This window comes from Bacillus rossius, chromosome 3 (assembly GCF_032445375.1).
Source record: "Bacillus rossius redtenbacheri isolate Brsri chromosome 3, Brsri_v3, whole genome shotgun sequence".
Lineage (NCBI taxonomy): Eukaryota > Metazoa > Arthropoda > Insecta > Phasmatodea > Bacillidae > Bacillus > Bacillus rossius.
The window spans coordinates 92,524,962-92,597,050 of NC_086332.1; positions in this window are offsets into that span (position 1 = coordinate 92,524,962).

Here is a 72,089-nt window from a genome sequence, read left to right on the forward strand (position 1 = left end):
ACCTTTAAGGTGACAGTTACGAAATTTAAATACTAGGAACTGACTGATAAGTAAACATAACATTTAAAACTATTATTCTTATAATATTTCTGTGAATTGCAGATACAGCTTTGTACCACAAAATACATTTATTATCAAGCTTTATGAGTTGTATGTATCGGTATTCCGTTCTTAATACGAACCATTTTCTAAGTTAAATCATGCGCAATATATAGGCGAAAAGATAAAAACCCGTCATATTTGAAACCGGCTACTCAGCACACTAATGTGGCTTGATTATGTTAAGTCTTCGGCGAAGACTATCAGTGGGAAAGCGTTAACACATTCTTTGACCCGCCCCTTTGTCTTCGAAATAGAGTGCTCTCAGCGTTGTATAGCTCATCTCAATTCTCTTCAAAGTTATTTCGTGTGTCTGTATCCACACACATACACCGCACCCCACGTCAATGTCAAGTTTCTCGTACTGTGATATTTATACCTATAATGAGCTGACTTTGTCCTCCAACTAGCTTCCCCCTCACTCGCTGGACGAGTAACCACTTATAGTCATTGAATCAAGACATATCAGGATACTCTACTCATCGAGTACTCTCGGATGCCGATAAGGGAGTTCTCGGTAATTTACTCGCTGAGTGAGCTCGCTACTAGTGGAGCACTTACTAGTCTTCGAATTTCGCCGTTGGTTGCTTCTTCTGGTCTTGGGCCCAAGACCGTTCTCAAGAAATGCAGAAATGTGTCACCCACGGCTTTGAATATATATACTGTATAGAAGTCGCGAGTGGATAGGAATTACTCTACGTTTTTCAGAATCGTATGATGAGCAGCTTGGGAACTTCACCGCTGCAGTGCGCTGCCGTAACGCCCTGTATCGTCTTAGTTGTTATTTACACGTTAGAGCGCAGCATTGTCGCCCGCTGTCATTGCCCGCACCCCCCATCAATCATTCACTGCAGCTCAAGTTCGTTCAACGGGAGGGGGAAGGGGTGTTTGAAGAGTTCGACACTTGTCCGCTAGGGACCACCACAAGTCGATGCCCTAGAGATGGTGGCGATTGCGGCGGTGAATTAACCAACTACCTCAAAACCGTATTAGAAATTTTAACCTGGGCTGGCGACTTCTATACAGTATATATATTCAAAGCCCACGGTGAGGGTGACATCTTATATACCCGGGCGGTGGTCCGGGCAGCGGCGGCGCAGTGGCCTTGGGACGGCGCGACACTCTTCTTAGAGGAGTTCCGAGGAGAGTATGTATAGTCGCTCGCCTCCAACGAACATCGCCGCCCAGAACCGCCCAGAACCGCCCAGAACAGTCTTTCGTAGTCTGGCTAGCCTGGTCCGTTCCGGCCACGTGTCATGACGCGCTGTCGACTGCCGGTCACGCATGATGTCGTGGGAACAAGTCGGAGTGTATTACACCTTGCGAGAAGACTCTGCAGGCAACTTTACAAACACGGATGTATGGTGGTTGGTCTACCACCAGGCGTATTAACTACTAACTTAAAAAGGTGGGATAGGAAGAAAGTTACAGGTGACCGCTTACACCTGTAATGCAGTAATAAAGGATCATGTTTAAATTGATTATATTGTTTTTTTTTTTTTTTAAACAAAGGTTCGTTGCCAGTGATGTCATCAGCTGTGCTCACGCAGCTCTTCGGGAAACTAGCGGAGAATGGACTCAGCTTCAATTTGGATCAACCCGTTCGGGAGCACGTTACGTTAAAACCTCGCTTTTCAGTCCCCTGGTTGGTTGGATGCCAGGTGGGGACTAGCATCAATGGAGAGTTACCTGGATACAACACAGTGAGCTAGTGTGGTGGGACCAGAGACACAACGAAGCCACCGGTGGTTGAGTAGCCTATGAGAAGGTAGGTTTACCGAGGATACACTTTTACACAACATGCATGTGGTAGCCGTGTCTTTACCAGTGTCAGTGTAATTTTACACTAACGTGTGTTGGTTCAGTTTTAATCTTGTGCTCAAGTAAAAGAAAATAAAATTTAAAAGTAATAAAGTCCGATTGTTAAGTGTTGTTTCATTTTTATGTGTGTTTGTGCTACAAAAATTCACTACAAATGCATGTTTATTTCCCTGCACTTATAGGTGAATTAACATAACCATGCATATGCAAAATAACTAATCCAACATACATTACGTATTTGTGAAATTAATAAAATGTTTAGTAGTAACTTGAGGCACAACATATTTTTTAATATCTTGACAATTCAGCTTCAAACTCTTTCTGAATTTAAGAATGCATATACAAAATACTGTAAGATTTTTTTTCTATCAACGCACCAGTTGCGATGACACGCTTTTTGGACGGTTATAATTTCAAATGAACCGTTCAATGTTTTGGTCACATAATTTTTGCTGCGAGTCTAGCGCGCGCCGTTTGCTAGTGTCGGTCGCGGGGGACCTCGTGACTAGAGGATTAAATCCCTGGATGCCGACCCATTTACAGTCCCGCAATTTTTGGGATATAAATTTCCAATACCCGGGATTTTTGGGATTGAGAAAAAAAAATTAGTATGAAACACACATCGTAAAACGAAAACTTTCCGAACGAAACGCCTTCATTTTATCTGTCACTGTCACTTTGCCTGGAATTTCTTGTCCGCCATCTTATTTTAACAGCTGATTTAGTAGCTTTTGCGCCGGCAAACAGAGAATTTGTGAGTTGTGAGAGTGGTGACGTTGTAAATGAAGAGGTGTCTAAAAAGTTGTGCTTTGCATATCTAAGTAGCATTATTTATTCATTTTCTGGTTAATCAGAATGAATTTCCTAAAATAATGGTTATGTTCGGAAGTCGTTTTACTATTGTTTACAAATGTGAATAGTAAATAGACAATTTTTTTTTGCAGTTCAGTGTTTAATTTTTTTTTGTTACGTTCGATTAAAATTTGCAAAATATTTTATCTTTCATTTTCCCAAATTATGCCTCTGTTTATCATTTCTTTAAAGTTTATAATACCATAAGCCACCATTACGAAATTCTCCGAGCCACGCTTACTACTAGATATATATATTAATTGATATGTATAGCTATAATATATATGTTTCATAACAATAGTAATACAGGTTTTCTCTTTTTTTTAAGTATTCATTTTTAATGCCTCAAATAAAAAAACTTAACACGGCGAATTATGTCGTAAACTAAAAAAAAAATATTTTGTAAAGTGGTTGACCTTAATAAATGTGAATAGAACTGAATATTATTTGAACATATAAAAAGTTTTTTTGTAACTACACATATTATTGTTATGTAGAAGTCAAATGCTTAATAAAATTTATAGAGATAACAATATATGTTTATAAATAACTACTGTAATAGTTTGTTAATTGCATATAATATTAGTAGTTTATTTAAACTGAAGGAGATCTCGTTCATATTTTTGGATAAACTATTACGATTGTGCGATTTCAAGTCCGATTACTCATAAATGACAATAAATTGTGAAAGGACATATAATTACTTCCTTAGTAAAATAACGATGAAAATTTGATGTTTACGTATTATTTGTATGGTTTAATTGGCCGTCCCGAAGGCCGGGGTTGGCAGTAAGGGCGGGGTCGAGCTCCCTGCTCGTGACGCAGCTCCGGGTCGCGGGTTCGAGCCTCGGGGTGGCTCGCGGGCCGTGCCGGCACAGAGCCATCGGCCGCCCTCTGCTAGCGTGTGCTGGCAGCTCGTCAACACGCACCACAATCATGTTATTTTTTATTTGCCAACACGTCTTGATTTTAAGTTATTAAATTGCTATTTGTGATAAATATATATGACGTCATAGTTTGAACGAATTTGCAGGTTGCATTAAGTAAACTTACAATCCACAGACAATCAACGCGTTGGCAGCCGGACGAATAGAAAAATAAATTCTCCGCTAGTATTTGTTAGAGGAAAACCGCATGGTACATAATGCGACATATCGTAGCTAAAAGGACAAGGTATGAGTCGTTAAGTTTATTAGATAAATATTTTTTACAATTTAAAAAAATCATCTACCTAATGGAAAACATCGTACTAATTATATAGTCGCACGAAAATTCCCTACTTGACCCAATCAGCAATGCCTAGCAAGGCACAAAGCAGGCAATCAATATTGCATCTTGGCAGCCAACATTACGAGGTAGAAACTCGAGGAAGGTTCTTATAATTTATTGACGTCTTCGTGATGGTTTGCAGCGCATCGCTTCCATTATGCACGGTATTGACAGTTGCAGTGCTGGTATGGAGAGAGAGAGAGAGAGAGAGAGAGAGAGAGAGAGAGAGAGAGAGAGACAGAGAGAGAGAGAAGGATGGAGAGGGAGATAGAGAGAAACTACCATGGCCCATACAGAGGTTGGTGACATGGAGTGCTTCTACGTGCCAACTAACTAAAGGCAATCACATATTTAATCGAGTCAACTTACATAATTATTTGAGAACTAAGCGTGTCGTGAATGGATCCGCTTTTTTTCGATAAACATAATACAATGCTTTCAACCACGCTAAGTGCGTACTATTTAGTATCTATCTCAGTTCATCATTTATTAGTTGCATTCACTATGCATTATCTGTTTCAGTTATGTTAAAAAAAATTTAGACTTTTGGAATTTTTGAAATTTTAATTTAAATATTTTTCTATTTCTCATATTTGCACAAATCGGAACTAAAAGCCTATTAACCTGTTAACATACTTAAAAAAGGCTTGCAGTGTAAAAATAAACGTCAATGATTTATCGTTGCTTTTTCCCGTATTATTTTTCATTATGAAGTGTAATTTAGTAGGGAAGGTAGTTGAGAACAGAAAAAATTGTAACATCTCTAATGCGATTAAAAATATTTCGTAACTTTGTAAATAATTCACATACGAAACATGTATTTTACATTCAGTTTAAAGGAAATATTTTATCTTGTATAGTTTTGCATGGAAGAATCTTTAATGCAAAAATATTTGGCTACAAATCTTTCATAATCCCAGTGTTTAACTATATAAAAATTTCCCGTAACATAATTTTAAACTATACAGATTATTTTTATTTGCTATGATTCAAATAGCACGAAGAAGAGTAACCAATGTCGACTGAGCCCAAGCGTTTTATGTAATAAAGTTTTGGTTTTTGAGATATTACATTAGTACACAACGTTTGCAAAGTTTGACAATTTTAAGTTTGGCTTATTTTCAAGTAATTTTTAATTTTTCCAGGATAAACTATTTTGTACGTTATGCCAATATTTAAGAAATCATTAAAATCGAAACAGTCTTTCCAAGGTGACATCATGGAATACTTGAAAAAATCGTATTTTTTATTTATATTAGATTTAATTATACTTATTGATATTTATGTTTGAAGTAAACAAACATTGTGGACATAAATACGTTAAAAATGGTTATATATGTACTTATTTTATAAAGAACGTAATTTTGGTCAAAATTCGTCAAAATAAATGATTTACAAATTATATTTTCACTGAAGTTTTACTATTGGTTTAGCTGTGTCCATCTGCGATATAAACATTTTTGACAAATTCATTCCACATTATTTTATGTGCTGCTTAAATTTTTAATTTTCTGACATCGGCTATTTTTGTGGTTTTCTGTGTTTGCATGTGTATCGTTTTTATAATTTTCATAAAAAATTTTGTCCGTCATCTAGGTTCTTCATGACATACCGTGTAACCAGAGTTACATCTTGAAATAGCTGTTTTTCATGGTTTTTTTTTAATTCGGGGTGATTTTAAAGACGTTTCACGTCAAAAAGCGTCTCTATAGGTCAGGAAGTGGGCGCAGTCTGAACAGGCACGTAGAGGCCCCTAGTGTGTTGCGATGGTCGCTCTGTGAGGGATTATTTTTCGCGATGCTCGAACAAACAAACAAACAAAAAGACAAACGACAATTTGTAAATGGTACAAAAAAAACGCATGTTTAAACTCTAGCGTCCCTCAACTGACAAGGGCCGTGGGTCGGTGCCATCCCCAAGGCACGAATAGCACTGCTGAGCTCCGAGTCGGCACCCGAGGGACAAGGATATCCCGTCAACCTGTGCATACTAGTGTGACGTAGAACCGGGGCGAATAAAGCAAACATCCGTTCCGTTCTCATCCAAACAACACGCTGCCGATGAAACTAAAGTCAGTCAATACTGCACGCGACTCGTGCGATGGAAGCTACGTCCGTTGGACGGCTGGTAGTTCGTCACGCACGGGTAACTTCAGTTGCACGTCAGCCTTACGGTGGGTATCCATGTGTTAAAAACGACCGTAACGTAGCCCCGTTGCGTTAACAGAAAGGTGCTTGTGTGGACGGGACTCGTTGCAGCGTTGCGTGTCAAAACTTGACACGAAAGATATGCCACGGGCTCGATCCGTCATTTGTTTGTCTATCGCCGTTACATCAAAGGAAGTTACGGCTCTGCAAAAGAATCAGTGTGGGCGGGCGGCGTGTCGTTCTTATTCATTATTTTTGGCACAATTGAACAAAGGAAAAAAATATAATTCCGTCAATTAATTCGCGTAAGGTTCTCGTACAGTCCACTCACTGCCTGAAATTTTAAATCAGGCAACAAACTCGAATCACCGTACAGCTCCCATTTTTAAATACTTTTGAAATTCACCAACGAGGTGACTTTCTCTTCTTTCTTCTGTTAAGCGCAAGGTGTATAAAAGTGAAAGCGGCCGCTGCAATTTGACCTGCGCTCGTGGCTACTGATAAACTGCCCTTCTGGCGTATCTACGGGACGTAACATTTGTTTATGATAAGAATGCGCTGTAACGGATTGACGACACGGTGGGAATCCCAACATCGCTGCACCGAGTCGTGTCACAGGGTTATACGTAACGATGACACGCAACGGATAACATGTAACATATGGATACCACCGTTACTCCGTGGCGTTTGAAATATTCCATTCGCAAGTCCAGAAGATAACCGAAGCTCGAGCGCTCGGGTTGACAACCAAACTTTTTATATATTTGCTAGCTTATAACCTGCGGCTTCGCTCGCGTAATTTCAGGGCATCACTGATTTCTTACCATTAAAAGTAAAGTATGTTATGTATTCCAAAAATTGTTATCAAAGGAATAAGCACTAAATATTCAGGTGCATAAAAGATTACATTTATAACATAACATTATAATATTATATTTTTGAAAGTTAGTAGTATATAAATGTATGTCCGGAAGCAAGGCTTAAGGTGTAGTGTCGGCTGCCATCTTGGATTGTGACATCATGGTGGCCATCTTTGATTACCTTGACCTTTGAATTTGACCTTCAAAATTTGCAAAAATTCCTCAAAATGTGACAACATTTACCCAAAAACCTCTAAAATCCGCCAATATGTCCAAAAATTTTGAATAAATATTCCGTCAAAAATCTTTAAAAATTAGAAAACTAAAAGGTTTCCTATTTCCAGGGGAAAATGACCTTTTTGAAGGAAATTTTTGCGTTTTAGTTCTTGAAAAAAGTGAACGGCTTGAAAAATACCCTAAGCGGCTTAAATTCCCCATGGGCAAGCCACCCTAACTCAACGAGATCATGACCTCAACCATTAGTATGTCACGGCAGCCATATTGAATTATGATGTAACCCTTGCAATCATCGTTACGGTCACCATTTTAAAAATCCGTATTTTTTATGCTATAAAATCGGGATTATTTTTAAATCTAATAAAAAATTTATAGACTATAATAAAATTTTAATAAAAAGTTCCCCCATTTTGAAATTATGACATTAAGACCGTCATCTTGAAAATGCGTAATTAATAACTAAATTGAAAAAAATATATTAAAATTAATAAAATATCAATTAATAAAAAATTATTCCGCCATTTCAAAATTATGATATCACATCCGTCAAATTGGAAATTAGTAATTATTTAACTAGGATATCAGGATTTTTAAGCATAATAAAACATTTAATTAATATAATTTTAATAAAATTGTAATAAATAAATATACTAACGTCATGTAGCTTGGAGTCTTCGGTAAGAACCCGGTGAATTCAAAAATAAAAATGTCGATGGATCCTTCTTCCACGTAGGCAACTGGCAGAGACTGACCTCCCACTACAAATGCCAAGGGATATATTGCATCAGCCAGTATTACGTCACGTCCGCCATCTTGGTTTAGTCTGCTGGAGATCGCTATCTTGGATTTGATGTATTGTTTACGTTTGCTGGAGGGTGCTACCCCCATATTAGTTTACTTTTTACCCACTAGAATGCAGTAATTAATTATTGCCAAGATGCCCACCGTATTGACAGCTATCTCGGAAATCTGTATATATTAAGCTATATATTCGTAAAGATTTCCAAAATTCAACAAAAAAACATCAATTAAACAATTGATGGATTCGATCGATTAGAGTGCTTGGTTCGATCCTTGTTTGATCAAAAAAATAATAATTTTAGGTAAAAATAGTTTATTCAATAAAATGTGACGATAAATGTTAAAAGCAGCTTAGGTTCCTAGTCTACCAGTCTCCAGTAAGCCTATGATGACATATAGGCAGCCATCTTGAAAATTCATGGTAATTAACCTAGAAATTCAGAAAAAAATTCTAAATATCATAAAAAAAATTCGACTATTATGTAAGATTGACTCGATAGATTTCCGTCCTTGGTTTGATTCTCGGCCAGTGATAAGAGTAACTAAATCTTAAAATATATTTTAAATTCTGTTTCCCATTACCATTCGTGGAGTTTTTTAATCATTATTTCTACGAAAACCGACTCTCTACAATATAACTGTCCGACGAAATAAGTACGTTGTCGCTGTGCCTACCATAGAAGTCTAATTTTTCAAAACTTGGAATACCTTCAAACCAGGTCTTGTACAACGTTAGGCGTATAGGCTAAGTGTCTTCGTACCACGAGGCCAGGACATGGTACAATATCATGCGTATAGACCTTTTGTCTTCAAAACACTAGCCAAATCTGAGTCATGAGTACAGACTTATCGATGCTCATTCTAAAAAGAAAGCACATTCGTCAAAAGCAAAACTTATTCATCCAAAAGGAAGAACATTAAAAAAAGGAAGCACATATAACGAAAAGGACAAACATTTTTACAAAAATTCAACTTGGTAGGATAAGATCTCAACGCAGGGATACGATCTCATCAAAGAGATACTAGCTCATCAAAGAGATACGATCTCATCGCAGAGGGATACGGTAGGATACAATCGGCAGATATGACTGGTGGGATAGACTAGTAGGATTCGACATGACACTGCGAGAACTCAGTCTTAGTTAAAGATCAGATTACAAGAAATATAACAATAAATTTTGAAATATAATTTTTTTCTCAATATTTTACACATGCAAGTAAAACAAGTGGCTATTGTTTGTAGCCATATTCCCTCAATTCTTTAATGGAGGCTACTTAATTGATGCGCAAGTAGTTTCCTCCACGAACCGATGCCCCAAACAGTCTCAGGCGATCGACGACTATGTTAGAATCTTCCCATGACTTGTATTTCATTTATTCTGCTGCTGCTTCCATCTTCATGCATGTTTATTATTTTTAAGATCTCTTAAGTCTTCCTTTTTAACACCGGCCACAAAATCACCATCATCATTGTCCCAGAGACCACCATACGTTTGATCAGAATAATTTATTTTAACATATCGTTTCCATCGTTTTGGCCTCTGTGCAGCATCATAATCTTCTGTCTTGGGAGCTTCAAATTATTCTTTTTGTTCTCTTTTTCTAAAAAGCTGATGTCGGTGTCATGGTTTCCAGTAATATTATTTAATCCTTCATCCCGAGTAACAGAAAATCCATCAGAGAATTCTGTAGGAACATCAAATCAATTCATGACTCATCTTAGGAAAATTGCCATGAGTTTCTTCCTACAGTACGATAGAATGTTTCCGTTTCTTCGATGCTGCATTTCAATGCAGGCGATGCAGATGCCCAAATATGATGATTTATGCCAACTCCACACAATTAGCTCAAAACACTGACTTGTTTTAAGTAGACCAAAAAAGTACCTTTAATGGTTTTGATATGTTTTTTTTATTTATCACTTCGTCCAAACTGAAAGCCACCAATTTCGTCACATAATATTTTCCGCAAAGGACTCTTTACACAATTGCCTTTATAATGACTTCTAGCATTGTTGGTTTTAGTGAACGAAATTCCACAGTACTGACACATTTCTACCGGAGATGACACTACTGATTTTGGAACCATGCTGACTGTTCTTGATAAGTCATAAAAATCATCTTCCATAGTCCAAATAGTAAATGATCTAACCATGGTCCAACACGCTCCAACAGGGACTTAGCACCAGCGCCACTGTCATTCGTGTTGGTGTTTGAAGAGAGACAGCGCCGTAAAGAAACGAAGGTAACTGGCTCAAGGTTCAGAGAAGTAACTCGCCTAGCGAGTTGTGTACTCGTGGATCGAGTAATCAGCTCAAACTCGCTCATAATATTTCTGACCTCTAGGTAGGTGTTTACCAGGCCTGAAGTTGGAAAACACTCGCCGCTGATTTTGGAGAAAGTACTCGTCAAACGAGTGGGAGAAAGCGAGTAGCGTAACGAGTTGTTGAAACAAGGACATAAGTCGTATTTCTCTGAGTGTGTTAGTTCATTGGCTGATTGATTGTGGCTGTGCGTGAACACCTGACTTTGCCTTAGCCAAAGATCTGTGGTTTTCGGGGGGTCACCTGGACTTCAGGTTTCCCGACTGTTGTACGAACAAATCGGGTGACAGCGTGTCCGGCGATTGCTGATTCTCTACGAACAAGTGCTACAGATGCGCTGCGCCAACGAGTGGCGGAACTGGGGCAGTGGCCAGTGCTTCGCTTGCTAGCTGAAGTCGTCGGTTCCTGCCGCATCTGTGCCGGCCAAGTCCGCTGTGGGTAGAGGAGAGCGCAACACGGCAGGCGTGTCGACGGGACGACCGACTACCATGGGGCTCAGCACTGGATGGCCTTAGACGAATATTAGGGCGAGTGTTGCTGTCGTGTTGACCCAGATGTTATAGGGGGTGTTTATCTCTATGGTAACGCACCGCAAGTAATACACACACATTTTCAATAATATTCCTGTGGTGATATTTAATTATATATGTTTTAATAATATAAATTTAACTATACATGCATTAATTTTATTGTATATTGTATTTTAAGATAACTTGTGTTTTTAAAGAAGACAGAAGTTCCGATTACCTTTGCAATGCCCAAGTAATGTTCGCTTTCCAGAGCGAATTAACTCATGTTATGCTGATAGTAGAATACTTCCGCAGTTGTTTTGTTTCACAATAATTCAAGCAATTGTGCGTAATAATGATCTTTAATACCAGAACTTTGGAGCGAGTAATTGTAATTGTATTGTTGATTGACAAGCAGCTCCAGTAGAATAATTTTTTGTTACTAGTGTTTTGTCTGTTTCAAAATCATATTCTTATATTTGTTCTTTGTTAATAACCGCACGCTGCCTGCGAGCCACCGAGTTAATAAGAAGTTTGCTTATGTTCTCAAGAGCACATGAATGGTCGTTAAAATTGTATAATAACTTGTTTATTAACGAAGTTTTGTTAAAAAAATTTTTTTTTTTGCTTTCTTAACACAGCTTTTTTGTGTTTGCTCCAATTAACTCACTTGTTTTCCTTCTTGAAGGGCAACAGTGAATATAAGTGATAGAAAATTGTGTTTATAAACTTTATCAAGTGTAATTTAAAGTGAGATTGTGATACCGTGTATATATATAATTTATTTGACATATTAATTATAAATTCTTACATTATTATTCAATAAATAATTTTAATTAATAAATATGAACAAAAACATTCAGAATATTTATTACTTATCATTGTTAATTTAATTTATTTTATTATTTTCCTAAATTAAATCATTATTTTGATACACATGTTTATTATAATATTAATGATTACTGAGTTTTAATTTAAATTTTTTAAATTTTATTGAATTTATACTTTACCAACATATGTACAATATCACTACAGTTTACTTATTATTTTATTTCTATCAATTATTTGCATGCAAAATCAAAGCTAGTTTTTTTTTTACAACACCAAGTAAGTATAACTTGTAACACGCGTACATAAGTTCACGCACGACTTATTTACTATTTATCTTTTTGTCATAAATTCCGTACCCGGGCGGATCTCCAGACACAGTCCCCGGATCCTGGCACGTCCGGCAACACCGGCAGAGGGAGCGGGGGGAGGGAGGTCTCGCCCTGGACCCGCCGCCGGCACCTGAGCGCTCGGAGGTCGTGTCGCTCCTCGGGAGGGAGTTTATCTTCATCGACGGCGCGTGGGCGCCGCGTGGCGCTGTCGTGGCGTGACGGCGGGGCTGTGATATCGATTGCCCCCGGGTCGCCATGGATACCTGAGGGCGCGCGGCGCCGCCGACCGCACCAGCGTGTGCGCTGGCGGCTTTGTTGACGCGCGACATCTTAGCTCTCGGCGCGCGGCACGTGGCGGCAGTCATGTCGCGAACGCGGGAGTGCGGCGGAGGTCGCGTGGAACGGCAAAAGCGTAAACCGAGTTGCTGCCACGTGTGGTGGATGGCGCGAAACAAAAGTCACAAAGACAAAGAAACTTTTTAACAGTTTCACAATTTTTCGCAAGATGGGCAATATTTTAACAAAATTCCTTGTCGGAAATCAGGTCGAAAGCCGGGGTTGGTGTTTTATTCAGGTCTTTTTTTCGCTTTGATCGGAGCCTTTTCATTATATAGTTAAAATTTACGTCTGTTAATGAAATTATTCTAAATTTGACGTAGCATCTCCGGCAGCTAATTATAGTGGTGGGCGGGAGTACAGAAATGCAGTTAACAATAAATGTGTATTTTATTTATCACGCTCGGTATTATTTTAAAGAATTATACGTTAAATTTCTGTGTTCGAGTTTCGTATTGTAAGCGTATTTAAAACTCGAGAACATATGAACTTGCTCTCGACCGAAGTTACACATCACCGGCGGTTACGGAAAGACTCGTGAACTTTTTTTAAGTTGTACTTCTTTAGGCGCATTATAAAACTAATGAGAGTAAAAATTTTTCAATGCGCACGCACCATTCAACGAAATTTTCAAAAGAGGAAAAAAAATTATATTAGTGCTTTTAAATATTATGCTTTAGTTGATGATACTGAATGCTGGTGTAAATAATAGCAAATTTAATTATTGGAATTATTAGTGGCAGAATTGTGTTTTTAATTCTTCAAGTGTAGGCCCTATCTATACAAGTAAAGTTATGTTCACTCTTGTATAATTTATTTTCATCAAAAATTATTTAATTATTAATAAATAAATATTTAACATCAATAATTGAGAATGCACATTCAGCATATTAATTTATTTTCATTGTTTATTAAAATTTAAATATATTAGTTTATGAAATTAAATAAATAATTTTATCACGTGTTATATAAATATTGAACACTGAGTATTTAATTAACTTTTTAAAATTTTATTTGAATTTATACTTTATAGCCGTATTTTTAATATCACTCCAGTTTTTTAAATTATTTTATTCCTTTTAATTATTTGCTTGAAAAATTAAAGGAAGTTTTTATCACGCTGTAGTTTTTAATTTCTATCGCTCGTAAGAACTCGCAGCAGTTTATTTTTCATTGTGGCGTCTCGCCGACAGAGGTCGCCGCACTACGCGCGCCACGCACCACAGCGGTCAGGCAGAGCGCGGGAGGAATCCAGCAACTGGGCTGTGCGGCAAGGAAGAACCCCCACTCGTGGCTCGAGTGTCTCGGGGGAGGCCCGGGCGTCGGAGAGTGGCGTCGCGCGAAAAGTTTGTCTTCCGCAGGCCTCGCTCGAGTCTAGCTCTGTCCCAGCTCGCCTCAAGATCGAATTGTTCCGAATCATGTCAGAGTAATTCGACAGTCTCGCATTGGAATTTGTTTTTAATTTTTTTGGCTTAATGTCCCGTCAGCCGCTAGGTAATATTTTATATAGGTATATGCACCGAGAAAGGAATGGAGTAGATACCGAAGTAGTGCAGAACATGTTAGGGAGCCACCTAGTCAATATGAATTTTTGTTAGTGAAGCGAGGTAATAAAAACGACACTCGATGGTGTTTCGGTCGTGGTATAGCCTTTAAGCGCAAGTCTGTGGACAGTCATCTCGTCGCACATAGAGCAATTATGAGATTAAAGTGGTATTAATATCTCTATATACTAACGTAATAAAGCTGGAGAGTTTGTTTGAACACGCTAATCTTTGGTAGTACCAGTCGTATTTGAAAAATTATTTTTTTGCATTTGATACCCAATTCTTGAGGAAGGTTACAGGATATTTAACCTCACGATACGACCCTTGGGAGCCAAGCGAAGCTAAGCGAAAACAAGATATTAGCACGGGCGGGCGATGCGATGTGGTGGGAGGTGGGTACTCCCATATAAATTACTGTAATTAATTTTCTTCAAAAAATGCTAATATTCCTATTCCAACTTTTTTTTCAAATTTTTTTGACAAACCTGAATTTTCTGCTGCTTAGAAAACAGTTCTTCAAGTGAAATAAATAGCTTTTAGTTTGAGACTTTTTCGTGAAATTGAAATGGAAGATGAGCGAATGAATAGTTTAACGAGTGCTGCACGTTTTTAGTGTTTGATTGTTTTGACAAACTTTAATATTCATCTGCCAAGAAAACAGTTCTTCAAGTGAAGTATATTGTTTATTTTTTATGTTTTTTCATTATTATGTTTAATTCAAAATGCCTCGAAGAAAATTTTAGCTTTCTCCGCAGTTTGCAACATCAAAGCGTTTGAGACTTTTACGTAAAAATGAAACGTAATATGAGCGTATGATTAGGTTATCGAGTGCTTAAAGTTTTTAGTGTTTGATTATGTTGACAAACTTTAATATTCTTCTGCCAAGAAAAAAGTTCAAGTGAAATAAATATTTTATTTTTGTTTCATTCATAATGCTTCGAAGAAAATCTCAGTTTTCTCGGCAGTCTGCAACATCAAAGCGTCTGAGACTTTTACGTGAAAATGAAACGGAAGATGAGCGTATGAATAGGTTGGAGAGTCAACGTAACATTATCGGAAAAAGATGGCTTAGGGAATCGAGTGATGAACATTCTCAGCGTTTAACCCAAAAACGAGTAAGGTCAAAAGTTATTAGAGCACGCAGCCAACCAAAAATCTAAATTTGGCACTTGTTTATGACTATAATGTTGATTATTTCGAGACCAACGTGGTTGACATTGAAAGAATGAAAAATATTTACAACGATTGCCAAGCATATAAATTAATCAACTGAAGCGCACGGTTTATGTTGCAGCAACGGTAACGTAAATATCCTAAAAATTCCGCAACCAACACCAGTTTTGAAAGAATTATTATTAGGTAAACATTAAGCCTCAAACCATTTTTTTAAGTCATGCCAGACAATATAACACACTTTTTCAAATGATTTCATTTGATGTCAAAGAAATTCATTCTTTCAAGATATACAGACAAGTTTACCACTTAATAGGAAATTTACTTCCTGCTCAGATACGCAACCCGAATTTTTGTAAAAATATTTTGCTTCCCAAACTGATCAACTATCTTCGCTTTCAAATTTAAATCCAATTCTACGAATTGACCTTATTTACAATTTGCAAAAGATCTTCACGATCATACAGCTTAATTCAGTTTGTTGACTAGACACATCAAGTTGGTGGCTAGACACCTCCTGACTGTGGCCAGGCACGTGTATTCAGTAGCCAGACACGAACGTCCAGTAGGAGACAAGATATATCTAGTTGGTAGCCAAGTGCATCTAGTTGGTGGCCAAACACATCATGTCATTAGCCAAGAGGTATTTTTCGTTGATACTCGATGAACATTTTAAACAGTTCATATATAAAATAATACGCATAATCCAAGCATCTCTGAAACGAGAGATATTATTCACGGAAATGCGAACATTTTAAATAGGTAATGTTTAATGTCAGGCGTATATACCAGTCGTCTCCAAACCACGAGGCCAATCATATCCTGCATAAAGACTTATGGATGCGCATTCATCGTCAAAAAGGAAGAACATTCTACAAAGATGAAAGTACAGTAGTAAAAAAAAGTATATTTTAAAATGAAAGCTCATTAAAAAAGGAAACACATATAACAAAAATAACCCACATTTTTACGTAAATTCAACATGGTAGGATACGATCTCATCAGAAGGATATGATCTCTTCAGTAGGATACGATCAGTTGCAAGATACGGTATGATGAATTCCTCCAACAGAATTTTGCTCCAAAAGCCATTTGCTTCAAAAGTTATTGGCAACAAAAGTCATTGACTCGAAAATTTATTAGCACCACAAGTCTTTGGCTCCTACAGTCATTGGCTCCAAATTCATTGGTGTCAAATGTCTTTGGCTGCAGCACTCTTTTGCTCCAAAACTCATTGCCTTCAAAAGTATTTGGCTTCAACAGTCATTGGCTCCAAAAGACATTGGCTCCAAAAGACATTGGCTCCAAAAGTCATTGGCAACAAAGGTCTTAAGTTCCAACAGTCTTTGGCTTGATAGATCATTACCTCCAACCAACTTTGGTTTCAAAAGTCATTAGCTCCAAAAGCCACTGGCTAGAGCAGTCTTTGGCTCCTACACTCTTTGCCTCAAAAAGTCATTGGCTCCAAACGTCATTTGCTCCAAAAGTCATTGGCTCAACAGTCTTTGGCTCCAAAAGTCATTGGTTCCAAAGAGACTTGGGCTCCAACAGTCTTTGGCTCCAAAAAGTGATTGGCTCAAAAGTCTGTGGCCACAGCAGCCTTTGGCTTCAAATTTTTTTGACTCAAAAAGTCATTTACTACAAAACAAGTCTTTGTTACATATTATTTTTGGCTTCTGCTATCTTAGGCCAAACTGCTCCAGCGACATTCGTCTACAAGACGACGAGGCTACAAGATTACTGACTACATGGCTACAAGTCCACAAGGCTACAACTAGCTACGATATTACGAGGCTACTAGGCTACAAGTCTACGAGACTACCGCACTACATGGCTCTAATAGTCTTTGACTCCATTCAGCTGCGAAAGTTAATTTATCTAATGCAAACGAAGTTTGGCAAGTTTTGCCAACAAATGTCGCCAGTTTTATGTTGAGATAACTATTATTTATTATGTGGAATGTGAGAGGCTAACTAACGATCGCAAGAAAAGGATGGCTTCGCTAAACATTAAAGAGAAAGAAGTACTTCTTGCATGTCAGTGTTTCTCAGCTGTCTCAAGGCAAAGTAATAGACTGAAAAATTAATATTTTTTGTGTATAAATTCCACCAGATAAAAAATATTATTAGTGATATTTTGTTAGCATAAATTCACTAACTAAACGAAATTCCTAATAAATTGCTTGTCTTATTAAGAAGAAAAATACATGCAGGGATATTTTACTCATTAATAACAAGAAACATTAGGAGAATATAAGTAGAATTCTCGCCAGAAATAACCAGGAGCACACTGAGAAATCCAACAAAATATTGACACGAATAATCAAGAGCACACGGAGAAAACCAACAGAAGTCTCGTCAGGAATGACCAGAAGCACTTGGAGAAAAAAATATATTGACAGAAATAATCAGGAGCACACGGAGAATCCTAACACACGTATTAAATTACTTTTTTATTTTTGGAATTCTCCCTTCAATTTTAGCTTAATAATTACAGAATTACAAGATGGTGGCCAAGATAGTTGTCAAGATGGCGGATGACACGACGTTCTGGTGATTGGCACTTTATCAGGAAAAAATTAAACAAATATCACTGTTGCACAATCTAGAAAATGGCGCTCCTTGTATTGATTACTAAAACCAAGATGGTGGCAGCGATCTCTAGCTGAAGATGTATTAACTAGTGCTCCTTGTAGCAAGTATTATAATTAAAGATGGCGACAACGCCCTCTAGAAGGTAATGCTGCTATTCCTTTTTATTAAAAAATTTCAAGTCCAAATATGTGTGTTCATTTTTATATTTACCTTATGTAAATCTTGGTACGGTAAATTTCTCGATGTTCGTGTGGTAAAAACCGTATGTTTTCCAATCCTGAGGTCCGAGATTCTAAATTATTTCTAGTATTCATGTGTAATCTACTCTTAGATATGGTCAACCCAGTAGCTGAGCGGTTAAAACACCGATTTAATAATCTGAAGCGCGTGGGCTTGAATTGTCCTACCTCCCAATTCATTTTAATTTCTTTAAATATTTTAATGAATCACAAAAAGAACTAACATAAAACGATTTTTACAGTAGAAGTAGCTAATACCGAGAAAAATATAAAAACATGACTATCCACGACGGTAGTGCGACTAGCATGCGATACTAGCACAACTAGCGAACCACCGGGCAGGATTGTGGATGAAAAAGAAAATAATAAAATATTGCGGAAGATCGGCGACGAACTCACGATCATAGGCATCGAGATGCGAACACGCCCAAACGTGACCGAATCCTTAGGAGTCAAGCCACCACGTAATCTTAGTCCCATAAGAATAACCTAGGGCCTGCTTTCCCTTTTTCCCTCTACTACTAACATATAGGCATACGTAGTGTTAAAATAGGTGTTTTAAAATGTTTCATGTTAATATTTAAGTAATTCCATAGAATTATAACTTCTATCGTGTGCGAAAACTTTATAGTATTAACTGTTTAGTAAACTTTAACAGTGGGACCGTATTTTAGTAATAGACTATAGCGTATGCATGTCAAAGTTAAGCGGAATATTATAAATTTTTTATAAAATGTGTCATTCATTCTGTCCGTAGAAATTTCCTTGTAATTATGAAAATAACTAAGGTGTTTGGATCAAATATTATATAATTACATCTGCAAACGCAACAAAGTATTCTTTTATTTAGAATTAAAAATGAGAAGGAAATTTACAATGCCAGTGTTCAAAATAGGCCATCATTTTAATGGCTGTATGATATTTAATCGCTCTTTGCAATTTGGAAAAGTAAATTATTGAAAACAAATCTTTATTCCCAATAACTGATAACGTTTTTCATCTAAATAACCGGTTATTCTATCAGAACTATAACTGCCATAACTGGTTTTGGAAAATATTTATTTCGCTCATCCCTAGCTTCTGTCAGCGTCTGATGGCGGCAAGCAACGTTTACGATTCAGGCAGCGAGTTCTAGCTGCGGACGCAGAAAGTATGTGTGTGATTCGCATCCAGAAATGTTAGTATTTGAAAAGTCAATATTTTATTCATCAGTTTATTTATTCCGCTCGGTATTATTTTAAACGATTCTACGTTAACTTTCTAGGCCGAGTTTCGTATTATTGGTTTACAATATGAGAAAAGATGAATTTGCTCGTTACCGATGTTAAATGTTTACACATCACTGACAAGTACTGAAAGACTCACTCTCGCCATTTTAAAGTTATAACTATTTAGGCGCGTTATATTAAAAAAAAGATGATAGAATTTTTTACGTTGCGCGCGCAACATGCAAACAAAATTGATGGAATGAAAAAAAAAATACAAATAAAAATTATACGATCTTTGCTTTTACATTATATTACTTTAGTGCTTGATTTTGATTACTGGTTCATATGGTTAAAAAAAAATTTTTTTTGTAAGTATAAGTGCTATAATTTTTTTTCAAAAAATTTTCATGTGTATTTTTAAGTATATATATGTAAATAAGTTTGTTCCAGTATGTATGATTTTTTGCATAGTAAATTACAAGTATGTGTGAATTGTTTTCATTATACATAAATCATTAAATTATTTCATATCATTTATATTTTTTTAAATTAATAAATTAGAAATAAACGTTTAGCCTACGTACTGATTTTATTTAATAATGAAAATATATCTATAATAGTTTACCTTATTAAATATAATACATTTTATACACACATTAAAATTAATATTGAATCCTGAGTAGTTTTTTAACTTTTAAATTTAATTCAATTTATATTTTACCAATCGTATTTACAATATCACTCGAAATCTTTTAATACTTAAATTGTTTTTAATTATTTGCATGTATAATAAAGTTCATTTATATCACGCCAAATAAGTGTAGGTTATAACGCGCGTAAATAAATACAAGCACCCTTTTTTTTCTTCCTTTTCAAATTTTGTATATACCTAACTGTCCCACGTGTGCTAGAGAAAATTTTCAGTGGTCATTTCAACATTATTATTATTATTTGGTTAATATTAAAATGTAACCGTCCAAAATGCGAAAGGTAGAGTTAATTCGCCGTGGAGTCACCCCGTGGGCTCTCACGGCCACAACCTTTCCTGGAATCACAACGCTCTCAATTTTAGCGGAAAAGTTTTGTAATCTAGCTCATGTAAAACACAAACGCAATACAACACGCAGTCGGAACATTATGCTGCCCTTAAGGCTCAGTCCCACACGCCATGCTGTTTATTTTATTTTTTATCGCTTCTTCTATTTAAGAGCTTTTTCTGAAATTCTAACTCGGATATCTCCCTTGAACTTGTTTTGTATTACCAAATATACAGGATGTCAATAAAATAATGTTCCAATTTAATTAGTATATTATAACAGTTTAATTAAGACTATTCACAACGCCTCATACATCAAATTGTAGGTAAACTAACATAATATTGTCTTACAAATTTTTTATATGTGCACATTTAGTTATACGGCACACATAAACCTAAAGTACAACTATTCCACACTATGGTTTACAAGTACGGAGTAATGGAAGCCTCTTTAATGTAGACACCAAATTTTATAAAACCCCAAAGGAAAAAATATCGCATGGCTTGTGTCAGGTATACACGGAGGCCAGCGAAAGAGACCAATCCAACGGTCAGGGACTTCGACGTTAAACCACTCTCGTACAAACGAAACATACGTTGAACTGAAAATAAAGATTAACTCTTAGCAATTTTCCGTACACAAAAAGATTTACGCTCAGGAGTCGCCATTTTGCGTAGGTGACGCTGCAAGCGAGAAAACAAAGCAATTTTCGCGCATGTGCTTATCTAAAACTGTTTTATTTACTCTTTATTGTGATATTGAACCAAAACTATACAAGGCTTATAGTTGATACCTTTAAAATTTATAACTAAACTTTCTTAAGGACCTACTGTAGTTTCAACCGATATTCACTTAGCACAATATCACGGGTGTTAAAAGTCGTTGAAGTTATAATCGTACTTTGCGTGTCTTTGTACACCTGTGAGAATATCTGTATAAAATATTTGTGGCATAATACTAAGAGAGGTATCGAGTTAAAATTTTAGAAAAAAATCCTTGAATTAAAGTAATAAAAAAATTATGAAAAAATCAACATCGCATGTGAGAGTGAGCCTTAAGGGGCATTTATGGAAGCCATCATAAATTTTTAAAACCAAACTGACTGTAGCTTCCAGTATATGGAGTGTAAATTTATGTTATTTCATGAAAAATCACAGGGCATGTTTTTTGAACTCTTTTCGAAGTCTCAAGCGTAACCTAGTGTTACTATTAAGTCATTTGAAATAATCAATGATTTTTTTTCTCGAAGGTTAAATAACAAAACCTGTTAATAAATATCAAACGATTAAAACCTAAAAGATTGGGGAGGTATTATTTATACCTTGTAGTACCAAAAAGTATGGCAGTTACTTCCAACTAAGAACTTAGTACAAAAATTCCCGAATCGTAAATGATGGGGTACGATCCGTTTTATTAGGAAGTTCTTTTAATTCCTTATTCTCTATGAACATTATTGATTAAAACTTAACTTGCCATCAAACCCTAGACGTGGGAACATTATCAAATAACGTTGAGCTAGATTTCAAGACTCTCTCAGCTGCTGAGAGATGTAGGGAGTTTGCACACTAATTTGAAATTGAAGATAGTTCCGTAGTCAAGTTGAAATTAACGTTCTACAGAAACTTTGGTAACCTCATAAATATTGGTTTAACTTAGGTACCACTTGACTTATTCCCTTACATAGAATGCACTGACTGTGAAGTATTAACAACAGTTGATGAGCAATCGTTAATGTGAAATGATATAATAAGAGTAAATCTTTAAAAATCATCTTTGACAAATTGTAGGACTTATTTCTCAGCATGAGACTTAGAGACTTAGAGACAGCAAATACTTACATATTTGAATAATAATACTAAATTTCTCTACCTTTGTGGTCATTCTCACAGCATTAGTTTCCAATCATCTACTTGTCAATTTAATAAATGTATAAGATGTGATTTTGTAGAAAGTCGACTTCATCTTGGTAATATCAATTTGCCATTGAAAAATTAATTTCATTAATGTACAGACTTAACAAAATTAATTTCTTCGTAGTAACAAATGAATTGGTATTGATTGCAAAAAAAGGGCAGTTTTGTCATTATTTATGAAACATCATTTCAACCCATTTTTTTATCAGTATAGACACGCTTTATAATGTATATATTGACAAGTGATTTTGTAGTTAGTTACTGCTGAAGAATTTTTTCCCTATGAGAGCTATTAGTAAATTTTCTACTATGTTATCAAGAAATCTTCAATTATGCAGAATATTCCGGTATTTGATGCAGTAAATAATAATAATTTATGTATGTGACTTTACCTTGAATGTGTTTTTTATTCTTTTAAATAGCGTACTTCATATGTATTGTACTTATTATGACATTTCGAAAGAATAATCTCTCAGCTTATCGTTTTGGGAATTTAAGAAAATTGCATGGATTTTTATAAAAATATTTATAAACATAATTTATTAAATTGTTCTTCTTTTACTTATGTAGGTTATAAACGAGAGAAATAAGCAAGGAATGAAAGTTAAAAACCTTATACATGTAAAGTAAAAATACATTTAAATATAAGTACCTTTCCAAAATATAATACATAAGATTGATGTAAGACTGTTACAATCTAAATTATTTGGTGATTTTATTTAGTTTATGCTTCTAGGAATATTAGTATCTTAATAAAGATCCATTAACTCTTTTGTAGAACCATTGAATAATGGTCTCTTTTAAATTTCCACTTTATATTCTCTAAGAACATTTTCCAAGTATAAATTTAAGTATTACCCAAAAAATTTAGAGTTTCGACTTTGGAAGTTAATAGTTCAAACTTGATTATTTAAGCTAAGAGCGATGTGGGAAATGACCTTGTATTTCATGTTGAATTGTGCTCAGCCAGTGTGGTTCATCAGTAGAGCCTCAATGAAAGGCTCGCCTCTGAAGTGGTTCTGCGGTGAGGTTGGAACACACATGATTTAACGTTAGGCGTACTCATATTTCACTGTTTTGGTGTTAGCTGTAACCCAAAGGAAATTAATTAGTATAGCAACGGGATTTCGCTTGGCATTCCATCGAAATGAAATCACTAACGTGAACAGAGCAGGCGCGACGACGTCTGCTCCGCTACAAAGCGACCCTGAGCTGCACGTCCTCGCCTCCGACGGCCCGCGGAGATGCCAGCTGCTGCGGCGGTGTCAGCAAAGCGATCTCCCTCCATGGAGGTCGCCCACTTGCTCGCGAGCTCCGAGGACAGGCGACGGACGCAGCGATGACGGCGCGGTGGTTGGCAATTAGAAGTTAGCCGGCGCGGGTTTCCAAAGAGCCCCGCGGAGATGGATGCTGTACGCGACATAGCAGGTCGATGCCAGGTGACTGCGAGGGGTGGGATGATGGGGGAGTGGGACGCGACAGATAAGGACCGGCTGTTGGCTGGGAGGGGGCGGAGTTGTTGAAACACAGCTGCCAGAGTGAAAGTGCACTGCCTCGCCGCACGGAGCGAAGCCGCGTTTGATGTCCCGTGCTTCTGCCGTGTTGAAAGCTTTTTTACCCGTGTCGAAAACCTAACACGCACTGATCCTTTCTTTTGAGTTGAATGGTTCGCGAGTATTCAACCAAGGTAAAAATTAAAAAACACCTGTAGAGTGTACTGCGCATTTGAATAAATACCCGTATCCATTCGGAAATGTAGCCTTCAAGTCCGTGCTTTAAAAGCCAGAGAAAAAATTATTAAATGCTAACTCTGAAACCTTTCCGGCTCATTGAAACCGCAAATGTGAATGTTAACTTTCAAAAGTTACAAGCTGTGTATTTTTCTTATGAATCAGCCTAAATATAGCCTATACATATATGTTTTTTGAGCCTACAATTTTGATTAGAAAAAACTGCAATTGAGATTACTTTACTGCAGTTGAAAGAAAACTAAGATAAATTATTCATCTAATTATTTTACAAAACTTTACGAATAAAACATATTTTAACTACAAATAAACATTGTTACTGTGTAACATTTTGTGCTTTAAGGTTAGATGAGCTCACTTCATAAAAAAAACCTGGTAATTTTCGAGGTTGTACTTCATCTCTTAAAAAGTATTTTTTGATAAGGGGAATGGTTTGAAAATGACGTTACCTGTTTTATTGAATATCTATTTTTATTTATACCACAACCATTTTAAGGTCATCACTCAACATTAATTTATAAAAAGCCGGTCATTGGGAATGAAAGAAAATTCTTTTCTATACCTTACCATGTTAACTTGATTCATAGTAGTCCGTTTATTCGGAAATGAATATTAAAAAGTTTATAAATGTTTAAAATGTATATCAAGTAACACGATTGTTTTTTGATCCATCTGAGATCTTTGGCTATAAAAATATTAGAATCAGCTTATTTGTTTAACAATGCTGTTATAAATATTAGCTAAGCTACTTTTACAGAATAAAGTATATCAGTCCAAAAGGCGCGCATTACAACGTTTTTGATTCAAGATAAAATTGTAAATTCATTAATTATTGTTTCCTTAACACCTTGCTAATTTTAAAGGTTTAAAAACAATTTTTTTTATTAAGCTGTGCTTTTGAAAATATGCAAAATAAACCCTGATCTCTTTTATGAACTGCCGATGTTTCAATATTTTGTTCAAAAAAACATTTTTCACGTTATCGAGAAAACTTCATCATGTGACAATGAAAACAGATTTATTCCAACATATTAAGTTTTCAGAACAGACATATAAAAAGGTATCATATGTAAAACCCTTCGATAATCCACCCTTACACAGTTCTGCCTCCACTGTTAGACAGGAGTAGCAGCTGAATCATAGCACGACACTGCCAACATCTTATATATAAAATTCTCGTGTTACAGTGTTAGTTACCATACCCCTCCCAAACGACTTGACCGATTTTTATGAAATTTTGTATGCATTTTCAGTAGGTCTGAGAATCGGCTACTATCTATTTTCCATACCCTTAAGTGATAAGGGTTATCCACCCCTAAAATTTTTTTTTATTTTTTTGGATAAAATTTTATTTTTTATAATGTGGCATTAAAAATACTTACAACCCTAAATTTTCACCCTTCTATCAGAAACCCCTTATTTTTAATAGAATTTTATATTTTTCAACCCCGGTCGATCGCTGATCAATTAACACTTGATCAACCTTCCCCGCCAGGGGTCTACCCGTGTCACTTCTCACCCCGTAAACAGCACGGAGTAGGGATGAGACCGAAGCCGGTCTCCTGTTTCTCTCACACAATAAGCATTGTCTCACTCCCTCCACAGTTTTCGGCCATTATTATTGTTTATGCATAAAGGGTTGTAGTAACGTTTACAATTATAATTTTACTATCTCAGTGTAACTCTCATATTTAAGTATATTCTCAAGTAAATATATTATTAATTTGCTGGACTATAATTATTTATTCATATTTTATTAATAATTAATAAAATAATTAATTTTGAGTGTAGTTCGCACCATTAGTTCACTAAGCGATTTACATAACCTCAAAAGTACTCAACACGTGACACGAGCTCCCGCCAACAACGGCTTTTGTGTTGTAAGTATAAATTATAGTTATACTATTATAAAATCAATATTTTTTTTATTTATATTGAAAATAATGGTTAAAAAATAAATTCGGTAAATAAATCTTCAATCATGCCAGCTTCAGATGCTTTATCAAAGTCTTCGACCTTGTAAGCTTCAGGTGGTTCTACATCTTTCACATTTTCATGGAGACGACTAGATATTGGAGTAAATATCTTTTCATTTCTAATGTGGTTACAACTTCCTTCGTTTGTTTTAAATTCTAAATTATTATCTTGATCTAGATCAGTAATTTTAGCATTAGCTTTTTTGCCTTCGTTCCTCTTCCGCGATGTTGTAGCCCAGTCTTCGTTATCTTTATTCATCTTAATTGTACAGGTCTTGCAATGTCTATCCAAGTAATATCTTCTACCAAAGGATTTCTGACACTGACTGCAATGAAATGGTTTTTGACAAGGACCCAAATTACACTCGCTTCTCTCATGTCGTTTAGAATTCTTTCTCAAGGTAAACACCTTGCTACAGTATCTACAGTGATGACATTTTGATACAGCAACAAATCCCGAATCATGATTCATATTAGTTACTGAGACTAATGTCATATGCAAACTAAGAGTTTTAAATTAGATATATTACTTAAATAGAATTTTTTAATTATTTCATTAGCGAGAATTAATTTATCTCATTAAAAGGTACTTGTTGCAAGTAGTTCTGCTTTTATACATCAGATGTCGCCACATGTTACTTGCAGGTAAATAATATTTAGTTATTTTATGCGGGATGCGGGATGCTCACTAACGATCGCAAAAGAAGGATGGCTTCGCTAGACTCCAAGGAGAAGGAAGTTCGTCCTTCCTGTTAGTGCTTCTTAGATTTCTCAGAGATTATTATTATTTGACTGAGTAATGATATTTATTTTAATTTCCACCTGATAAAACTATTGCAAGTGTTGATTAAGTAGCAGAAATTCACTAATTACATGTAACCTTGAATAAAATGACATGCCTCATTAAGTAAAAAAATCCTTCATGCAGAGATCAATTTCTCATCTGTAACCGGAAGCACTCGGAGAAAACCATAAGATTTCGAGTCAGGAATAATCAGAAGCACTCGGAGAAAACCATCAGATGTCTAGTCAGGAATAATCAGAAGCACTCGGAGAAGACCGTCAAAATATTGTCAAGAATAATAAGGAGCACACGGAGAAAACCACCATAACTTTGACAAGAATAATTCGAAAGCACACGGAGAAACCACCAAAAGTTTTCTTAGATATCATAAAATTACAAAAAGAAATAATAAAAAATTTAAAATAAAAACTAAACATACAAAAACAAAATCGGCTAGCTTGTGAACATCTCATTGTAGTGCAAAGTTAGAGTTCTAGTACAAGCCAGATTTTGTTTTTGTATTTTTAGTTTTTATTTTAAATTTTTTATTATTTCTTTTTGTAATTTTATGATATCTAAGAAAACTTTTGGTGGTTTCTGCGTGTGCTTTCGAATTATTCTTGTCAAAGTTATGGTGGTTTTCTCCGTGTGCTCCTTATTATTCATGACAATATTTTGATGGTTTTCTCCGAGTGCTTCTGATTATTCCTGACTCGAAATCTTATGGTTTTCTCCGAGTGCTTCTGGTACAGATGAGAAATTGATCTCTGCATGAAGGATTTTTTTACTTAATGAGGCATGTCATTTTATTCAAGGTTACATGTAATTAGTGAATTTCTGATACTTAATCAACACTTGTAATATTTTTATCAGGTGGAAATTAAAATAAATATCATTACTCAGTCAAATAATAATAATCTCTGAGAAATCTAAGAAGCACTAACAGGAAGGACGAACTTCCTTCTCCTTGGAGTCTAGCGAAGCCATCCTTCTTTTGCGATCGTTAGTAAGCATCCTGCATCCCGCATAAAATAACTAAATATTATTTACCTGCAAGTAACATGTGGCGACATCTGATGTATAAAAGCAGAACTACTTGCAACAAGTACCTTTGAATGAGATAAATTAATTCTCGCTGATGAAATAATTAAAAAATTCTATTTAAAGGTAACCCGGGAGAAGATGACACATCTAAGGGGTTTTAAACTTACAAATTTCGAATTACACATGAAAAAAAATTTAGCATTAGGATACCATTTTCGTTGTACATTTTTGTATGTCAGAAATGGACGAAAAGTCTCGTAAAATAATAAATGGAAATAAAAATTAACCAAATGTTAAGGCCCGTATGAGTGGCATGTTCCCCCAATAGTAAGGGTAAGATGCCACTTGATATGGAGGAAAATGCCACCATCTGTAAACTAAACAGTGGTATTAAAAATATGATGTGTGTTAAGAAAAAGTAGTTATATTGGTTTTAATAGTAAATATAACATACAGATTTACACAAAATAACACTTTGTTTACAAAACTCTGTTGAAGAACATCATGGCATACCTAACACGTATCACAATGTAAATTGTCTGAACTACAATCTTCATGAAATCATTTTCTACATGCAACACATTGAATCCAGTCACACTTGGGACCTTTTTTTAGCATAGAAGTACCCATTACATACTGCACAAAAATCATCACTACCATTGATATCATCTAGTTCACTGTCACTCATACTATCTTGGCAAGTTTCGCCACTACACGAAGTCGACGAGCTCACTTTCCTCTTTCTTTTTCTTTGGGGAGCACGTTTGATCGTTTTCTCTTTGGCTTGTTGTTTCATCTTGTTTTTCAACTTGATATCCTTTTTAAGTTGTGATTTTCGCATGTCCATTAGTCTTGCTGGTGAATTCAGGACCACTGATGTTTACTTCTTACGACCAGTTTGCTTAGGCATAGTAAGAACAGGAACAGGCGATATTTCTTCGAAGGTATTCATGCTGCTATCTTTATTTGTCGAATGTTTCATTGGCAGAATCAGTTGCATCGTTTTCAGGAGCATATGAGCAAGAAGCAGTTGTCTTTGCAATAGGCATCGTGACATTTTCTGCAAGAGTAGAAGAATTTTCACTTGTAACAACTTTATCAGCATATGCTGCTGTATTCAGGTTGTTACCAGAAGCATTGTCTGATAGAGCGAAAGCGTGTGCAGGAATTTTTTGCGGGTTGTAAGGATAATGCCAAAAACAGAAAATCCTGCACTACCATTGCCCATTGTTGCGGCTCGACTCCAAGCTGATTTAACAATGTTCCAAATTGGAGACTTGTCAGTTTTCTGCCGGGGTTGCTGTAAATCCAAGTGTTTACAGCTTGCTGCCAAAATGTCTTGAAAAACGACCGGTCTAAGGGTTGCAGATACTGGGTTATGTGGCTTGGAAGGCAGATTAGTATTATGTCGTTGTCTGCAGCGAAGTCCAGTACATCAACATCTGAGCAGTGGGAACTATGACCATCCAAACCAAGCAAACACTTTCCTGCTTCCTTTCGAGGTAAAAAATGTGTTTTTAACCAGTCAAAAAATATCTCAGTATTTACGCAAGCAGACATTTAATTCATTTTGACGTGTGAGCCAGGTGGCAGGCCGTCTTCAAATTCAGGCTTCTTTCTTTTTCCTTTAAAAATGCTGTATGGGGACAAGACGATCCCTTCGGCATTGCAACAAGCAATTACGCTGATCGTCTCACCTTTCTCTCCAGATGTAACATGGTGAACATCTCTGTTACCTTTGGTAGCTATCACTCGACCTGGATTATTGTTGATTTGAAGACCACACTCGCCCATGTTGTAAATCTTCCTTGGGGCACTGAGAAAGTCATTTTCTTCACAAACATGCAAAAGCACTTGAAAATAGTTGTCAACTTATTTACGGCACATTCCAAGTCCACGTGCGATAGAGATACCCTGTGCCTTCCTAAGTGTTACGTCAGGTTGACGTTTCAAAAACAGTTGTAGCCAGTCGTATCCAGATAATTTCGTTTCAGTGTGCTCCCTTAGTAAAATTTCCAGCATCAATTCGTCTTTTCAATGTTCTGTAGGGTATGTGATAAAACTGGGACGCATCCCATACTTTAATTTTCCCGTTTTTCACATCTTCAGAAGCAAGAAGTAAGTTTTCTTCCGACCAGGACGCAAGATTCGTTTTCCTCTCGTACCTGCGGGGAATAACCTGTTTGGGAAAAGTTTGCTAAAAAGTAGTTAATGCACAGGAATAATATTGTTATCAACATGGAATTATAATACATTATCATGGGGGAAGATGCCACTTGACGTGGCATTTTACCCCACGTATTGGGGTAACATGCCACTGACATTTTTTTTACTCCAATATTCTCAGCGGGAATCGCCACACTTCACTTCAAAGGCGTTAAAGAGTGTTGAATCTTCGTATACCACTAGTTTTATGCATAAATATAAATTAAATTTATTATGTCTTACGAAATGGTAATAAAATATTATAAGATACGTACTCACCTTTCAATATCTTCGAATATTTAACCATAAAACGATGAAAAAAGGTCCTACACGCCGTGACTTCTCGTAGCTTCTTTTACACGTTCAGCGCTGTCTCGCTACGCGGATGGAGCTGCTATCTGAGTTTTTGTTCGGAAATACGTCCGCCTCAGGCATCTTCCCCCAACAGGCATCTTCCCCCCGGTTACCAATCTAATTTAAAACTCTTAGTTTGCATCTGGCATTAGTCTCAGTAACTAATATGAATCATGATTCGGGATTTGTTGCTGTATCAAAACGTCATCACTGTAGATACTGTAGCAAGGTGTTTACCTTGAGAAATAATGCTAAACGACATGAGAGAAGCGAGTGTAATTTGGGTCCTTGTCAAAAACCATTTCATTGCAGTCAGTGTCAGAAATCATTTGGTAGAAGATATTACTTGGATAGACATTGCAAGACCTGTACAATTAAGATGAATAAAAATAACGAAGACTGGGCTACAACATCGCGGAAGAGGAACGAAGGCAAAAAAGCTAATGATAAAATTACTGATCTAGATCAAGATAATAATTTAGAATTTAAAACAAACGAAGGAAGTTGTAACCACATTAGAAATGAAAAGATATTTACTCCAATATCTAGTCGTCTCCATGAAAATGTGAAAAATGGAGAACCACCTGAAGTTTACAAGGTCGATGTCTTTGATGTAGCATCTGAAGCTGGCATGATTGAAGATTGTGGTGACACATCTGACGCTGACATGATTGAGTACTGTACTGAAGCACCTAAAGCAGACAAGATCGAAGACTGTGATGGCGGTCTGAGACCAAAACGATGGAAACGACATAATAAAATAAATTATTCTGATCAAGTTTGTGATGCTGACATGATTGAAGACTGTGGTGACACATCAGAAGCTGGCATGAACGAAGACTGTGCTGACACATCTAAGGCTGACATGATTGAGTACTGTGCTGAAGCACCAAAAACATGCAAGAGCGAAGACTGTGATGGTGGCTTGAGACCAAAACGATGGAAACGTCGTAATAAAATAAATTATCCTGATCAAGCTTGTGATAATCACTGGCACGATGACGAAAGTGACCTTGTGGTTGGTGTTAAAACGATAGACACCAGAGATAATAATATTTATTATAAACATTCAAGGATGATGAACGCAGCAGAAGAGATTGATTATACCTCATGGGAAGATCCTAACATATTGGTTGACAGGCTACGACTACTACATGGATCGCTTTGTGCAGGAAACTATTCAAACATTAAAGAAATATCCTTCATTTTCAAAGAACTGAGGGAAGCTGGCTACATACAATAATGGCTTAAATAATTGTATGTGTATAATCTTGTAGATAAATTAATATATTTTTTTCCAGATGGTATCTACCATTTATCGAAATCTGATTTCTAAATAAAACTTATAACTTAAAGGTGTAAAAAACGTTACCACTGCCAGTCAAAATGTATACTAATAAAGACATGTCAGAAATCATGACAAGTTCGATAAGAAAAGTAATTGGAATCAGTTGGAACCAATTGAAGATGGAGCTGTTGGAGCCATTTGGAGCATTTGGGGCCATTTGGAATATTTTGGAGCATTTGGAGCCTTTTTGGAGCTGTTGGAGCCATTTGGGGCTGTTGTAGCATTTGGAGCTTTTTGAAGCATTTGGAGCCTTTTGGAGCATTTGGAGGCTGTTGTAGCATTTGGAGCCTTTTGGAGCATTTGGAGCTGTCTTAAGCATTTGGAGGCTGTTGGAGCTGTTGGAGCCATTTGGAGTTGTCAAGCATTTGGAGGCCGTTTGGAGCATTTGGAGCCATTTGGAGCTGTTAGAGCCATTTGGAGCATTTGGAGCTCTTGTAGCATTTGGAGGCTTTTGGAACATTTGGTTCTGTTGGAACCATTTGGAGCATTTGGACATGTTGGAGCATTTGGAGTCGTTTGATCATTTGGAGCTAAAGACATTTTTATTTTTCTTGAGGATATCAGGTAGAACATAATCAATCAGCTTACTTATGAAAAACAACGTACGGAAATTAAATGATAACTTGTGACTGAACTGTTTATATGGTAAATCGTATTCATTCCGAGGACCTAGAGAAGAAATTCTCTCAAGACATCGGCTGTTACAATTTACAGTTCTGACGATGAGAAGCAAACTGTTAAACACGGTGCCCAGAAACTCTATCAAGAAGAGGAGGACTATGTTAGTAACGGTTCTGGTTGGTCTCTGTCTAGTATAAACCAATTGGAGCTAAGAAGTAGTAATTTCGCTTCTATGCAGGGCTAAATGTTTATAAAATTGCTGGCTTTCGCAAGTGATCCTGTAGTAGAATAGAAATTATGGAATAAATATTATTTTTGTAAAAGAACTTGTGTTTTATTTTCCAACCTGTAATTTTTTGAGGCATTTTTACCTAAAAATTAAGATTATTTTTAGCTTCTTTCAGGTTCGTACCAAGGACCTTAGTCGATCTAATTAATTAATCGGTATATTGTTTGCAAATTTATTTAATGAATTTTGAACTTTTTCCTGAATTTCTAGGTTAATTATTACGAATTTCCAAGATGACGGTCGTAAAGGATTATAGAATGATGGTAGTAGAGGATTTAAAGTCTCTATAAGAGTTGTGAACATGGTTTATTGAAATTATTATTTTTTACATAAAATTAAACGTTTGCATCATCCAGGGATCGAACCAAGGACATGAATCGATCGATTCAATCAGTATATTTATTGCCAATTTATTTAATGAATTTTGGAATTTTTCCCGAATTTCTAGCTAAATAGTTACACAATTCCAAGATGGCATCCATATGACAATATGGCGGGTGTCACAGTAATAATAAATTATTACTGCACTCTAGCGGGTAAGAATTAAACTAACATGGCGTCAGCGCACTCTAGTAGTCGATAACAAGATTGTGGCTTCCAGCATATGAAGACAAGATGGCGGACATGATGTCATACTAGGTGACGATATATATACTTTGACATAAGTAGTGGGGGTCAGTCTGTCGATGGCTACCGTGGAGGAAGGATCTGTTGTCATTTTTATTTTTTTGCCCTCACCGGTTTCGAACCGAGGACTCCGAGTTCCGTGTCGTAAATGTTTGTTTTTGAAATATTTTTTATTAAAATTTTATTAAATGAATTTTTTATAGTTTTTTATTTTTTTCATTAAAATCGGATAATAAATAAAGATTTTAAAGATGGCGGACGTAACGATAATTGCAACGATGACGTCATAATCCAAGATGGCTGGCATGGCATCCTAATTTTCAAGGTCATGACCTCGGCGGCTTAAAGCGGCTAGCTCTTAGGACTTTTAAGCCACTTTTAGGAATTTGGTTTCTTTCTAGGGCAAAACGACTTTTGAGGATTTTCGAAATCCTAATTTTTGAATTGTGGAATTTTTTTCTCAAACAATTGATATTTTGGCGGATTTTGAGGAATTTTGGGCAAATTTTGCCCAATTTTGGCACATTTTGAGGATAAAATTTAAGGTCAAGGTCAAAGGTCAAGGTCACAACCATCCAAGGTGGCCGCCGTGACGTCACGATTCAAGATGGCGGTTGGCTCCTCGGGCTCCTCAGCCTTAAAGCCTGTGCCCGGAGCCCCATTCGTATACTACTAATATAATCACGAACAATTAGTTAAAAAGCCCGCCTTAACCTGTTTGATATTATAGAAGATTTTCTCGCACGGTGGTTGGCCAGTACTTGCACGCTCGGCTCAGGCGGAACGTGACAATTTTTCTTGCGTGCAGCCGGCGTTCATAGATTTACAAGACGTTATCGCGTCAAAAAAAAAAATACTTCGCGCGCTCGTGCGGCAAGCACTTTTCACACAAGCAGTTGGAGTGGGACCACAGAGCTGGGCAGTCCTGCACGTCGCCGCTGCGAGACTTCCCGCGCTTTCGCGGCAGCGGAACCTCGGCCCCTGCTTCAACTGCTCCGACTGTCTCGAAGATGGGGCTGGGAAATTACACAGCACCGCGGTAAGTGGCATCATCGGGAGAGGTGCGGGAAAGAAACAGGTGACGGCTGTGTACAGGGATCAGCGTGGCGGTGCCCGGACAGCGGACAACACTACTACCAGCTGTCCCACGACGGCTCCTGGCGGTCTCTGTATGGATACACCAGGGATAGCAGCCCGCCCCTGGCGATGTTAGCCTCCCGCCAGACGCGCTGCTGTGCGCGCCGTCTGGACGGACCAGGGCGGGGTCCATACCGGCCACCCGCCTGTGGCGGCAGTTAGACGTGTTCCAACCACGACGTGATGGCTACAGGGTTTTTCGGTTCCTCCCCTTTCCTTTTGCACAACACCGTTTCTTCCTCTCTCACCACTTAAGATGTAACAAGCTAACAACAGTGATCACACACAAAAAACTAACGCGTGTCCATACTGTCACTATTAATGTGTAATCTAACGCTCTTGTAAGCGCAAGAACTCCATCTGCTCCCACTTATTTTCTTGATGTACCCAGTACAGTTTTACTAAGCCTTTATAACTGATCCAAATACCTTAATAACTATAAGCAGTCTATTTCAAATATAATATAATAACACTAACAATGTTAAAAAAATCTGTATTCTTACTTGCTTCGTTTTGCAAAAAAAATGAAAAATGTTTCACATAAATAATGTGTTTTCTTTACAGTGAAAATCGCGGCACTTTTCCTTGACTACTTTTAAACTTACGTTTGCAAAAACGAGTTAAAACACCTTATAACAGATTAACATCAGCAACCTATGAAAAACAAGTATTTACAATTTTACAATAGCCAATGTAAATGTTTCATTATTTTCAGGGATATCCAGTGGCAGAAATCTTCCTTTCTCTTTCGTCTGTCCGTTTTTTTTAAATTTTTTTTATATCAGTGGCGGCTGGCGTGTATAGCGTTTCCTTGCTTTTTTACAGCTCCGCCGATGTGTTGCGCCGTCATAAAAGAGGGTGTCACGTGGTTCCTCGCTTGACCTTGTTTGACTCTTTTTTTTTTCAGGGTCAATTTGTATTTTTTTTTATTCTCGTTTTTCTCCGTTCCTTCCTCACACATCTGGAGCGAGAAACAAAACCGTAAAAGAACTATACTGATTGCGATTCCAGTTGGGCGCGCGCACGTCTCTCGTAGACGTGTCAATGCACTTACGCCATTGCAATTTTCACTGCGTACTACTGTAGCATACCAGTGTTCTGTGCTGACTTGTTATTCTTCCGAGTACACTTACGCACTTGCACCCGCGTTAACAGTGTTCCCTTGTTCCCGTGTGTTTACAGTCCAAGAAACCCTACTTCTCATCTTGTCGCTACGCAAAACAGAGTATGCGTGTGCTTACGACTTCTACATCAGTGTATAGGATCCTTATGTTAATAAAATTGACAGAAAAAAGGTGTAATCTCGTGTCGCCTTTCATTTTTGGTAGATTCATATACACATAAAAAATTGTCTTATTTCTGGTAAAAATAAAACTAAATTAAATTAAATTAACTGGTGTGGAAAATTTGCACACTAAATGATATGTGCTTCCATACTTTGCATTACGGGGAGAATGCCATCCTAAAAATTCAGTAAACAATTAAAACTTCAAGAAAATATGATGTGAGTTACCGCTGCACTTCTAAAATTTGAATATATTTATGCCCAAAGTAAATACAAGTGTTACTAATCTGTGCATGCTACTTGTAGTTGCTGCTCACTAACCTTGTTAGCAGTGTTTTCGTGATCATCTTGCAGGTTTTGACAATTTATTATTTAGAAGAAAAAAAGTCTAGCAATATCAGCTGTTACTTGGCAATAGATGCTTCCAAAACGTAAACATGAGCTCTCGTTCTCTGGTAACGTGTTTGTTGTTACCGACTAATTTCGTATTTGCAGGTGCTGTAGTGACAAGTCTAACCCTACGAGTTGACATACAAATCGCAACAATAGCATCATGGCTATAGGCACTCTTACACCGGACACCGACTGGAATACTACCTCATTCGACCAAAACACTCAACAGTCACCTCTACACGCGCCTCCTCGGTATGTTACAACCTCAAAACAACACCGATATACACGATGTCGCTGACCAATGTCTCTAAACATGAGACTACAATTATCATACAATTTCTTTTAGCTGACTGTACTTCTGCATTAGCGTCACAATAAACTCTCGCATGCTTGCCATCTGTCACTGCGGCAATGAGTTTATATTTAAAAAGAATGCTAGATGTCATGAGGAGAACGACTGTGTTAAAAGCCAAGTACATAAAATGTGAAATTGTGATCGTTTTGACAGGTATTTTGTTCCAAGAGAGAGCTTAAAAAGATATGGCAAGTCTTGTAAAGCTATGCTTACTTACAAGATAAATTACAACGATAGAGCTTCAATAAAAAAAAATTTCTGAATGACGAATATTATTCCTTGCCTTGAATGTGTGTATGTATATAGTTCTCCTGATCTCCACAAAGAACTTGAAATTAAGAATGTTGAAGGTTTAAAAAAGCCTGAAGACATTGAAAATATCACTAGCGTGAAAAGTGAAAATATATGTTTCTGCCCTTTTCTAGTAGAGCCTTCAAACTTTGAAAACTGCTGGACACTTATAAAGGATACTTCAAGACAAAGAAGAAGATTCGATATCGAAGATTATGAAAACTTACAGTAATATGTATATGATGATCATGATGATAGCTGTGCTGATGATAGCTGAGAAAATGATGAGGATGGTGTTAGAACAAAAGATTATTATGATTTTCAGAATAATAGCAGCAGAATAGAGACTATCTTAATATATATAAATCTCGTGTCACAATGTTTGTCCTCAATGGACTCCTAAACCACTTAACCGATTTCGATAAAAATTGGCATTTATGTGTAATTTTTTCCAACTTGAGAGATAGGATAGTTTTTATTTCGATTAATGGTCTTAATCTGATAATTTTAGAGTTTTCTAATGTGATGTATGTATGAGTTGGCAGAAAATCACCACGGCAACGGCTGTAGCATTGTTGATGCTTCATTCGTCTCCATGGCAACGACTATTTCATTGTTAGTGTAGTCCTCATCACTCATTAAATACAGACCACCAATTTTTAGATATATACAGGTAAATAACTATACACTGGTAGAACAAAGTCGGTCGGGATTTGAAAGTGATATAAATTATTCAAAATAAGAAGACAATTACTAACTACATCTGATTTCTAAAAAGGTCCAGTGAACTCTTTATCAAGTCAACCGATTTCGATGAAAATTGGCATTTATGTGTAATTGTTTCCAACTTGAGAGATAGGGTAGTTTTTATTTCGATTAATAGTCTTAATAATTTATAATTAAAATTGGCATTTATGTGTAATTGTTTCCAACTTGAGAGATAGGGTAGTTTTTATTTCGATTAATAGTCATAATAATTTATAATTAATAATAAACTGATTATCAATGTTGATTGGTGTTTAAGCCCGAGAAACAGTGGGTACTTCGTTTCCATGACAACGTTGCGTGCTTGAGAGTCGGGAAACCATCGGTGCTATTCGTTTTTTCTTCGGTACATTACAAAGCATTGTATTAAGTTTTTGTCAAAATTAATTAATTTTCATTTTATTTCATTTATTATAACTGTAAATAGGAGATTTGGTCTCATTTCCCCCCCCCCCCCCATAAATACAACCGTGCGAAGCCGGGTCGGGCAGCTAGTCATATATACTTTACAGAAATTGCGTTTCTGTCCATGTTTTTGCTGAGCAACAGCTGCTACCATCACGAGCGTCAGTGTGGTGAAAACTTGCAGTAAGACCTCCAACAGTGTCACTTATGTTGCGGGGTGGTTGCTTGCAGCGATAAGATATAGTAATATCTTGTATTATGTATCTGAGCTGTTATGTAGCTTTTGTTACAAACATTTATCTAAACTAGTGATGCCAGACGGCATTAAAAGTCGGTTTGTGATCTCAACCCCTAACGGTAAAATGTATTCATTTGAGAACTGTGTCAAGGAGTTCTCCAAAGCGTACAGTTTGAGAGCATATTCCAAAGTGTGCAAAGGACCTGCTCTGCCTCCAACCAAAAAGCAAGGAATAGCTGTGCTCAAGCTTGCAGCTACCCTTAAGCCAAGTATTTCAACTAACTGAACAAAAGTGGTGACCGGTGCGGCTTTGGTCAACACCCACAGTTTCATCATTGCCAAAGTTAGATTCCAAGGCAATTTGACGATGTAGACTAAGTGGCAGGAAACTGCTCCAGATCTGTTAAGGATATATGCTCATACCTTAGCTCGATAAAGGCTAACCTAATAAGCCAAATTGTGGAGTATATAGAGGAGAATGGGATGTCTCAAGTATAAGATAGTGCTTGAGTGCGACTACAAAAAACTTATGGATGCAAGTGAAGACAATAGGTTCTTAAAAACCATGAATGTTCTCTACGCAGTTTAAGAGGTGAAGGAAGCTTTCACCGAGTCTTATCTCTAAAATCTGTAAGAAAGAGGAGGACAAAATGAGAAAGGGGCCTGTATGTACTTCGTCTGCTATTAAGCGACTACAACTACGCATTAACAAGCTTGATCCACTTCGTACTAGCTACTACATCCAATTACCGGCCTGCATTGGGTCGGAGCACGCACGTTTTAAGTGTGCTATCCTGGTCAAGTTTTAGGAGGGCGAGCATTTCAGCATCTTAATCAGCAATACCATGCTTTGGAATGAAAGTTCAACTTCACTAACATCGAGTTTCCTAATCCACTTTGACAGATTCCTTTGTTAGAAAAACAGAATCCTAATGTCTCCGTTAACATCTAAAGCATAGATGTGAACCAGAACATTGTACCAGCAGGCGTCGCAAAAGAACATCACTTCAAACTTCTGCAATAGGTCTTTAAATGTGTGAATTATGTGGATTATTGTTTTTTTTTAAATATGTGTGTCAGTATTTGATATATGTGGACAAATTTTTGAAATATGCATGTCAGTGTTTGAAATATGTGGATTATATGGATTAATGTTTGAAATATGTGTGTCAGTGTTTTAAATATATGGATTATGTGGATTGTCTGAAATATGTGTGTCAGGGTTTGAAATATGTGGATTAGTTGTTGTGTTTGACCATTAGGAAAATCAATATCGATACTCGTATAGGGTTATGTTTCTGAGTTAAAAATTATTTAATGCAATGTGCTTCTAATTATTTTTGAGTCATTAATCCTTCTGGTTTTCTTATGTCGGACATGTGATATACTGAGAGATTCTGAAATTTTGCATCCACCGTTACAATTTTTACGGCAATAATCATAGAGATAGCAGCATCATTGCAAAAAATAGTACCACTTAAATGCACAAAGTTACTAAAGGCATTTGATTCATGCTGAGACAATAGGACGAGTGAAGTTGTTTACCCTTAAAGTAAAAATACCATTACGTTTAATACACAATATAAATACTTTGACCCTCCTGCAAAATTACCGAAAAGTTAATAAGGCGATATTGTTCGCTAAGCGACGGCATATAAATAGATGACGGGTGATGAGCCCAAAGCCAGCTCGACGAACAATGCGCTACCAGACATTGGGGCACTCGCCAGCAGCTACAGCTGCAGCTGCGGAGCCAATAAGGCAGCCACATGGGCCATAGGGGAATGGAGTTACAATCTAACCTAGAAAATAATTAGGAAGACTTTATATGAAGTTTCCATTCAGGTGATCGACGTGGTAATTACACGCACAGGCAAGGGTGCAAATCTGTAGGCTTCGCATGGTGCCCCGCGAGGCCCGAGAGTTCTGCGCGTGTGTTCTAACCAACACTAGTCACCTCTCGATACAGTGCTTGTATGTTGTATACTGTCCATATGTTGCCCTATGTCCATGAAATATGTGGACAATTTTAAAATATACAGAAAGTTTTCCATAAAACATAGTTTTGACGTTTACGTTCATCAACCCCGTTTCACAGTCACGATTTTGCAAGCGCAAGCGGGCCATCTCGGAGAGGGGCTTCTTAATTCCTGGGGAGGGGGGGGTATTGGGCCCCATGAAGCCACCCAGGGATCTACGGCCATGCGTACAGGGCTTCGAGTGTCACAGGCAGCGACTGTACTTCGACACCGCTACGCTCACTACCTGGGAACAGACGCCGACTGAAGGCAAGGCGTGGGGTAGGCGCTCAAAGCTGCCGAGGAAAACGCCCGTGAAGTGATGAGGGGTTGGGTAGGAGAAGAGGTTGAGATGCGATGTGTTTATACGACTCCAGGGAGGCTGGGTACAGACAACTTGGTCGTCCTCGGCGCCGCCCCTCCGCCCCTACTCGAAGCTTGGTCTCTTATCTCTCGCCTCCCACTGCGGTCCCGCGCCTCGCTCCAGTGGCTTACTGTGTTGTCCCCCCCTCTTCGGTCCGAGCCAGACAGCGGGGCGGCAGCCCCTCCACAGCCGGCACGGTAAATTCATTTCCCCGGCCGAGGGTTCTGCCGCAGCCTCGCTCCTCTAAGTCCAGCCGGGCCCAGCGCTCCACTGAGCAGCCAGAATAAAATGTACAGCTACAAACTTTTCAAGTTATACATACTTCTTTACGCGCGTTATGAAACATTTATGAGAATGATTTTCGCGAAACATGCAACGAAATTTTAACAGGATGAAAAATGGCTACATAAAAAACACATATATATTAATATAACTTACAAGTGTGATTTTAAATATTTTAATTGAGTGATTGATAGTGAATACTGGTCCATATCATTATAAACATTTTTATTGTGAATATGAATTATATAAATTGTGTTTACAATTATGCAAGTGAATTTATATAAGTTAGTTTATGTTCCCATATGAATAGTTTAATCGCATTATATTTTATTAATTATTATATAATTATTTCATAAATAATTAAAATTTACATATAAGAATAAACATTCAGCAAATTTTATATAGGTATATTTCAATATGAAAAATAATTCATAATATTTTACTAAATTAAATAGTTCATATTATACACATGTTTGTATTAATATTGAATTCTGAGTATTTATTATTTTTTTTAAATTTGATTCAAATTATACTTTACCAACCGTAGTTATATTATAATTCTAGTCATTTTATTTATATTAATTATTTACGGGCAAAATTAAAGTTAGTTTTTTTAATTACGCCAAGTATAACTTCTAACGTACGTACAGAAATACACGCACTCTTATTTTTCTTATTGAAGACACTAGTTCAGACATTAAACGATAGACCCAATTTTTCTTTTCCAACTAGTTGGCCTTCGTGCTTTCATTTAATTTGAATTTTGTGTTTTAAGTGTTGTCAGTAATCCTGGCGAAGGCCATAATGAGACCGAAAATTAAGGTATCGATTGTTTAGTTTTGCGGTTATTTTGCTTTTCCTGTTGTGTCTTATAGGCTAGTTTATTATCCTAAACACTTAGAAAATAAATTTTAGAGGTTCCTAAACATGAAATGGAATTAATGACCCACAGTTCTATGGGTCACACACCATGAATCTACGACATCTATTCTAAATTGGTTTTAGAAGTCAACAACAAACAACTTTGTTACAATATTTTATAATAAGTTTGTTCACATCAATCATATGTTGACATCTGGTTTTAGTTAACGATTGTTGATGATTTCTTTCCGGCGTATATATGTCCCCCCCTCCCTTTTTTTCTCTTAAAAAATTAAAGTAATATATGTACACCCGCTCCACGAATTAACGCTGTTCAATTTACGCTGTTTTGAAGTAACGACACCAATCAATTACAGAATGATTTGAAGTGGCATGGTCATAGATTTGAAGTAGCGCTTTCTTCTTTAGCGTGAATTTTTATTTCCGTGCGCGCAAAATGGCAACATATTTTGTGTAGCATTAATACAAAGCAACGAATGAATAATGTGACGAATAAACAAACAATAATTTGACCTTTTCTTAGTTACAAATTTATTTCTGACACTCCCGAGCGTTCAGCCAACGTTTACATTGCGCCATTCTGCATGTCAGCAGTAGCTCTGGAGAGAAAAGGCAGGAGCTTTCAGTGCTAGTTTACCTTGCGCGTACTAGGATGCGCTAGTGGCATCGTGGCAGACACGCATTTAGTAAACAGAGTCGGGAATTACATTAACAGGATAATGTTTTATATTCTTGTTTGTCAAGTTATTTTATCTGTAGCTCTGTTTATTGAGTTAGTGAGCTTTTTGAATAGCTGTGTATCTGCGATCATCTGCATTTTGCTGTTATGGAATCTTAATTTGTTGTTAGATAATATAATTATAGACAAAATTAACAACCAAATGTATATTTCAATGCCATTGTATAATGCACTTTCTGACAATGATGTCCAACAAGTTAGGTTAAAATCTGCAAAAGTTTCAAAATTATCTACACTAATAAGGAAAAGGTTTATAAATGAAACATCAATTAGAGAGTTTAATGATTTACTGAGCAAAACGTCTTGGTCTGATGTTTATGATTGTTCAACCACAGATCTAAAATTTAATGCATTTCATAATATTTTTTGTAGATTATTTGAGCAATGTTTTCCAAAAAAACTTGTTAATAAGCATCATAATTTGGATAAGAAATGGTTAACTAAAGGTATTAAAATATCTTGTAAAGTTAAACGACAACTTTATGAAAAGAGTAAAATCACTAATGATATTGGAATAAAGGAATATTATAAGAATTATTCTAAAATATTAAAAAAGGTAATTGATAGAGCAAACAAATGTATTATGATAAACAAATAATTTTTTCTAATAACAAAACCAAATCTACTTGGAATATTATAAAAAATCATACTTCTAATAAAACATTTACTGATATGGAACTTAGTTTGGTCCATAATGGTGTGCAAGTTACTGATCTAAAGGAAATTGTTAATGTTTTCAATAATCATTTTATTTCTGTGGCTTAATGTTTTCAATAATCATTTTATTTCTGTGGCTGACACTTTAGTTTATAATAAGATTTCAGATACTGATCCATTAATATATGTACAAAAAGCCTACCCTAAATATTATTCTACTATTTTTATTAAACAAAGTACACCATTAGAAATATGTGAAGTGACTAATTCTTTGGCTAATAAGAACTCAGGAGGTTTTGATGAAATTAGTTGTATATTATTAAAAAAATGTAATAATTTAATTAATTTACCACTTTGTCATATTTTTAATTATTCTTTGAATTCTGGTGTTTTTCCCGATCGTTTGAAATTTGCTCTTATTAAACCACTTTTTAAAAAGGGTAGTAAGAATCTTATAGATAATTATAGACCAATTGCACTACTTTCTTCTTTTGCGAAGTTGTTTGAAAAATTAATGTATAGAATAATTATGGCCCACTTTAATATTAATAATATTTTTACAAACATGCAATATGGTTTTAGATCTGGTTTATCTACAAATAAGGCAATTTTCGATTTAACATCTTCTATATTGAAATCTCTTAACATTAAAAAACACGTAATTGGAATATTTTGCGACTTGACTAAAGCATTTCATTGTGTTAATCATGCAATTCTTTTAGAGATGAGGTATTATGGCATCAGAAATAATGCATATAATTGGTTTAATTCATATCTTAATAATAGATATCAAAAAGTTAATATTAATGATACAAAATCGGGATCTCCAATATATTCCGATATAGGTTTTGTATATAATGGTGTGCCCCAAGGGTCTATTTTAAGACCTTTTCTTTTTCTAGTTTTTATAAATGATTTACCTTTAAATCTTAATAGTGAGGCTATCCCTTTTCTTTTTGCTGACGACACCATTATTTTGGTAACGAGTAAAAATGTAGATGAACTTTCTAATTTAGGTAATAAGACTTTTAATGAACTTTTATATTGGTTTAATTCTAATAAGTTAATATTAAACTTCAGCAAGACACAATTTTTTAAATTTCATACAAAAAATAAACCTAGCTATTCTTTATGTAGATATTGCTAATGATACCAATAAGCTGTCTAATAATGAATCAACTAAATTTTTAGGTATAATCCTGGATGAGGATATTAGTTTGAACGAACATATTAATAATCTTTATAAAAAACTTAGTGCTGCATGTTTCACTCTTCGTTACTTTATCTTCCATTTTATCCACTCAAGTGCTTATTCGGTATATTTTGGATATTTTCATTCATTGATATCATATGGTATTATGTATTGGGTAGTACCAGCTAATAGTAAAAGAATTTTTTTACTTCAAAAAAGAGCCGTTAGAATAATTACCAAAACCAAACCACGAGGGTCTTGTCGTCGTTTGTTTTCTAATTTAGGAATATTAACTGTTACTTCTCAGTACATTTTTTCTTCATTAATTTTTGTTTCAAATAATCATAATATTTTTCTTAAAAATAATATGGTACATACACATTTTACTAGAAGTGATATAAATTTACATCAACCTAATTGTAACATAAAAATTTTCCAGAAAAATGCTTATAATTCATGTATTTTGTTGTTTAATAAATTGCCTTCACAATTAAAAAATCTTTGTTTTGTAAAACCTAAGAATTTAAATATAAACTTAAGGAATTATTAAAACCTCATGCTTTTTATTCTTTAGAAGAATTTTATGCCAGTAAACTTACATAGATTATAAGATGATTTTATAATTTTTAGCAAAATGTATTTTAAATAATAGTACTTTTGTGTTATTTTATAACTTGATTATAAATTTGTTATAAATTTGTTATTTATAATGTCAATTTGTAATTTGTTTTTATAATGTGAAAATTAATTATTTGTTGTAAATAAATTGTAAAATAATTGTATAGACATGTCCAATACAGTGATGTGCAAACATATATACTGTATTTACTGGACAAAATGAAATGAAAAGTAAACTGCATTCATAATGAAGAGAAAAGCGTCCATTAAAACCATTTTTTTTTTTAAAGAAACAGAGTGTAAGACAGTGTTAGTGACAGGACTGTTAATGACAGTGCTGAAGTTGATTGTGTCAGTAACAATGCTTCTTTTGGTGTCGCAAATACCAGTACCGTTATCCAGACCCAGTTGCTGGGACTTCAACCAAGTAAGAAAAATTATCTATGATATAAGGAACTTTTGTCAATGCGATTCCGTTCGCTCGTTAACAATTTAAGAAACAATTTCGCTTGTAGAAAATGTTAAGAAACCTGAACCTCTATAAAAAATTTCCTTCTACTTCGAGTGGTTCCAGTTCTAACCATACTGGATGTTTCCAAATAAATTGGCTAGAAGAATTTGAGTAGTTAGCTTATTCTGAAGAAAAATCAGGATATTTTTTAAATATTGTGTATTATTTACTGACTCCAAAAGTGTAGGAAAAGGAGATCACCAAGTAACAAGGGCATTTGTAACACAGGCCTTAAGTAATTAAAAAAAAAAGCCAAAATGAAATCTTTCGTAAACATGAAAATTGCACATATAATTAAAAATCAGTTTTGATTGATGAAAACACCAAATACATTGTAACAAAATTTTCAAAGTGGTATCAATAAAATCAGTGCTCAAAGAAGATTGAATACCGAAAAAAGTGGGTGCGTGTACTTATGTACGCGCGTGAGAAGTTATACTTCTTTGGCATCATTAAAAATGGTTTTTAATTGCATGGAAATAATTAATTACAATAAAATAATAAAAGGGCTGGAAAAAGTTAGTCAACACAGTCAATAAAGTTCAGTTTAAATTTGAAAAATTAAATAAATAAAATTTAGAGAATAATAAATACATATGACATAGTTTGTACTAAATATTATAAGATTCTTAATTTTAAAAAATAATTATTGATTATTTAATATTTTAAAAGATAATAAATAATTTAATTTAAGTTTATTAATTTTTTAAATATTTATTATTTTTTTAATTTCATGTTCAATTTTCATTTTTATCAAAAAGTTTTCATTTAATTTGTTATTTTATTTTTATAAATATTTATTACTAGCTGCAGTACCCGGCTTTGCCCGAGCTGAACACCGGGTGATATATTGTCCGCGAGTTACAGCAAAATGGATAGCGATATGTCCAGTATGTTGGACATTAAGAAATGACACATAATTACTGTTTGTGTATCTGTGACCTATGATTTTCTGTTTACCCATGGCGATCGGTTGAAAGGTTTAGAAGTTGATGCGCTACAGCGCCATCTAGCGGCGAGTTACAAAAAAAAATGGATAGCATAAAAACCTTCTTCATGATAAAAACATTTCGATGTGCCAAATTTCATGGGGATCGGTCAAACGGTGTAAGAGTTTATCGACGTCATACATGCCAAAGAGAATAGGATTTAGAAATTTTGGGAAATTTTTTTATTATTGGGTCTTTGACTCCTTGTGGGGGGAGGGTAGTTTGAGGACCCCGAATGGCTCGGAAACACTCCAAATAGTAAAAAAGTATACTTAAATTTAAGAAATTTTTCGAAATTTTGGGGTTTTGCATTCCCCCCCTCCCTCAAAATTGGGTGGGAAGTCGACTTTGGGTAAAAGTTCCACCATGCCCCGGACACTTTAGTTCGTAATGACTTAATTTTAATACAATTTCCTCCAATTTTTTGAAATTTTGTGGCTTTCGCTTTTGTGGAAGGGTGGAGGGGGTGGGTGGAGGTTCAAGACCTCGAATGTTTCGAAGCACTCCATCTCGAAAGAATAGATATTTGAAATTCCTAAAATTATCGAAATTTTGGGGCTTTTTCCTAGAGGGGGGGCGGGGGTTTCGAGGACCCTGAATGACTCGAAAACACTTAAAATCGAAAAAGAAAGATTTTAAAAAAAATTTAATCTTTCGAAATTTTGGGGCTTTAACCACCTGGGGGGGGCGGGGGCGGGGGGAGGGGTGATGTTGAGGACCCCGAATGGCTCGGAAACACTCCAAATCGAAAGAGATATAAAGGAATATAAGAATGTAGGCATTTACTGTACTCCTATCTGCCATAATAACAATATTGACAAATAGAAAAACTTATTACCTACCTATAAATAATTTTCCAAATAAATTAATAAATAACTCTATGTTTAAGAATTTACGTACATACATAATATTAAACTTCAAACAATACACACCAAAAAAAAAGGATGTTTTTGAAACTATTTTTTATTTGTCATAATGTTTAAAACATTTGTAGGATTTGTTTATATGTAAAACTGTGGTGGCAATATTCCGCTCATCCAAAGGAGTATAGAAATTAATAGAGATATCACTCCCTGTACACACCACAAATCTTTGAATTAAGTTAAAAAAAACATAGTCCAAAATGAAACAAAAAGTATAAATAACAACTAATTTGACAAAAAAGTTTATACAACTGGAATGACAATGTTAACATCCGCCTGAAATTTAATAGAAGTAGGTAGGAAAGAATATATATAAGAAATTAAATGAAATTAAAACATACATAAATAAAATTATCTCACACTCAACCAAACATAATGTTTAATATGAAATAAAGAAAGATGGCAATTACACGTAACTATTCTAATTAATAAAAAAAATCAACTTTCCTGAAATAGTAAAATTCAAATTTTTCAACAATATATTCCATAATTGATAAATATTTCTGGTCTTCGGTCTCGGCAGCCCTAAGACTCTTGACGCTCAGCAGATAAATTATAAACACTAAACCAAACTCCTTGCAAATAAGTAGGTACTGTAAAAAAATTACAATATTGACAAATAGAAAATATTAGTAGGCCCTATCAACCTATGAATAAATTTCGAATAAATATATAAGTTTAAGAATTTATATACCTACATAATATTAAACTTCAAACTATCCACACAATAAAAACCTAAGAATGTTAGTGTAACTAATTTTTTTATTTGTCATAATACCTAAAATACGTTTGTTTACAAAATGAAACAAAGAATAAATAATGACCAATTTGACAAAAAAAAAATGTACAACTCGAATGACATTGAAAACATACACGTGAAATTTAAAAAAATTATGAGTGCCCTAGGTAGAGAGAAAAAAAATATATATAGAAGAAATAAAATTTAAAAAATGGCTGCGTGTACTTACGTACGCGCATGAGAAGTTATACTTCTTTGGCATCATTAAAAAATAGTTTTTAATTGAATGCAAAAACATTGCGTGGAGTCCCACCGCGCGGAAGAAGTGAAACTTCGTAATGTGGAAATGAAAATAGGAAGGGGTAGAAATTGATTTTTAGTGAAATCATATTGTATCAAATCAAACTAAAAAAAATAAAGGAAATAAATTCGTAATGATTCATAGATTGATCTTCAGAGAGAGAGAGAGAGAGAGAGAGAGAGAGAGAGAGAGAGAGAGACCTATTGAATGTCTATAAAACTTACTTTTTTATGAGAGCAGATTTTCATGAAATAAATCATGAAATCATTCAACGATAAAAGCTGTTTATTTAACTAAGCGGACGGGTTCACCCGAAGGAGAAAATTGACGCGGCAAGACCTTGTGGACATAGAGAAATGACACACACTCACTATTTATGTGTTTATAAAACATGATTTTTTTCTGCAATTTAAATTGTAATATACAAAAACGGTATTGAAAATTGAAACAAATATGGCGACACTACAAACTGTCAAGATCTTTTTTTTTTCTTACTCTCTACTTAGTTCCTTACAATATAAAAACGTAACGTAACGGCTTGAAAGCTATTGCACGGCAGGCATAGAGGAATGACACTAACAGTTTGTATATATCTATGACACACATTACATAAAATTAAGATATATATTTTTTAACCCGTTTAAAGATTATTTTTTTAGACAAAAGATAACCTATGTCCATCCCCAGGATATAATCTATCTCCTTACCAAATTTCATTACGATCCGTTCAGCCGTTCAGCCGGGAAAAGGTAACAAACAGACAGACAGACAGACAGAGTTACTTTCGCATTTATAATATTAAGTATTGATTTATTCAATTTAATTATAAATATTAAACTTAAATATTTTAATTTGGTTTTCGATTTAAATTTTTATCACAAATTATTTATTAAATGTTTTATTAAATTTATTTCTTTATTTCGTAAATATTAAATCACCAATAATAAATATTTAACGTTTATAATTTAATAATATTTAGTATTTATTATATTAAATAATATTTTAATTTATATCAATAAATAATACATACGGATAGTTAACCTCAATTATATTGGAGCACTTGAAAAAGTATAAAGGCACAATTTTTTTACTAATATTTACGAATAGTAAATAATATTAATCAAAATATTCATTTTAAATCACTACTGAATATAATTTATTAGCATATATATAATGCGCACTTGTATGAAACTAAAACACGTGTTGTGAATGTAGAAACTAGAAACATGTGGATAAATATTATAAATATGAAAACAGTGATCAGAGGCGACGAGCGTGCCAACATGCGCGACTAATAGAGGTTCTATTTCTATTTTGTTGGTAGCTTTTTTTCGAAACTTAATGAGCGATTTAGCGGGCAGCTTCAACATGTTAATTTTGTGTTACAGTGATGCGTGCGAATCTTAAAATTTCACTCTCATAATTTTTTCATTACGCGCCTAAAGAAGTATAACTTCAAAAAAAGTAAAAAGAAAATACCTACCGCCGAGTTTTGAACTACGGCCCGTCAGCATATTGACTGCGCAGTATAACCACTGCTTTGACAGAAGGTTACGAAAAAACTGTGTATTATATTTCATCTAGTACCAAAATAATGTGTTTTTTTAACCTTGTAATTTACTCTTTTCTATGACTATATTAGTTTACCAAAATTAATTCCATGGTAATTTCACTATCATAAAGTTTCATTTGGCACACCAATAGGTTTGGTATGTCCCCTAATGTGGGTTTATGTTCATACACGTGGGTCCGCCATCTTCCTGTGAAAATGTCGTCACATGGTGCGCGCGCAGCTTCAACCTGTTATTTTTGTGTTACGTTGATGCGCGCGCATCTTAAAATTTCACTCATCATTTTTTCATAACGCGCCTAAAGAAGTAAACTTAAAAAAAAACAGAAAAAAAACTTATCCCTATATTACAAACTATTGAGATATTGCGGACGGCAGAAAATAGCAGTAAGATATCGTGACGGTGGACGAATAGGCCTAAAATAGCCAGAAAAAATTAAAGGAAATTTTAGATCCCTGCTGAAATACAGAGCTAAAAGTGGAGATATTGACCTTAAGTAACAATTGATGAACAGTGGTGTGAGGAGCGTGTACACCAGTTCTTTTATTCAAACGAGCTCATTAACACATTTGGTCATTTAATCTAATCTCAAATTCTGACAAACTTTAGGAAGTCCATTTTTTATTCCATTTTATCAGAAGAAACCACTGACATTAACCAAATAGAACAGCTTTATCTTTGTATACGGTATGTTGAAGACCAATCATACAAAATTAGAGAAGATATCATAAATTATGTCCCCGTTTATGACTTTACTGGTGCAGGTTAAGCAAACACAGTGTTAGAGACCTTGTCAAGTTTAGGGCTTGACTTAAAGAAAATGAGATGTCAAGGATACGATGAGAGGGCAGTTCAGAAAGGTACAAGCTTCTACCAAAGAAAAACTACCACAAGCCTTGTATAAACATTGTTGGATGGGCGTTATCAAAAAAGTCTGCGGATTCTTCCATATAGGTATCAGCCAAAAGAACAAAATACTGAAATCCACAATATCTGACTGCTGTTGTGAATATAAAAAATTGAAACTTATTTCAGTATGTGAAACACGATGGGTGGAAAGGCACGTCTCGGTGCTTTTATTTAAATATATTTTGGAACCAATCCTTCTCTCTCTCTCTCTCTCTCTCTCTCTCTCTCTCTCTCTCTCTCTCAGGACCTAAGGCACATGCTCTAAGTAGTTCTATAAGTCAATTTCAATTTCTTGTCAATTTTTTTTTGGCCAGGATACTGTCATCTCTACATAACTTACCTGAGAAGATTAATATATATATATATATATATATATATGTATGTATATATAAATCTTCTTAGGTAATATATAGATATACATATATATATATCATGTCAAAGGAAATGTTACAAGGGTCTTAGATCTGCTGACGAACAAAGGGTAAATGCTCATGACAATTTTAAAATCCTGTGTGCCCAAGTAAAAGAATTCGCTGCCAAATTCCACATTAAAGAAGAGATTCCAAGAGTTTTTCGCCTTCAAATAGCCCACAACAACGTCCCTTACAGAGCAGAAGAAGAATACTATCTACGAGTGAAAGACAGTGGAATGTTTTGGTTCCTCCGGGCACAGGCATCAGGCTGTGGTGAGTGGTGCCGACAAAGCTCTGACGTCACGTCCATCTCTGATGACGTCCCGGCGGCCATCTAGGATGACCGTGACCTTTAACTTGACCTTTGACCTTGACCTTGGCTGACATCTTGGATCCACCATCTTGAATCTGCGATCTTTAAATCGAGCGCCCCACTCACTCCTGATGAAATTTTCGTCACGGCCGCCATATTGATTTTTTTTCTGTTCCGCTGGAGGCCCCCATCTTGGATACCGTCGACTTTGTTTTTTTTTTGTTTGTTCCTAGAGAGCTCTTGATATTTTTGTTTTGCTGGAGGCCACCATCTTGGATATCGTCGAATTTGTTTCTGCTGTTTGTTCCTAGAGAGCGCCAGCGTTGCTCTGTCTCATCACAAAGGTCGATGTTGCATTACCTACCATAGCTATTATGGTCCTTTCGGCATATTAAATCTAATTTTTTATGCAAAATACATAGGAAGCGCTGTGATTCCAACCATTGCAGCTCTGATCTCTAGGTTGGAAAACATATGCCTCTAACCGCACGGCTATCGAGACATTTACCAGACTGAGAATTAAATAAGTTATATATTAAAATAACATGCATATTCGGACTTGTTTTTTTTTAATTTGAAGTAATAATATCATCACCTGTTCGAGACAGAACCTCCATCTTGTATTAAGATGCAACTGTTGCATGTATCGTTACGGCCACCATCTTAAAAATCTGTAATTTTTATGCTAAAATTCCGAAAAAATTCCAAAAAAATATTTAAAAAATTGCCTACTTGAAATGTTTAGTTATTTAAACAATTTCGGTCCTCGGTTCGATTTCCGGCGAGAGTAAACCAGTAATTTATTAATATATTTAAACAATTCTCCTAAAAATTAATGAAAACGTTTTATGGCACACCTGAAATTTTTAATTATGTCACCCCTGTATCAATTATCGTTACGGCCACCATCTTGAAAATCTGTAATTTTATTGCTAGAAATTCCGAAAAAATTCCAAAAAATATTTAAAAAATTGTATACTTCAAATGTTTAGTTATTTAAACAATTTCGGTCCTCAGTTCGATTTCCGGCGAGAGTAAACAAGTAATTTATTAAAATATTTAAACAATTCTCAATAAAAAGTAATAAATTGTCTTATGGCACACCTGAAATTTTGAATTGTCACCACTGTATCAATTATCGTTATGGATGCCATCTTGAAAATCTTTATTTATTATCCGATTTTAATGAAACAAAAGTTCAATATTCATCAAAAAAAAACCTATTAAAATATTGATTGATTAGATCGATTCCCGTCCTTGTTTCGAAACCAGTAAGAGCAAAAAATAAAACTATAGATCCTACCTCCACAGAAGCCACCTAGACTGACCTCTCACCAACAATACCAAGGTATATATCGTCAACTGGTATGACGTCATGTCCGCCAACTTGTCTTCGTCTGCTGGAGGCCGCCATATTGTTTTCGTCTGCTAGAGTGTGCTGACGCCATGTTAGTATAATTTTATGTTCACCATACCCGTGACCTCAACTGTTGACATTGAACTTTGACCTTGACCTGTACCTCATTAAATTACATTGCGAACAACACTAAAAAAATAATTATTATTTCAAAATAATATTCAGTATTTTGTTTAACCCAACTTAAATGACTCGGGCCAGAATAAATAGCGCTGTAAAAAGGAACATGCGTGATTTTGTAGGGATTCACATTTAATCGGCTTTCAACATCCGTCATTTTTCCAATTTTCTATTTTTTTTTTTTTTAAATATATTTGCATAAACGTACTGCGATTATCTTGTCACAGTGCGCAATGTCAGTGCGGATACTATGAAAATGTTTCGTGTCGCAGTGTTTATACCTAAAAGCTGGATAAATGAGCGGTCGACACACGTCCATCGCGTTCTAACCTCATTTCAAACCCGCGTGTCCTGGCATCGCCGACACGTGTGCTCGACTGTCACAACAAACCATTCGCTCGTTCAGATCGCTCTTCTCTCGCGACCCGGCGGCGCTGGTCCTGAGCGGCGCTGACAGGCCGAGAGCGAACACCGCAACTGCTACGGCTAGCGCCAGAAGAAGAACTACACCTAGGTTTACCTGGATTAACTTAACACTATCCAAGTTTGTTGAGTAAGGTCCGAATAATAACAAACTTAAATAAATTTGACTTCGGCGTTTACCCGTGTACACATAGGTCTACCCAACGCTGGCTGGGTAATGTTAGAAAACCCAAACGATTGGTAACTTTAGTTACATTGATACCATAACTAACTAACATAACCTAACCTAACGTGCTCAAAAACGACGTAACGTCTAACATTACTCAGCCAGTGTTGGGTGGACTTAGGTGTACTCGGGAAATCGCCAGTTTCAAATTTATTTTAGTTATCATTCGGGCTTTACCCTACAACCTTGGATAATGCTAAGCTAACTATGTTTACTTCTTCTTCAAGCATTAACCGTGATACATAGGTACATTTCTCCTAGGCATTTTCAAAAAACAAATACACAAACACTGAAAAAAAACTATATAGATAATGTTACTAAAAATGTTATTCAATTTATTTATCTATACTTTTATGTAGCAATTTACATATGAATTTATAGTATCCGTCCTAATTTTTTTACGAATAAATCTAATGCATAGCATATGTACCATGTTGGTAGTGTACATGAAACGGCATTAATTCATTATAAGGTTGCTAATTATTATTTTTTCAAACATTGCGTTTCAAACTGTTAACATACTCGTGCACTGTACCGAATAGGACCCAGTAGTCAGTATTACCCACAAGCCATCATTTTGTTATACGCACTCGTGTCCACAATATAATGCCAAATACTTGTATGTCGTGCATAGATATGTTATCCGCCTCAGTGAAATCAAGTATCAAACTTATTGGGCACTAGTAATTAAAACTGTTATGAATACTGTTAGCATTTGATAAACATTACTGATGTATAGGGCCTATAGCAGATTCCTAGTTCCACATATTTAACAAGCGTGGGCCAAGTTCACAGGAGCCATTGAAATTTTATTAAGTACAGGCAGAAATAGTGTAAGTTGAACAAACTGTTGAAGATTCTTTGTTCAGGGTAACAAAATGAATCTCCACAACAAACTATTGAAGAAATACATATTAAGATAGCTGGGAGTTTGTGAACAAAACTCAAAACCGTAAGGATACACAAGGCACAGAGAAGAAAATTAACGGAGCTTTTAAATGCCCACAACTATTTAAACTGAAAAATCTGCACTTTTCTAAATGTGCTTTATTTCATCATTCGTTGCTGTGCATCTCAGCGAATTTCCTGTGGCCTAGAAATTATTATATGACTTTAGAATACTATGAAATATTTGTGAATAAACTGAAAAAAAAATTATTAACTTAGTTTACTCAAGTGAAACGAAAAAAAAAAGTTGTTTTTAACTCTTCCCAGCGTTAAAAAAAATACAAATAAAAATAATAAATATTTTCAATCATTTTAAGATTAAAGTTAGAGATATTTTTGACGTGCGTTAAAAAAAGTAACTCATGAAAAATTCTAAAATTAATAACATATTACGAGGTGACTTAATGCACTAAAATAATATCATTTACATCTTTTATTTTCCAGCTATAAACGAAAAATATTTTATTATAAAGAGAAAATGAAATGAACAATATGAGAAAGCAATATATATGGAATTTTAATTTGTTGTTTAAAATTTCCGTTTAATTAACAACAATAAATGTGCCCTATAAAAACTTCGCTAAATAATATTTTCAGCTACGTATCCTTGTTTTAGGAACATTTTTAAAAATTTATTTCATGAGTCTAAACTTTATCACTAGAAAATAAAAAATATCAGGATGGTGCTTTCAATATAGTGTAGCAAAGGAAACTCGGCGACAGATAAGCGATTCCACTTAATACACTATACAAATGGAATGTAAATTTTAATATATTCAAGCGCACACCAATAATCTTAAGGATCATAGTTTGTTAGCTGACAGTGTAACTTCCTCCCAGACTTAAGGTCAGTTTCGTTTGGATACAAAATATTCTTGACGTTTCTGCAACACAACGTTTTCGTAATTTTTCTGTAAAATTACTTTGCAAGAGAGACCCTAGACTTGCCTCTACAGCTCGATTGTTGCCATACATATTGAAAGAAAGATACAAATTATATTTGCTGTGTTCTTTCTTTTAATACAATTTGTGAGCAAAGATGTTGAGTGTATTTTTCTTTGTACGGACGAGATCTTCTTGTGCGCTCTGCCCCGCTTTCACAGTTTTTTTCTTTCTTCAATCTCCACGTTATTTTCATCTAGGCTTCGTTCCACCTTCATATTCTGTTGCAACGTGAAAAGCTCAGAACTCGGAAAAAAAGGTTACTTACCTACCTTCAATATATATGTATTTTATTCTTTGTTGTGTTCAAATTCCTTCTTTTTCCGTTCACTCTTTGTATTGCGGCGCTCGTCTTTTAAAGCAAAGGCCGAGCTGAATACAACGCTAACTGGATGTATCTGCGCACACGTGTGGGTGTATGTGCGTGCCGCCCAGCTCCGAGGTAGGACTCGGGAATGGAAGAGCAAGGAGAAAGGAAGAGAGAATGTTATAAAGTTTCGCCGTATCTCCTCGGCAGTGGGTTGCCCGTCACGTGCGGCTGTAAGCGCGTGGCGTGTGAGGACTCCACGACACCCCCTGCCCGCGGCAGTGGACTCGTCCCCGCCAGACTTGAGGCAGGGTCTCCTCGCGAGGCGACAGCGAGGCTCGGCGCGCCGTGGCGTGCTGCGGTGCATACTCCTGGGCACACCACGAATCTTCAATTTACAATGAACGCTGGTTACAAAGTTCCAAGGAATATTCGTTAATTTTACGGACACTGGGTTCATTAACTTTGAACATGAATCCAAAAGGATATTTTGGTATGTTAGCGAACAGTAAGAAACTGGTTAAGTCTACAGAAAACACTCTCATATTTTATCCACTTGTGTGTTTACCTTTGTTTAGAACGTAATATACAACGAATAAGTCAAAATATGGAGTAGCTTCTACAAAGATTCGGTTATTTGAAATGATAAGAACATCTTCGTTTATATGATTTGAATTCTTCGTTTAAATAGTCATTTTATTTGTAACAATGCCTGGCTTGCAGTCTAATCCTGTTTCATTGCAGCTGTCCTGAAAATTACTTTTTAAGGCGGGGCTTCGCCCAAAAAAGAATAAAATTGTTATAATCTTCGAAATGTCAAAACCAAAATTCCGTCAGAAATCGAACAAAACTCCATCAAATATGCATATATTTAAACACAAGCATCATCTAACAGAGATCAGAAATGCAAAGAGTCCAAGCATTAGCCAGTGTATCCTAGTAGTTCTATGATGAGCTCCAAACAATTTGAATCCCAAGGTTTCAACCTGGTGTTCACAACGTTCAGCATGTAAAAAACAGCGTTTTGTCTATATATTCTTCATAAATCATTCTTACTAGGAGAAAAAATAATCTTTTCTGATCACTGTGATTTACATAGTTTTCAATTTTCTTCCGGCGATACATCTATTTAATCTATCTTAGCTGCTTTAAATGCTGGCGATGCTACGAATTTGAACCCTATTTGGTTTGTTTCTGAACGACTCTTACATTTTAAAACAAAATTTTTGTGGCTGAATTATCTTTGAAAGCTTTAAAATAACTAAGCTTAGAAAAGAAAAAAATCTCCCATTGTGTTAGAAGGTAAACTTCACAGACAGAGGTTTAGGAATGGATGAGAATGAGTGTAAGTATGCGAGAGAGAACGTATACGAATGCGCAAGTATTCGAGAGAAAAAGTACGCAAGTATATAAGAGCAAAACTGTAGGACTGATACATGTATGTAAGTATGCAAGTGCGAATGTTCGCAAGTGTACCACAATACAAACCTGCCTTAAAACGCTCCACTATTGATCGTTGCACATTTCGCCCCCTTCTTGGCTTTACATTTTGTTACGCTCGGAGGGCTTTATCGCCTCTACTTACCCTAATAGCTGTAAAATGTTCCACGTTAAGTAATGATTTTAAATTTACCATCGTGTGGATTAAATTACCTGCAACTGCTCAAAATAAATATCAGAGTGCTTTTGAAGTCAAAGTTTTATCACAATCATTCTTTTCATGACATATAGCATTCCTTCTCATGATAAAATCCTTGCTACAGTATCTACAGCGGCTTCATTCCGATTCAGCTGCAGATAACAAACCATGATCCATGATAGCTTCTGTGACTAATGTTAGATGCCGACTGACAGTTTTAAAATTGGAACCATTACTTAAATAGAATTTTTTTAAATATTTCATCAGCCTTGTAGGTAGTTCTGCTTGTCAACAACAGATGACGCCACATTTTGCTTACAGGTAAATATTATTTATTTCATGTGGGATGCGGTATGCTCACTAACGATCGCAAAAGGAGGAAGGCTTTGCTAGACACCAAGGACAAGGAAGTTCGTCCTTTGTGATAGTGTTTCTCATGCGTCTTATCACAAATTTTTTGGACTGAGTAATTTTTTTTAATCTACCTGATCAAAATATTGTCAGTTCTGATTTAGTAGCAGAAATTTAAAATTTAATTTCAACACAAGATAAAATTACATGACTCATTAAGTAAAAAATCCTTCATGCAGAGATAGATTTCTCACAAATAATCAGGAGCACTCGGAGAAAACCATCAGATGTCTAGCCAGGAATAATCAGAAGCACTTGAAGAAAACCATCAAAATATTGACAATAATAATAATAATGAGCACACGAAGAAAACTACCATATTTTTGGCAAGAATAATCGGAAGCACACGGAGAAATCACCACACTTTTTTTGATATCATAAAATTACAGAAAATTTTAAATATAATAAAAATAATAATTATAAAACATTAAAAAATTTAAAAAATACAAAAATTCTGGCTTGTACTAGAACTCTATCTTTGCTCAACAAATGAGAAGTTCACAAGCTGACAGAAGATGTTTTTGTATTTTTTTAATTTTTTTGTTTTTATTTATTATAATATTGTCACGTGCACCTAGCCGGTGCCACCACCATTTCTGTCACGATTCACCTTCAGAGGGGGGGGGGGCGAGAATCGTAGCTCTTTACATAGAAACAACTCGCTTGGCATCAACTAGTCTTAACTTCATAAAATACTTTACTGTACCTAGGATCATAGGTTCGTCATCCCGTACAGGATGTCTGGTGAGAGCTGAACTAAGGAGATTTTGCAAAATAACATAATACTTAATTAAAATTATTTTATTCTTAAAGTCAAATACTCAACATCATTTTAAAGAACATTTAAATAGCGGGATTACAATTTAAAACAATAATCTCTTTACTTCCTTAACGATTGAACGACCTTACAAGAGAGAGAATGAGAGAACTTCACTAAACACTTCCCTAGTCCTTCCGAATACCTCAAATCATAATTAATACTTAAAATTAAAACAAAGATAAGTCCATACTCACATTTTCCGAAAAGCCTTTCTTGATCGATTACTTTAAAAAAATAACGTAGGGGCCTCTCCTGCCCTTGAAATCCCGAACGAACATTACATTTTAAAAACTATGACGCGTGACCCCTGACGAGGGCCATAGCCTCCGCCCGAAAGCTTGAATTCCTACATCACGAACGAACTAACAACTCGTGACCACAGGTGAGACGCATAGCCTCCGCCTGAGTGAGCCTGAATTCCTACATCACGAACGAACTAACAACTCGTGACCACAGGTGAGACGCATAGCCTCCGCCTGAGTGAGCCCCGAGTCACCACTCACTTGCGCTTAAATTCGCGCGCCCTGCCGCGCCTACCATAACAAAAGCTCGTTATTGAAGTCAAATTTACTAAACAACTAACTAGAACATCTGGGAAGACTACCCCCCCTCTACCCCAATGTGCAGGCCACACCGCGCGGCTTGTTACGACAGCGCGCCCCAGTAACTGCGGCCCGTGGCTGCGCCAGCGCGCGGCCAAACAAACAAACAAAATTCTGCAAGCCCGCAGCGCGCCGCGCCGGCCCCGTGCCCCAATTACATGGTCACGCCACTTGCGCTGACGAGTGAACAGAGCAGCCAGCCCAGAGTCCCGTCAGTAAAGTCCCTAAATTTGATTTCAACAACCCTGCAAAATTTCAACCCGCGACATAACCCTCCCCTCACAGAGCTCGAGCCCCATCGAGCTACCTCAAAATTACAAATTGTCTTTTTCCATTAAACCATAACTATAAATTCCTCATTTCACAAAAATAATAATTTTCTTAGTTCCTTGCTGTCTGAACATACATCTAGATTCTGCATAAGATTTATTTTAAAACAACAAGTATTCATAAAATTAAATGTAAAACTTTTATCTGGTTTGTTCTCACAGGAACCTTCAGAGGCTCGAGTTCTCAATTCTAAAAAAATTGTTCTGTTAGTGAAGCTTTCTTTACAAATTAAATTACTGTTCTTAGTTTCTCAGTATTCGTTAAACAATGTGCAAATTCTTGATAATTATTATTATTTTTTTTTTTTTCGGTTTCCGTTTATTACCATACTTCTTTCGTTCTTCAAAAAAAATTAAGTGTCCTTACAGTGTTTCAATTAATTAAACTCTTATCTCGTGAAGGTTGGTGCAACTCCTCGAAGTCAGTGTTGTCGAGAAGAGTAGCTCCCTGGGCTGGCCATCAGCAAACACCACTCAACTCCAACAGCTACTGGACTGGCTTCCAGGGCAGCTCACAACTTCTCCCCACATCTGCTTTGGAGTTGTGCCATCCTCATCACGAACAGATTACAATTCTGAAACATCATCAACAGGCATTACCATCACGCCTGACAAATACAAAACTAACTACTAAACTGCAATCGATGGGCAAGGATGCAAACACACAAAAAAATAAAATTAATTAATTCAACTGCTAACATAAAGTATCCCACCCTTAGCATAATCTAATCAGGCAAATAATTTGATAGGAAAAAATTAAGGAAGGGAAACATGACCTCCAATGATTTTCCCTAACTCTTGAGTCTTGATCTTCTCTATACAGCAAATAGTCCCCACGAAGTAACTGGGTTGAAGGTCAGTTCACATGACCCACCCATAACCTCTTCTACTCTTCTTTTCTTCTGGGGGCAACCACAATGCCCACCAATCTCTCTCCATGGTGCCGAACCAGCTATCCCATGAGAGTAAACAACGTAGTCAATAGGAGCGCAGAGGGGAAACACCAATCTCTGGCTTGTCGAGTCATAAAACTGCTTTATCTTCTTCTTCTTCTTCTTCTGAGTAAAACATCTGATTAATCTTGCTACTATTCTTCCCAACAATAAAAAAAAAGTTCATCAGGTATCTTCATAAAAAAACATTCTAACTAATAATAAGTCTTCTTTTTCTTCTTTTTTTTTTCTGTTAGATGTAATAGAAGGCCATGTTAGGGAGGTTATAGGGAAAAAGAGTGGCCAATTCCCACCCCATCACCCACCTAGATCATGACAAATTAACTTTTAAATTTTCTATTTCAAACAAATTAAAAAAAAACCATTTTTATTCAAATTTTTAAATTATAGCTACTTTTCCTTCATAACCTCAAAAGCAAATCAATAATTCTAAATGAAATTGTGATTTACTGCATCCTTGTTCCATCCGATCTGTTTGTTTATAACCTTTCTTGTGAAGTATAAAATTTTCAAACATTACTAATTCAAAAAAAAATTAAATTCTGGTGTCCTTTGAGTTACAATTAACTTTACTATTTCTTAGCTTGAAATAATTTAAGTTTTCAGAACTATTTCATTGTCTAATTCACAACACTTAAAAATCAACTCAAAACAACAAATCATCAAAATCAATAAGATCATCTGACCTACCTATCAGTACTGTGAACTTGAACTGTTCGTACACATTTATAATAAGCTATTGTATTTAAATTCCAACCTAAATAAGGTTTAAAAAAAAAACTACTAATCCCTCTGTAAATTAAGAAAATTAACTTTAAAAATTAAACTTAAGGTATTAGTTCTTTTTGACAGCTACCACAACTCACTAGTTCCATTACATTACTATAACCTAAAAAGTTCTGTAAATAATGTTTATAACAAAAAAAAACTCCAGTTACTGTCTTCCATAAAAAAAAATAAAACTTTACATGACCTTATTAATCTCCACTTGTAAGTCCATGGCTGCCAGCTTTCTCTTCTCTTGAATCTTCAGTCTTGGCTCTTGTTTCAGTGATCTTGTATCTTGTCTCTCGAACTCTTGTCATCTTGTAAACTGGACTGCTACTCAGCTCATCTTAAGGAATCTGTAACAGTTTCAAAAATACATGTTAATTTAAATTACATAATTCCTGTTCTTTGGTCCTAAAAAAAAATTGTATTATTAGTACACATTACCCTGAAACAACATTATTATTCATTGTTTATTACTTAAAAAAAATGCTTTACCATAAAATCCTTTTTTGTTCTTTTCATTAGGCCTATTTATTTTCCTTCTTCTTAATTAAATTTTGCTTCAAATGTTAATCCTAACTTAAGACCTACCATCTATTTATTATTCATTACCTACATTATTTATGTTACCCTAAAATTCCCATAAGTTTCTAATACTTCCTATCAAAGACATTCTCTCTAAAAAAAAATTTACTTGTGACTCTTAACTTAACAAACTTAAAAAAAACTTTTACACTAGACTTAACTTATTATTCATTCTTAGTTACTAAATTTCTATATGTAAACTTTAGTACTTACAAACAAAAACTGCCTATTTCTCTCTACCTCTTAATCTCTTTCAATTATTACAATAATAATGTTACCTTGCATCTTTAAACTTTCTTCTTTTCAATTAAATTAGACATCTCATAACAATAAAAATTCTGCCTATACTCTTCTTATGGGTGTACAAACCAACAACAAAATTTTAAATTCTCAAGTTTCCTTATATTTAAATTATGCAATACAAATAACCTCTGTGGTGCCTGTACCCTTTTAGGCCTACCACCTTCTCCTCTCACATCATGACAACTCTTATTCCTCGGGGTCTGTATTCACTGTTACAAATCAAATATCTCAAAAAAATTAAAAACAAATTTATTATTTTAAGAAAACAAAAATTTACATTGACTTTACTATGGAGCCTGGAAATCTTAATGTCTCACAGCAGCTAACATGACTAAATCCCATGGAACCCCAGGTTTACATAACCTGTGCCCAAAAATTTAAGCATACCAGGCTTTCCCTGCACTGGTTTTACAGCATCACACACTATTTAGGGCCCCTGATCTGCCATCAGTCCCAAGGAGTTTTCCCACAACCCCTCTCTACACAAGCGCCTACCGCATTCCTCTCAATTGGCTATCGGTTTTACGGCATTCTTTTGGGATCCGACCATCAAGTTAGGGCTAATCGAACACTAAACCTCCATACTTCCAAACTAATGTAAATCAATTAAATTTTCTCTGTAAATTCTAAAAATCAAAAAAAATTATTCCAACATGCCAAAGAAACTTCCAAAAAAAATTCATAATCTTATCTTCAAACCATTAAAATAAAAATAAATAGATTACTCTGTTTTCTCCTTAATAACTGTAAACTGTCAACAAATATCATGTCGTAAATTTTAACTATGCTTACTGACTCTTAATCATAAAATCTCATTTGTCCTAATTAAAAACAACCGATTTCCTTAAAATCTCACTGTATCTCTCATACTCAAACTTCACTGGTTGAATATCTCAATAAATTCAAAAACAATTATCTAAACTCTTAAAGAAACTCCTCCCCAATTATTCAAATTACTTCACCTTATTTTATTTCATTACTTAAAACACCTTACTCAAAAAAAATTAATTAATTCCCTTCCATTATTATTTGACCAGAAAAAACTTTCTCATTAATTAATTTATTAAAATTCAATTTCACATTAGGCAAGTACACTAACTCTCTACAGCAATGTTTCTCATTTCCCTCCTTCCTAACTGAATCCAATCTTACTTAACCTCCAGGGAATTTACCTCACAAAATAACCAAATTCACTGTAGTGCCTATCTGCTATAGGCCCACTACACAACAAGGGATTCTAACCCCACCAACAAACTTCATTGAAATGGTACCCTATCCCATACAGGATAGCCACTTCGGTACTACCATGGGGAACTCCTGCCCCAAACTACTCACAACTCTCAGGATTCTCCTGACCCTTAATTCACGTAGCCAGCCCATCTCCTATGGTCTGCGCTACAATTCCCTTTCTTCCCAGGGACACAACGCCTCACCTTAGGGTCCCTCGCCCTAATGAAAACATTAATTTTGTCTCTCTGTTCCCTTGGAGTAAATTCCCTCTACACACAAAAACTATCCTTCCACTTTTATCAATGCTTATTGATTTTATAGTGTACCTCCTTATTACTGTTTACAAATCCCAAAAAAATATTTTTAAAACCGAGGTAGAATTTAACTAACAAAAACATAAACAACTTACAACGAAACACTTCTAGCCTATACATCATACACTTCTTAAATTAAATTACTTACATACTGAAAGTTCCTCTTCTCCTAAAACACACTTAAATTTAAATTTATTTAACCAATAGTCTATTTTCTTATCGCTAAGTTACCGTACAGCTGATCAAAACAAGGTCACGGCCGTCCACGTCTCTGTACGTGCTCGTGACGTCACCGAATTCCATCAGGTGCGCCAACCCTCGCTTGCGGTTCCTCCGTTCTCCGCTAGGTCTCAGCACCTCCCCGTCACGTGTTCACTCTGCCACGTCCACTGACGTGTCGTTCTGAAACAACTCTCAACATTTTTCTAATTAAAACAAAACATCACTATAAATTCTATAACTCTCTTTTACATAAACTCTCGTTTTCTCTTTAATTCCTTTCTAACGTTTATCCTTCCCTCGACTGATTTAATTCGTACGTCTCGTCTCCTACGCGCACGAAAACAAAACCAACTTCTCTTGAAAATAATTCCTATTTACGACAAAAAACTTTATTTTAAATTATAATTCTCTTAACCTACAATCTTAAATTAACTTTAATAAAACTAAACCACTTGCATTATCTTTATTAAGTATTTAACTTATAACGTATTCTCCTCACGTAATAATCCCCGATATAAATCTACAATAAATTCAACGACTTAAAACAACTTATCACTATAAACTTTATCCTTACAAGTATCCTCAAATAAACATCTGTTACGTCAAAAAAAAAATCTCAAAGACTTCCTCCACTATAGACTAAAATTCCGTAATCCTCTCCTCAAGTAAACTCTTAATAACCTGCTATCAGAAGCTGAAACTAACTTAATAATAAACATAAAAATCTACCTCTCTCTCTCTCCAGAAATAGAACCTATCCGGCGAACTCTACCATTTCTGTCACGTGCACCTAGCCGGTGCCACCACCATTTCTGTCACGATTCACCTTCAGAGGGGGGGGGGGGGGGCGAGAATCGTAGCTCTTTACATAGAAACAACTCGCTTGGCATCAACTAGTCTTAACTTCATAAAATACTTTACTGTACCTAGGATCATAGGTTCGTCATCCCGTACAGGATGTCTGGTGAGAGCTGAACTAAGGAGATTTTGCAAAATAACATAATACTTAATTAAAATTATTTTATTCTTAAAGTCAAATACTCAACATCATTTTAAAGAACATTTAAATAGCGGGATTACAATTTAAAACAATAATCTCTTTACTTCCTTAACGATTGAACGACCTTACAAGAGAGAGAATGAGAGAACTTCACTAAACACTTCCCTAGTCCTTCCGAATACCTCAAATCATAATTAATACTTAAAATTAAAACAAAGATAAGTCCATACTCACATTTTCCGAAAAGCCTTTCTTGATCGATTACTTTAAAAAAATAACGTAGGGGCCTCTCCTGCCCTTGAAATCCCGAACGAACATTACATTTTAAAAACTATGACGCGTGACCCCTGACGAGGGCCATAGCCTCCGCCCGAAAGCTTGAATTCCTACATCACGAACGAACTAACAACTCGTGACCACAGGTGAGACGCATAGCCTCCGCCTGAGTGAGCCTGAATTCCTACATCACGAACGAACTAACAACTCGTGACCACAGGTGAGACGCATAGCCTCCGCCTGAGTGAGCCCCGAGTCACCACTCACTTGCGCTTAAATTCGCGCGCCCTGCCGCGCCTACCATAACAAAAGCTCGTTATTGAAGTCAAATTTACTAAACAACTAACTAGAACATCTGGGAAGACTACCCCCCCTCTACCCCAATGTGCAGGCCACACCGCGCGGCTTGTTACGACAGCGCGCCCCAGTAACTGCGGCCCGTGGCTGCGCCAGCGCGCGGCCAAACAAACAAACAAAATTCTGCAAGCCCGCAGCGCGCCGCGCCGGCCCCGTGCCCCAATTACATGGTCACGCCACTTGCGCTGACGAGTGAACAGAGCAGCCAGCCCAGAGTCCCGTCAGTAAAGTCCCTAAATTTGATTTCAACAACCCTGCAAAATTTCAACCCGCGACAATATAAATACCTGAAAAGTGAGAATACATTCAAGCCCATATACAGTAATTAGATACTCCATACTTTGGAATAATGATGGACTCCTAAAAAGGAAGATTTTGACTCTGAAGCTGGCGACGTGATCAAAGACTGTGCTGAAGCACCTAAAGCTGACAAGATCGAAGACTGTGATGGTGTCCTGAGACTAAAACGATGGATACGACGCAATAAAATAAATTATCCTGATCAATCTTGTGATGATCATTGGCTCGATGATGAAAGTGACCTTGTGGTTGGTGTTAAAACGGAAGACACCAGAGGTCATCATATTTACTATAAACGTGCAAGGAAGATAAACGTAGCAGAAGAGATTGATTACACATCATGGGAAGATCCAAACATATTGGTTGACCGGCTAAGACTTCTACATGCCTCTCTTTGTGCAGGAAACTATTCGTGCATCAAAGAAATATATTTCATACTCAAAGAACTGAAACAGGCTGGATACATACAATAATGACTTGTTTACCTGCATTTGTATAATATTGAGAAATAAAACAAATAATTAAAATTACAAAAATGTAATGTTTTATTTATTGTATTCTGATTTCCAACTAAGCCTGTGTTTCCGCTACTGTGTGTGTTTTTCCCTTCTCTACTGTTTGTACTGTGTGGTCATTCCGTTTCCGGTGTGTACTGTGTGTTCGTTCTGTTTCCTGTGTGTACTGTGTGTTTAATCCATTTCCTGTGTGTACTGTGTGTACTGGGTGTTCATTCCGTTTCCTGTGTGTACTCTGTGTGCTGTGTGTTCATTCCGTTTCCTGTGTGTACTGTGTGTTCATTCCGTTTCATGTTTGTACTGTGTGTACTGTGTGTTCATTCCGTTTCATATGTGTACTGTGTGTTTATTCCGTTTCCTATGTGAACTGTGTGTTCATTCCGTTTCCTGTGTGTATTGTGTGTTTATTCCGTTTCTTGTGTGTACTGTGTGTACTGTATGTTCAGGGCGATCTTTTGTTGAATGTGTGACGTTTCGTTAAATGGACGTATTAAATGCTGTAGTATCTCTGATTTTTTACTAGTTTAAAACCTCTTTGTCTTGATAAATCATTTTTAGGATTCTTTGTTTTCTTATAAGCGTAAAACTTGTTAAGTGGGTTTAATTGAATAATTAGCTGACATCGAAGAAGGACATGAGGTTCGAATAAGACTGGTCTATATGTCTGCCATTGTTCATGACCCGGTCTCGCGGTCCGAAGACGCTTGGTCTATATGTGTGGATGGCTTTGTACATGAACGGTTTAGAGGTTATTCTAAGTATCGAAAAACTATACTTTCATGTAAGGCATAGCGGCACCGTATTTATTTAGTTAGTCAGGTATATTGTCTTGAGTTGTTTATTGTAGAGTAAATGATTAATAACTTCCACGAAAGGTAATGGAAAAAAGAATATTAAATATATTTAATATTTAGTTACACCTATCACTGGTCAAGAATCGAACCGAGGACACGAATTCATCCATTCAATATGTAAATTAATTAGTGATTTTTGCGGTGACTTGTGGAATTTTTCCCGAATCTCTAGCTAAATAAATACAGGATTCCCAGATGGCGTCAAAATTTCCGAAGGGCGGGCACCTCAGTAGGTAATCATTTATTATTAGGCTACTGCACTCTATCAGGTTAGAATAAAACTAGCATGATGGTAATGCACTCTATAAGACGAGTACACACACAAGATGGTGTCCTCCAGCAGACGAAAACAAGATGGTAGCAATGTCCTCTAGCAGGTGATAGCTCCTGGTAGCATGTACTGAACACGATGGTCGTCAAGGTCAAAGTCAAATTTCAAGGTCAAGGTCAAAGTCAAATTTCAAGTTCAATGTCAAATTTCATGGTCAATGTCAAAGTTTAAGGTCAAGGTCAAAATTTAAGGTCAAATAACAAAGTTCAAGGTCAAGGTTCAAAGACAACTGTCGAGGTCAAAGGTATGAACAGAAAATTATACTAACATGGCGTCAGCACACTCTAGCAGACGAAAACAAGATGGCGGCCTCCAGCGGACGAAGACAAGGTGGCGGACATGACGTCATACCAGTTGATGATGTATACCTTGGTATTGGTGGTGAGAGGTCAGTCTAGGTGGTTTCCGTGGAGGAAGGATCTGTCGTTTTTTTTGCTCCTACCGGTTTCTAACCAAGGACGGGAATCGATCTAATCAATCAGTATTCTAATAAGTTAATTTTTGAATAATTTTAAAATTTTTCCATTAAAATCGGATAATAAATAAAGATTTTCAAGATGGCATCCGTAGCGATAATAGATAGCCTACAGCAGTGACATTATTCAAAATGTCGGGTGTGATGTAAGACGTTTTTATTGAGAATTTATAAATACTTTAATAAATGACTGGTTTACTCTCGCCGGAAATCTAACCGAGGACCGAAATCGTTTAAATAACTAAACATTTGAAGTAGGCAATTTTTAAAATAATTTTTGAAATTTATTCGGAATTTCTAGCATTGAAATTACAGATTTTCAAGATGGCGGCTGTAACGAAACATGTAACGGTCATTTTTAATATTTTATACAAATTTTGTTTATTAATTTTTTTATAAATTTTATAATTTGTTTTCATTAAAATTGGATAATAAATATAGATTTTCAAGATGGGGGTAATGACGACATACTAGTTGACGACGTATATACCTTGACATAAGTGGTGGGAGGCCAGTCTGCCAGCGGCTTCCGTGAAGGAAGGATCTGTTGCCATTTTTATTTTTTTTGCCCTCTTCGGGTTCGAACCGAGGACTCCGAGCTCCATGACATAAGTGTATATTTAATTTTGTTTGATAATTTTTTATTTAATTTTTTTATTTAATTTTATTATTTAATGTTTTATGAATTTTAAATTTGTTTCCGATTTTCTAACATAAAATTACGGATTTTCAAGATGGCGGCCGTAACGGCAATTGCAACGGTGATGTCATAATCCAAGATGGCGGTCATAATCCTAGATGACGTCATAGGCTTATCAGAGGCTTTAGACATGGATGTTTAATCTTCTTTTAGGACTTTGTGTTCTTTCTAAGGCAATAACTATTTAAGGTTTTCTAAATCCTAATTTTTGAATCATCTAATTTTTTGAGAATTTTTGGCGGAATTTTTTCCAAACAAATGGAACTTTTTGCGAATTTTGAGGAATTTTGGGCAAATTTTGTCTAATTTTGAAGTACATTTCTGAAAAGTCATACAAGTAAAGAAACTTCGCGAAATAGTCATTCATTCCACCCAAACCCTTCGGTTTTATTGGTTAAATGTAAAGTTTTGTTTCTACTTTGCATAGTTTTACTGACAGGCCAAAACAGACAAGACTGCGAATATGATCAAATACAGTGATTTCCAGACCACTCAATCGCTGCTCATAAAATTAATTGTCCTTGCCTGTCTCGCAATTTTTTAACTGAGATTTTTAAGTACATGGGTTAGTATTATATTTGTTCGCGAGCATAAAACCCGCGGCTTCGCTAGCGCAATTTCAGGGTAATGCTAAAATCTTACCATTGAAAGTAAAGTATGTAATTAATACGAAACATTTTTACTAAATAAATAGTCAAAGAAAATTTGTCAGGTGGATAAATTATATATTTAATTACAAATCCAATTAAAATCATGTTTTTTAAAGTCGATATGCATAAGCATTATTAATTTTTGTTAAAGATAAAGTCTGTGATTTTAAAACTTATGTTTTACAGTGTTCGAGTATATATTTTACCGTGATGAAATTATACTCACCTCATTTTCATTTCATAATATGGAAAATTAAAAAAAAAAAAAATCAAACACGCACCTATTTCATTTTAACTTTAATTATACAGTCGTTTAAACTGACATTTTCTTTTACTATGGTTTAAGTTATGCTTTAAATAATTAAATAATTTATACTTATAACAAATACCCCAGAAGTGTATAACAGCCGGTCCAGCACCTAGTGCCTGTGCATGTTGTCGTTATCGGTGTCCCCCATCTTGTATTAGGACTTCATGACGGTCATCTTCATTGACCTTGACCTTTGACTTTAACCTTCAAAGTTTTCCAAAAAGTTACTCATATTTTGCCAAAAATTCAACAAAATTTGGTTTTTAATTTTTAAACTATCAATTCGGGGGAAAAAAATCTAAAATTAATCAAAATTATTCAGCAATTTATTTACAGGCTGATATAATCATTTCGGTTCGATACTTGACTAAGGCAAAAATTTCTTTAAAATAGTAACAGTTTAGAGAAATGAAAAAAACAAAATTACAAATAATTTTTTTAAAGTAATATTTACAAGAACAAAAACAAGCAAATTACTAGCGTTTCTTGACTTCTGCATCTGCTACCCACGAATTAAAGTGAGGTGGGTCGCCCCACAACTTGATGTAGGATCGACCAATTTTTTGTTTGAGAATCTTCCCCACAAAGTTGATGACATGATACATCAAAGGCTAACTCTCTTCAGCATAGAAGCCATCAGAATAGGTTTGTGGTCGGAATCTTCGAGGTCGTAGTTCATAGGCACCTATTCAAGAACATGTGTTACATGGAAACGTACGGGACTCTAATTCGCAATGAAAACTTTCTCGACCATGCCTTTCTGCTTGGAGATCCGCACAATATCAAAGATGTTAGCTTTATAGTTTTGTGGATATTATTTCTTCACAGTGGAGAACACTGTTCGAAGCAAGTGATCGTCCTTTACGTTATTGGGCTTTATATTCGTGCTAGAATGCACCATGCAATAATTGTATTCGCTTATTAGTTTCGGCAAGATATCGAGCTAATTATAATTTCTGTTAGCCGTGAACTGTCGCTACATCTTGATGCGCAAAGTTCTGTTAAACATTTCAACAACAGTAGCTTTAACCTTACTAAATGTAGATTGCATTTGATACCAAATTTCATCAAAGCCTTGAATGTCGCATTGTAGAACTCTTTGCCAAGATACGTTTGCAGGTGCGATGGTACACGTCCATCACGCTAATGTTTCTCATAGCCTTAATTATGTTGATTGTATTCTTCGATTTCATATGTCTGACCCAAGAAAACTTGCTATACTCATTGATAAGCGTCAAAAATACTTTAAACCTTCATTCAATCGGCAATATGGTATCATCTCAACTAGGTCCGCCTGGAATAAATCATCAAGTCCACACACTACAACTTTACGCCGAAGGTATTTTCGTCTTGCAGGAGCGTGAAGTTCACGAGCGATTCTGGTTTGATTCATTGTATGTAGCAGACTTCCTTCAGTTCGTCGAGTATGGAGACTATTTCGTTGATGTGCAAATAGTTTCCTGCACTAAGCGAAGGAAGTTAAAATATTAACCTGTCGACAATTCGTTTGGGTCATCCCAATTCATATATTCAAAGTTCTGACCAGTGACGTAGCTAAGGTGACTGGCACCCCTGGCCAGAATTGAAAATAGCGCCCCCTCTTGGATTAAAAGAGAGGGGGGAGGGTTCAATAACACGAAACCGTTGCGGCGGAGCCCCCCCCCCCCCTTCATGCTCCGGCGCCCCTGGCGGGGGCCATCCCTGCCACCCGCCTGCTAAGCCACTGGTTCTGACCACTTTCTAGCTTTTTCAAACCTACACCATGTACTGTTACTTCATTGAAGAGATTAGCGAGAATGGCGATTTTTTCATGATCTTCATCTTTATATATGCCACTTTCCGGATCGTTATCGCGATAATGTGCATTGATTAGCTCTAGCAGTTTTTTGTACTCTTGTAAATCATATTAGGAATATTTTTTTAGGCTCCCTGCGAAACATCAATTCGTACAGACCCGAAGTCCCGTGCATTTTCAACTCTTCTACGCGTACTATATTTCCTGGTAGAAAGTCTATTTCTTTAGCACCGAAGAACCACATAAATATTATGTTTACTGTACACTCCGTAGGTCGTGTCATTATTCTAACACGTGAAAGATATAATGTATGGACGGTTTATTAACTTGGTGTCCGCATTTCACTATATTTTTCTTGTGCATAGACTCTGTACTATTAAAGTCCTCCTATTCTGGAGCTAGTTCATATTTCCTCTTTTTGCAGCAGGCATCTCGACATCGAATTATTTCTCCAAATTAATGGTTGGTTATTCCTTATTTTTAAGTTCGTCGAGATTACTAGTGATTGGTTTAAACATCTCTTAATTTTCCATTTCAAGTGTTAGTCTTGCTC